This window comes from Callorhinus ursinus, unplaced genomic scaffold (assembly GCF_003265705.2).
Source record: "Callorhinus ursinus isolate GAN/ISIS: 27379988/994484 unplaced genomic scaffold, GSC_fseal_2.0 scaffold3, whole genome shotgun sequence".
NCBI classification, from domain to species: domain Eukaryota; kingdom Metazoa; phylum Chordata; class Mammalia; order Carnivora; family Otariidae; genus Callorhinus; species Callorhinus ursinus.
In genome coordinates, this window is record NW_027397065.1 from 88,214,921 (window position 1) to 88,275,955 (window position 61,035).

Below are 61,035 nucleotides of genomic sequence, written 5' to 3' on the forward strand. Positions count from 1 at the left end.
CCAAGATCTCTCTCTCTGCTGTGTTACGGGGCTTGTCCTGTGCGCCAGGAAGCATCTGAGAGCCTTGTACAGATTGGCTCAAGGTCCTCACACAAATCCACAGAGGTAAGTACTATGCTCATCTTACAGACAAGTTCAGGCGGCACAGAGTGGTTTAGTAACTTGGTCTGTGGCCTGTGTTCTTTTCCACTAGCATTCTCCAAATGTCGTTGACGGTGACTTAACATTTGACATGACTTTGGTTTTGCACGCCGTTTGGCACAATCACAAAACATTTCATGCTGCATTGTTACACGCTCACCGAGAACTCGAGAAGTCCCTTGAAGAGCACTTCAGTGTGCTCCCTCCCTACTACAGGATTGGGTTCCTGTTACAGGGGTGCGCCCCACCCCACCTCACCCCCACCCCAGGCCGCGCCCCCCCCCTTCCGGGCCCCACTTGGCTCCACCCATCTGGGCTCAGGCACACAAGCCGGACATTCACTCCCAGCGGCAGGGTCAAAGGGGTCAAATGTACCAGGCCCAGATGCGGTCCTAACAGTGTGCACTGGAAGCCAGGTTCCTGGCGGCCACCAGCCCGTTGCCTCACCCAGGGCTGCTCCCGGCCCGTGAGGGCTAGGCCTGGGGCACACCCTGGACCCCTGAGAGCAGTGTCGTGGGGCCACCACTCCATCCATCCTCATGGTCTTCTCGTGCCTGCCCCCCCTGGGGCTGGCGGGGCTGGCGTGGAAACTCCCGGAGAAGGGGCAGACAGAAGGCACCCATGGCCCGGCAGTGGGGGGCAGTTCTCCTACGCAGGAGGACTCCCGGAGACAGTGTGGGGCTGCCTGTCCACCCAGGTCCTCTTCCTCTAGCCCTCCTCCCCCGCTGTGTGTTCTCCAGGGAAGGCAGAGACCTCTCTGGGCTGCCAACCCCACCCCACTTAGGAAGAGAAGGGAAGAAGGTGATTCGGTGACTAGCTGTGAAGGCAAGGGAGGGTGGGGCTGCTCGCTTTTCATACACAGACATAAAGCTGGTAGCCACATGCGCTAAAAATAAAACTCTTTGGGGGGGGAATAAAAGCACCTAATGCGTAGTTGTCCTTAACGACAGTTTTCTTACAGGACTAATACAAGAATACATTCACATTACTTAAAAAAATAAAGCACCCACCCACGCCGTCTCTATGTCCCAATGGGCCATCTTATGACTTTTTTTTTTTTAACAATAAACAGATCCTGGGTATTTTTCCTTGTCCCTAAGGGCTGCAAAATAGTCCCAGGGTTAGGGGCGCCTCAGTTTATTTCACCACTGCCCTCTGGAAGTGCCTCTAGGTTGTTCCCAAGGTTTTCCTGTTTTAAAGGCAGAGGGATCTGGCCCTGGAACCCCCCAGCCACTGAGTGGCGCCCTTGCTCCCAGGCCTCGGGGGTGGGGGGAGTCCTCAGTAAGGCAGAGGGGCTTCTGTCCCCACCCCCACCCCGATTCCAGGGCCCCCCAGGGCCCCCTGAGCACCCCCAGCCCTGTGGGAGCTCATGCAGAGCAATGCCTGCCCTCTCCCCAGCGTCAGGCCAGTTCAATGCTGTAGCCCAGCCCCCAGCCCCCAGCCCCCACGTCTTTCTGGAGACATTTTCGCCATCTTTCTCCTGGATCCCATTCCATCCAGTTGATATTTCCTGTGCATATGCTTCGCTCAACATTTGCCAACATGTTAGTTGGTGAAAAGCTTTGCCTCTCGTGTAAATAAGCAAAGGGGCACTTCTGGAAGGGTTTTGCAAGTCATGCTGCATTTGCAGGCCCTGTGCACGGGTTCCGGGGACCCCAAGATTGAAGCTGCCTGTCGATTTGACATGCCAGCCCTGTTTCTCCAGAAGTTCTATTTTTTGGCCAACAATCATCAAGCTCTTAGGTGGCGTCTGACATGGCCACAAGTGGCTGATTTCCATCAGCAGCTCTTTCTCACGCAGGAACCCAACTGCCATTACTTCTAGGAACTCGATCCCTCTGTGGGGAGTTGTGGCAAGGACGAAGGGAGCCATGCTCCAGCCGGGCCCCAAGTCCACCGGCACCCTGATGTTGGATTGCAGCCTCCAGAACTGTGAGAAATACATGTCTGCCAAGGAAGCCCCCAGCACATGGCATGTGTTACAGGAGCCAAGCTGACTGGGACGGGGAGAGTGAGCAGTGGGTTGGGGTACAGAGTTGAACACTGTCCTCCAAAAATTCATGCCCAGGAACCTCAAAATATGACGTGGATTGGAAATAGGCTCTTTGCAGATGTAATTAGGTAAATTAAAATGAGGTTATCCTGAATTACGGTGGGCCCTAACACAACACCGATGTCCCGATAGAGGGAGGGAAATTGGGACACAGACACAGAGGGAGGGGGCCGTGGGAGATGAAGACGGTGATTGCAGGCAGGTGCCCACCGAGCCGAGCCTGCCAGGGCCTGCCAGGCCACCATGATAGGCTGGAAGAGGCAAGGAAGGACGCCCCCCCCAGAAAGAGCACTGCCCCACGACACCTGGATTTCAGATTTCTGGCCTCCGGAAGTGGGAGGGGCGAAGGCTTTGTTGGCCCTCCCAGTCTGCGGTGCTCTGTCAGGGCAGCCCGAGGCCGCAAATCCATCCTCCAACAAGTGACTATGCAGGACAACTGTATGTGCCTGGCCTTTCACGCCCTGGGTCTTCCGTGGGGTTGGAGCACCTGCCCGGGCCCACAGCAGTCCTCACGGCCCAGGGCATGTGCTGTGCTAACGGAACAGAAGAGGCAAGCCAGGAGGCCTTGGGGGCAGAGGCGGGATGCGGGCCTGGAGCCGCTGAGCTGGAATCCCCACGCTGCTCACTGCAGCTGGGGGTCTCGGGGACCAGGAGGGTCATGCACAGCTCCCACCTCCTAGCCCCGTGCCAAACTGCTGTTACTAGGAGCGCCGTCTCCTGGGGTTGCAGCGGGCATTTAAAGACATAGACAGAGCCGAGTGCTCAGCGGTGCCTGGCGCCCAGAGGGCTAGGCTGTTCTCTGTGGGGCCAAGGGCAGGGCTGTGCCTCTGGCTGAACAGCTTCTTCTCAGAGGCCTGAGACCCCACATATGGAGCATCGGCCTTCAGCCACCGAGGTGGGCGTCCTCCTGAGCGGGGCCTGCAGAATCTCCGCAGGAGCCCTCATTTTTTCATTTACGTCAAGGAGGGAAAGGTTAAGTCAGGATGAAAAGGTTAAGTTGGAAAGATTAAAAGCGTTCCTGTCATTTTCTAGGTCAGATGGGTTCCACCCGGTCCCTTGTCAAACAGAAATTTAACTGAAATTGTTTCAGGGAGAAAATGTAATTATAGGAAGGTGGAATCACCAGGGCCCATCGTGAGCCGCTGGGTGACTGACAGGCTCCCCACAGAGTTTGACTGTGTATTTTCCTGCCACATACGTGCACCCCCGATTAGGTGTGCTCACACACGCACATGCTGAGCACTAACACCCATTCCATCGAATTCCATCATCCGAGCCCTTCCCAGACTCCGTCACTGCAGCAAGATGCTGTCCCAGGCAGGTGGGAACAAGCATGCGTTTCTTCTAGGAGTTATTGATCCTGCCTTTGAGAGTGAGGCTGGGAGCTGGGAGGCTGCACGGAGAAGGTGGCATTGGGTGGGTCTTGGAGATTCGGTAGAGCTTCCAGATGGACAAGGAGAAGAGCTCCTGTCGGTCACAGAGAAAGACCACGGACCTCGGGGTGGAGTGGAGAGGGGTGCTCCCACAGCCCCGCCCGGACCAGCGTCCGTACGCGCCAGGCCCCTCACCAGTTCACTTGGCCACAACAAACCGCCATGCTTGACCTTCTCATCTCTTTGGGGGCCCCCAGTCACCACCCTTGGCAATATCAGGAACTGTGGGCCTGTCTCCCCTGGGCTGGCAAGTGCTGAGGAAAAGCTCTAAGGGCCCCAGCAGCCCCAAGGATCCCATCCTGTTCCCGGAGGCCTTCACACTATAGCTGCAGCCGGGGTGGAGGAACAGCAGGGGACCGGGCAGGGCTTACCTCCGGTGCCTCAGAGGCAAACCTCACCGTGGCCGTGCCTGGCTCCCCGCTGCCCCTGCCCAGCTAGTCCACGGGGCCATCGTGAGAATTAGGAGGAGGTACTCCTTCCTCCAGGCAGCTCCCGCTCAGTCCAGGGTGCTCCTAAGCCAGGCCCCTCGTGCACGAACCACCCGCACAGCCCAAAGTGGCCCGGGAAGCCCATCAAACTCCCAGGTGTTCGAGGCTCTTGGGGCAGGCACATTGGGGCCCTGCCCCAGTGAGGGTCAGTGTCACCCTAGCAGACCAGGGCAGTCGCCCAAGGGGCCAGAGAAGCCTTCTGGGGTCAAAGTCCATCAGGTGGGGCCGCAGAGAAGCAGAAGGGCAGATGGGGAGGCTGAGTCTGGCCCCGCCTTCAAGCTCACAGGACAGAAGCAGCACCTGCTCCAGCAAGGACAGACCCCAGGCATGGCGTTTGGCCAAGGACCAAGGAAGATGGGACTTCGAGTTGCCTGCTTGCAGAGGTGATGACAGCCCGGCCCTCCTATCGATGCCAACCTCCTCCATCATTCCCTCATCACCTGCTCCCAGGACCCCTGGTTCCCTCCTTCCGGGACAGAGATGAAGGGGCAGGGCAGGCATCAGCCCAGAGTGTGCGGACAGCAGAGGGAGTGCAGATGTGCTTGCGGAGGGCAGATTTTTTCCCAGGGGCAGCCCCCACCCCTCTCCATGGGAATCTCTGGTGCTCAAAGGGACTCTCCCTGCTCCCCCGGCCTCCAGGGCTGGGGGTCAGGGGGCTGGACTGAGCCAGCTGGGCCATACTCTCCCCTAACCGCAGAGGTTGGTTTAGGGGTTGGGCCTTCCCAACAAGCAGATACTTCCTGAGCATCCGTGTATCAGGCACCACTCAGGACTCCAGGAACACAGCAAAAAGCAAAGTAAAAGGATTAGAAGTCCTGCCCTCATGGCTCCCCTATCAGGTCAATGGGGCCAATGAGTCGAGTGTGGTCTGAGATTCCCCATCCAGCCAAGGCTAGGCCAGAGCTGGGCTTGGTGGGGCTGTGGGATTCCTGCCAAGCTGCTAGGGGTGGAGGAGCGGTCCCGAGGGAGTGTTCGGGAAGCCACACCACACATTCCTTCCCTCCCTTGAGCAACATCTGCTGAGCATCCGCTGTGTGCTGGGCTGAGGCCTTCAATTCAGATTCAACACTAAATGCCACCTCGACACCTGCGGACATCAGAAGGGCCTCAAGGTGCTCGCCTCCCCACTCTGCTCCTGCAGATAAAGTGCCCTCCTTTGTCAAGGGATGAGGCTCAGCGCTCGCTTCTCCCTGAGTCGTGGGCTGTAGGGCGCCCTCCATTCCCTGACTGATCAGAGGGACCTGCTGTGCCCAAGCTAAATGAACTGTGTGGTTAATACTGGCAACTGCTTCCTTCGGGGCTCTGGAATTTTGGTCCCTGCTGAGCAGAAGGTGCCAGATCTTCGTGGAAACCCCAGGCACTGAAGCTCTAACGACTTCCCTGGTAGACGGCATCTCACATGTGCTGCCTCAGCTTCTCGCGAAGGAACTAAGCCCACCCTGTATGAGTCCAGCGGAGAGGGCTCTCGGCAGCTCCCGTCTGGTCTCCCCAGGACTTCCCTCCACGAACCTCTTCCCTTTGCTGGTGTTGCTTTGAATCCTTTGCTGGAATCGATCTTAGCCGTCAGGATGACTACACTGCTGCAGCCTGGGGCCCTCTCAGCAGACCACTGGATGGGATGGGCTTGTGAACCGCCCCCACACACCCCACCAAACCCCGTGAGAGCATCCAGTATTAGCCGCCCACCTAGCGGAGCGGTTGGCTGTGAGGACGCGTCTGTGGGCTTGCAGCCCCGCACGGGAGGCTGTGCTCGGATAAGTGAGATGGGCTGGGTCCCCCACCGTGGAGTCAGAGGGACGTGGGGGGGATCGTGTGCTGAGGTCTGTTCCTCGGGGTGCGCACTGAGAAATGCCCGGCATCACCAAGCCCGTAGCACACTCACTGCCACCCACCTAGAAGCGCCTCTAAGACCTTGGCTTGAAGAGCCATTCTGGACACGCAGGTGATTCCTGTGCTCTCTGCGGAGGCCAAGCCGGGTACCAGGACCCTCTCCGGAGACGTCCAAGTGGCTGCCAGAGGCACGCTGCTTTCTGAGCCCCGCTGGGATCAGTCCCCGAGCACCCGAGGTTGCAAACGCTTCACGTGGTGACGTGAGACATCTAAGCGTGGGGGGAAACCGCGGGAGGCCTGGAAGCGAGGCAGAAGCGGGCCCGACGGTCCTTTCCGTCTGCTCAGAGCCGGGGGAGGCCTGGCCCTCCCGTCAGGCGCACACCGGCCTCGTTTGCCTGCTGGGCGGGCCGGGCCCTCTAAATGCTGACTCGTGAATGCTGACAAGTCGTGGTTTCCGTGAGGTAGAAAGCAAGCCTCGCCACGGGCTCTGGCCTAATCGCCCTGCAGGCCGCGGAGCAACGTGGCCCCGACTGAAGGAAGCACTTGTATCACTGCCTCCCTCAGCCCCCGCGCCCTCCTGTGTCCCAATCCCAGGAGAACCCCAGCCTCGGGGCAGGAGTGCGGCTCCTGGTGCCTGCCTCAGGCCTCGGGAAGGGGGAGCGGTGCCCGGCGGCCCGCTCCCGCTGCCTCTCTCAGTTGCCTCCAGGCCTGTGGCTTCAAATAAAGCAGGTTTATTCCCGCATGGTTTGGAGGGCCGGGCGTCAAACTGAAAGTGTTGCAGGCTAACGCGGAGGTAGGACCAGCTCCTTCTGGAGGCCTCCGGGGGGAGGATCTGCGCCTGGCCTCTGCCCGCTGTGGGGGCCACACCGCTCCAGTCTCTGCTTCTAACATGGGCCTCTGTCTGTGGTCCAACCTCCCTCTGCCTGCCTCTCAGGAGCTACCTGTGATCGTCCTGAGGGCTCCCCCAGATAGTCCAAGAAGATCTCCCCATTTTAAGATCCTTAATTTACTCACCTCGGCAAAATCCCCTTTGCATGGTCACATCGCAGGTTCGGGGGATTGGGACATGGGCATCCGCTAGGGCCTGAACTGTGTCCCTTCAAAATTCTTCTGTTGGAGCTCTGACCCCCAGGACCTCAGACTGTGGCCTTCTTTGGACATAGCGCTGTTGCAGATGTAGCTAGCTAATACGCGGCCATGCTGGAGCCGGGGAGGCCCCCTAATCTTACAGGGGTCCTTTATAAAAGGGGAAATGTGGACACAGACTCATGCACACAGGGAGAAGGCCATGTGAAGATGAAGACAGACAAGGGGATGTGTCTCTAAGCCAAGGGATGCCATCGTCATGGCCCAAAGCCCCAGGTGAACAAAGACATGCTCATCAGGCAGGACATTCCAAGGGCTTAGAGGAGACCTCCAGGGATGGTTAAGGACCACACCTTTCTTTGTAGTGTGCAGGATTTGGACAAGCCAGGCCTGCTGAGTTAACGCTTCCCTGTCCACCAAGACTGCGGTTCTGAACGCCCAGTCACTGCTGATCCTGCGGGGATCTCCTGGGGGGCGCAGGCAGATTCTCTCTGCAGACCTCTGAACCCAGCCTCTGGGATCCATGACCCAGACAAGATCCCAGGCCTGGAGCTTGCTGGATTTAACCTTCTGTGGACCTGAGTCCACAACTGGACTCCTAACCTGATGGAATCTCACCAGATCCCTCCTCTCAGTGGAGGAGAAGCCCTTCCCCACCAAGGTCTCTGCATCTGAGCCCACAGGCCCTGTATTGAGGGACTTGAACAGCAAGAGCACGAGGAGTAAAAAGGAAGTCTGCCCCATAAATTTTATAATTTCTCTAGTTTTTTATGACAAATCATTTGTAGATTTTTATAATAAGAGCAGAATAAATATAAGGGCAGCATAATGAACAGTGATGATGCTGTGGCCACAAAGCCCAGTCTCCCAGGACTGAATGGCCAGTCTTCGCGACAGAGTGGATTCTGAGTCCCCAGAAAATATGCATTGCATTTTTATAGTACATTGGGGTAAACTGGAAGGAATTTGGTTAAAAATAGCTAAAGCTTGGTTAAAAATCCCATTTCGTATATTACAATTTTATAATGAAATACAACATACGGAGATGTTACAAGTTGAATTTGTGTAAAATTTCCAAGTATAATCTTATGCCATGTTCACAAGTTTGAGCTGGGGCGCCTGGGGGGGTGCAGTCAGTTGAGTGTCTGACTCCTGGTTTCAGCTCAGGTCATGATCTCGGGGTCACGATTTCAGGGTCATGAGATTGAACCCCACATCCTGCTCTGCACTCAGCGTGGAGTCTGCTCGGCCTTCTCCCTCTGCCTCTCCCTCCCCGCTCCCCCCCTCCTCCCTACTCATGTACACTGTCTCTCTAAAATAAATGAAACTTGAAAAAAAAAGGAGGAAGTTTGAGCTAACTTCTGTGAACGTCAATTTTTTTATGTGAGTGTGTGATCCCAGATCGAGATGTTTTGATGACATGTTCAAATTCTCGTGTGCCCCTGTGAGCTGAAGACCCAAGTGCCCCTAGCGCCCTTGATCACTCAGGGAGGCACTTACGGGAGTGGGGGAGGCCTTCCTGGCTGGGGCAGAGGGTCAGGCCAGGCTCACTCCCCCCAAACACTTTCCGGGTCCAAGGTCTTAGATCTTGGTGTCCCCTGCTGAAATCTTGTCACCGATTCCCTAATTCTCCATATTCAGGAAAGCCCACGCTCCTGTCCAACCAGAACTTCCTCATGCCTGCCCTCCTGGGTCACCGTCCCAACTGCTATGCAGCCCCCTCCGCCCGGTGGGGGCAGGGGCAGGTGGGGGGGAGCTCGGTGTTGCCTCCACCTTTGTCCTGATGTGGGGGAGGGGCAAACGAGGTTGGCAGGGGTGCGGGGAGACACCAGGAACCCTGTGTGATGTGTGACTTGGATTCTATCACCAGAAGCAAGGTTAAAGCTGGACATTCCTGAATTGAAACAGCTTTCACGATCATTGGGTTCAAATTGTCAGAAACACGAAAAAACTGGATTCTGGGGACAAGCTGGGCTTCTGAGGAAAAGCAGGAATTTACAGGATCCCTGGGGGACATCGGGGGACATCCACCGGGGAAGGGAGGGAGCTGAGCTGTGTGGTGTTCCATCCCCATGGCGTCCTGGCCTGTCACCTGCCACCAAAGGGGAGGGCAGGTCAAAAAGGCAGGGCGCCATGGACAGCTGGGCCTGTGGGAGCCAGAGCGGCAGCTCACCCAGCCCTGGGGCGCCCCCTCTCCGGGACCTAAGCAGGCAGAGGGAGGTGGCAGGTGCCCAAGGAAAGGCAGAGAGGGACTTTGAAGCAAGTGTCGGGTTTTTCCCCTGACCAAAGAAGTTGTATTTATTCGTCAGCACATAGCTTCTCGGCGGTGCCTAGTGACTGTTCAGCAAAATTGTTGTTCTCGTGGGGGTGACAGGCTCGGAGGTGAGTGGCCCTTCCTGTCCCCAAGATGCTGGTAGCTCTAGGGGCACTGCTCCCTGCCCCCCCCCCGCCCCCGCAGAGGCCCATCCCCCCCAGGACTCAAGTGGCCTCCCCGTGGGAAGCCGCGGGTCCCTGCCGTGGGGTGTGCTCCCTCCTCTGCTCCCGGGACTGGGCGCTGTTCTCCCTGCCCAACTTTCCCTGAGGCCCGCTGCTCTTCTGCAGCAACCTCGAGCCTCTGCCATGAGGCCTGCCCAGTGACTCGGTGCCAAGTCAGCCGGACGGGGTGGCGGGGGGCGTTGTGATCAAGAAGCCCAGGCAGGAAAGGCTGTGCAGGGCAGCTGGACTTTGCAAAGCGCTTTTGTGGAGAAGTTCCCAGGTGGGCTCGCTCCCCCGTTCCAGGTAGGGGCTGCAGTGTCCCGGTCCAGGGACAGAGGGGCTGACACAGAGGTCACTCACCGGCCTTGTGGGGCTCACAGGGCTCCCGAGGGAGGGAGATGGGACAGGCGCATCCTCAGCCCTGCAAGCAGCTCCTGCTCTGGTTCCCATCCTCCAACACCCCAGCGTCCCTCAGGAAAGTGGCAGCTTGGGGGTCAGGTGCTGCAGGCTCCCTCCCAGCACGCTGCGGGGCCGGGATGACCAGAGGGGCCCCTCACCCCCTGCTGAGACCCGAACACACCTAGCTTCTGCACAGAGAGCCGGAGTCTGATTTCAGCTCTTGGCAGCGGTCCCCCGCTCAGAACCCACAGCAGCCCCCCACCCGAGGTGGCAAACGTGGCCCCAGCCCCCGCCCCTCCCCCATCCCAGGTCTCCTGCTTCAGCCATGATGCCACTGTTCAGATGCGATGGATCGTCCCTTTTCTCGGTAGAAGAGAAAGGGGCAGCCTTATTTCTCTGTCCTTCCTTTTAACCGGAGCCCAACGTTTCCAGTTCAAATATTAACTTAATTCACAGCCTACCCGGGAGACCACCCACCCTCAGGGGACCCTCTCCAGCCCGGGCGGTGACACGCAGGTGTGCGAGCTCTGCCGAGGGGGTGGTGCGGACAAAGGACCCGCGTGGAGGCGCACAGGGCTGAGGAAACCAGCTAGTGAGGCAGGAGCGCCCCCTCTCTTCCCTGTGGTGAGCCTCTCCCAGCAGCCAGAACTTCTGGAAGGGCCCAGGGCTCCGTGGGGAGGGAGCCCTCCATCAGACCCCAGTCGGAGGACGTGGGGTGGACCTCGATGGCCACGGATACCCCCTGCGCCGAGCGGTCAGCAGCAGGAAGGGAGGTGGGAGACGGATCCGTCCACAGACACACTCCATCCAGGAGCCAGACAGCAAAACAAAATGTGGGCAAGGACTGGCTTCCCTGAGGCTTCCTCCGTCGCTGGCTGATAGCCCCGGGGCTCTCTATCACAGCGCCAAACAAACCCTCCAGGCACAGCCCGCAAGGAGCTGTGACATTTAAAAAATTCTGCTATGTATCCAGATTCGAATTTTCCTACAGGAACAAAAAAGACACCTCGAGTCTTAAACCTAGTTGCTGCTTCTTTTCTTACCATGACAAAAGGTTTTCATTCACTGAAGTTTTGCTGTTTTTTTGTTCCAGACTTTCTTTGGCACGCAGTAACAGAAGCAAGGGAAGCATGAGCACATACCCACCCGTGCGCCGTGAGTGTGTCGGGCAAGTTCGGGGTGTGCGGCCCGGCGCTGACCCTGCACAGAGTGCTCGCACACGCAGAGGCACACTCGCGCAGGCACACACTCCAGAAAGCTCACCATCGACGCGGTAAAGACGGTAAACTTACTTGCTGACCATGATGTAGCGGATGTCAAAAGGCGGACATGACTAATTATTGACCAGTGGTGATGCCAGGACCCAACACTAGAAGAGAGAAAAACAGTCCTCTGGACTGTTCTGAGGGAGGAGGGACCCACACGACATGGGATGAAGGGGCCGGTCCCCAGAAGGGAGAACAAAAAATCAAGGACGATGGGGTTACCCCCAAGGATGGCCAGCACTCACTTTGTGCTCCAAAGGACATGGGACACACAGAGGTGGAGACCCAACTCAGGCACGACCCCCTTCCCTGCACCAGACCTATCCCTGGGGCCTTCAGAAACTTCGCAATGAGCTGAAAACGCAGGACATGAATTTTGTTCTCTTTGTTCCACAGATTCAAGGCAGACTTCAGCACCATTCATTATACTTTGACCACTCGAGGTGCTTCACAAAGGGCCAAGCACTGTGGACCCTGCCCGTCTGCGTCTCTCTCCAACAGCCGCAGAGGATGCTTACCCTGTGCCTCAGTTTATTCCTCTGGGGCTGGGAAGGGTCCCTGCGCCCTGGTGGTGGTGGTGGTGGTGGTGTGCACAGTGCTCATGGTCGGCCCGGGCCCTGAGGTCGTCAGCTCACACCCTGTGGAATGGTCCCCGCCCAGTGCTGCAGCCGGGCCGGCCCACTGAGCGCTCACACCGTCACCCTGCATGCAGGGCTGTGGATGCAGGGGTGGGGTCTGGCCTGGAGAATGCAACCGGAACAGCCCGCTGAGGGGCCGAACCACGAGGACTCTCTCTTTCACGAAGCCCAGGGGCAGAAGCAGGGCAAGTCCAGAGGGAGCTAAACCAACTCCCCGGTTGGGACTAGAGAGTGTGTCTGAAGCAGTCCCAGCGTGCTTTTCCAGAACCCGCCTTTCCGAGGAGCAGTATCGTGACCATGAAAGCCAAGGCCAGCAGCAAAGCTCCACAGTTCGTGAGCCAAGAGGTTTTATCCTAACCCCTTAAACCGCCGAGCCAGGTGGCTCTCCGCTCCCCATGGTGGCCGCGGGAGAATTTCCGAGTTCCGGGGAGCCACGGACCAGGCCACAGATGGGAAGCTCACGGGACTCAACGGCAATGGAAGGTGGAGGTTTCCTGCCCAAACTGAGCAGCGGCTCCCAGACCACTGGAGAACCAGAGCAGCCCCCGCAGTCAGGATGCGCGATCACTCTGGTCCCAGGTGGGGGCAGGGGTGCTGCACAGTCGGCCCCGAGACACTGCTCACCCCAGGGCAGAGCGGCCCCGTGGGGCTCCAGAGCCCTGCCACCTTTACAGTTCCCTCATGCTTCCATCGGGGCTGAGGACTCGCCTGCTGCATGGGCTTGGCTTTGGCCACAGCTGTCCATAGCCATCACCACGAAGACACTCGGGACTTCAGGAAACACCAGCAGGAAGGCCTCAAATCTGCCTCCTCACACACTTGCTCCCAAACCTCTAAGTGACCCACAGCACCTCTGTACGACCTTTAACACTGTCAGTGCTTTAAACGTCCAGGGTCAGAGGTTATGGACAGAGAGCACAGCGTCTGGAAGAATCCAAGGTGGGTTTATTGACCTTGCCTGGAATTCACGCCAGGGCCTCAAAAGTCATGGGCCTGCCCTGCTCCAGGACCCAGTTATGCTGGGAGACTACGGGGCGTCGGCACCACCAGCTCTGTCCAAGGGCCCTCGTGACAGATCACCTAGGAACTGCCCCACCCCCGGGGGGCCATGGAAACACCACAGCGAAACCTGTTTTCCAGCCATTCTTAGTTAAGAATTAGCCCCGAGTGTGGGATGTTCGGGGCTGCTGGCCACTCCCCTTCCTAGATCAGCTTCCCCTGGTCATCTAAGCTACCTAAGGACTGGCAGGGACTTCACAAGTTAGAAAAGCTGAGAATAAACTACACACCCCTGTCAGAATTTCAGATGGATCATCACAGGGCGGTTGACACAAAGATGTGTGCACGTGAGCGGGCGTGTCTGCGCTGCGGATGTCACCGCCTCCCGCGTGCACCTGCTGCTGGCAGCCCAGGCCCCACACGCCGTGCACGGGAACCCCAGGTACCTCGAACACGGATAAAGAGGGGGCACGACCCTGCACAACGTGAAGAGGAAGTCACAGAGACCCGGCCACAAGGGAGCAAATTCGGAATACTAGGACTTCTGGGGAGCAGGGATCACTGTGGTGACTGACCTGCACGTGATCAAACCGAAACTGAGTAGCACGGACGGTGTGAGCCGGGAGCGGCCGCTGGCACCTCTCCACGGCCCAGGGAGGCCCAGGGAAGCCCAGGGAACACAGCCTCCTCTCACCTGCCCTGAGCCAGCAGTGGGGCGTGGGGGTCTCCCCCTCCCCGGGGCTCCTGCGGATCGTGCCATTCCGAGAGCTGTGGGCGGCAACCCACAGGGAGCCCAGGGCCATTGCCCTCCCCGCAGCCCCCTATCCATCAGCATGGCCTTGCCGGCCCCATCCCACCCGCCCAGGGCCCTCCCGCAGCGGTCATCGCTCACCTGGGCCACCTCAGCACCTGCCTCCAGCCCGTTCTCCAATGAGTGGCCATAGGGACGTAGAAACCCTGTGGCTTCCTGTCACGGCTCCCCTCCCTCCAGTCTCTGCTTCTGCACCTGCTTCCAGCCGTCGGGCCTCCTTGCTGTGCCACCAGCGTGCCAGCCCACGGCCTTTGCAGTGGTCCTAGCCATAGACACACCTGTCACTCCGCCTCAAGCCACTGGTCACAGCACTGACATCGGGCACATGAGTTGCTTTCTGAGGTCCTCTGCAGCCTTGTCAGAACACAGGCGCTGTGTGCAGAGGGCCTTGTGTCCTTGGGACGGCACCTGCTTGCAGCCTTCCGGAAACCCTTGTGGAAGGAGATGAATGAGGGCTGTGCCAGGCTCCAGGGTGGAGCATTCTAGCACACCCCCCGCGCCCTGCAGGCCGAGACACGTCGTTCTGTCACTCACTGCACTGCAGGGCTTTTTAGATACCTCCTTAAAAATTCTAATAGGTTACATTTTAAGTTACATTTTGATTGTGTGGCTGTTTACGATGTGTTCTTCTTAGGGTCAGGATCCTGGGATGGAGCCCAATGCCAGGCTCCCTGCTCAGCGGGGAGCCGGCCCCTCCCTCTGCCCCTCCCCCTGCTCCTGCCCTCGAATTAAAAAAAAAAAAAAAAAAAAAGTGATCTACTTCGACGGAAGAGAGATGTAGAAGGAATGGTTTCCCCGGAAAGTGTCATTGGTGCCAAGGGTCACACACCTGGCTTGTGGGATGTGGCGCAGGGCTAGTCAGCGGTGCGAGGACTCCCCCCCCCCCCCCGCGCCCCTGGCCCAGAACACGGGCGAACACTGTGCTTCAGCTGCCGTTCTTCTGTACACGGCACCGGGACGTCACCTGCATTCTGAAGTTCCCGAACCAATGAGAACCAGATTTCTCACTGCTCTACTTAGAAAGTTCAAGAATACGAAATGGCAGAAGCGGCCCTTCTCTGGAAAGGAAAGCACACACTCCAACACAAACACCAACTGGTTTCCAAAGTTTATTAAAAATCAAAGAATAGAAAAACTTTACATAAAAATATGTCAATTTTAGCTTCCACATTGTTGTCCACACACACAAAAAAATCGTAACATGATATCGTTTTGTTCAACCTGTAGTGCGTGACCACCGTGGTAGCCAGGCCAATTCATTCGGTTCACCATGACGGGGATGGAGCATGGCGCCTGTGTCTGTGAATCGAGCTTTAAAATGCACCCCCACGGGACCCGCGCCCCGCAGTGGTTCCTAAATGTAGGGTGACAGTCAATATTGCTAATGTGTGGAGATTAGTACAGGCCTACTTATCAGTTTTTATAAATATTTCTTTATCAATAGATTCACAATTTAAATAGCTTTAAATATTTTTGATAACTTTCGATCATCAAGAACTGCAGACAACATGTGCTACTCTCTTTTGGAAGGCCCCCCAGAGAAGCCGCGGCCGCCAGCCGCGACAGTGCTGGGGGGAGGGTGGGGGGGGGCCGGGTCCCGGGGGCAGAGGACGGCCGAGGACACTGGAGGTCCGGCCCGGCCGGGACACCGCCCCCAGACCGCACTCCAGAGCTCCCCGCTCTGCACTTCCATCAGGTGTCATGGTAGATAGTCTCTCGACTCGACCTTCTCCACTAGTGGACTTCAAAGACCAACCTACCTGTAGTGTTCAGGAAGGCCAAAACCCCCCATTTTAAAAACGGGAGGTCAGATGACCTATGAGATGCAACTAACACCAGGACAACTGTGGCGCTCCGAAAACTCAGGGACAGGCAGGATGGGTGTAGGACAGAGGTTGCCATGGCGGACAGCACTTGCATAGTATACCTGGATGCTTCTCAAGTGGGGCACCCGCTGCTCCGGCCCCACCCCGCGCCGGGCTCTCCTGCGATGCGTCACAAACACTCCCCACGGTGCACTGAGCAGCTCAAGTACTTCTCGTAGATTTGCTCTTAACAGAACGAATGCATACCGCTATACAGATTCCTCCACGGAATCAACATAATTCCTTTCTCCACATTCCTAAAACTGGGTGCCCTCGTCCGTACTGATATTCACCCGACCCATCCTGACAGGCTATGTGACTAAAACGGACTGAAGCACTTCAGAGTTCTTTTTTTTTTTTTTTTTTTTTTTTTTTAAGATTTTATAACGTGACAACCCTTTCTCCCCTTAGAAAGTTTTACTTCTGGCACTTTAAATGCTGGATTTGTCGTCTACTTTAAAAGAACCGAAAACCGAAACATTAAAGCTCTGCGGTCAGAGCGAGACAACAGGCCGGACGGCAGGGCCGGCGGGCAGCTGGTCAGCAGGCTCAGGAGCCGAGCCCCTGCAGGGAAGCGCGGGGCCGCTCGGCTCCCCCGCCACGGACGGAGAGGCCTCGTGTCTGACCCAGAGGAAAACACAAAAAGAAACCCCGAGCCCCTCAATCACGGTGTTGGTAGCAGTGCTCCTCAGACGACCAGCCGACACGATGAACCCAACTTAGAAAATGCGACTCGGGAAAGGACCTAAGCTTGTTTAAAAAACCTCCTCCCTTAAATATAACTTATGTGAAAATATGAATTAAATAAAAATATCTGAGTTATTGCACAAATCATAAGTTTTCAATATTTACATAGAAAAACAGTTCTGAAATTTGAAACAAAAGGTGAGGGCAGTGACACAATGGCGACCTCGCAACCGTACCCGCTGGGGAAGGAACGAGAGCGGGGGCTGATCTCCGTCGCTCTGGCAGACACGCCCCGAAAACCCCCCAACCGCGAAGGACCCAGACGGGCTGCCGAGAAGTGCCACGGCCGGCGTCGCGCCCGTCCCCGCAGCCCCTGGCCCAGACCTGCTCCGCCCGGCACTGGAGGGAAGGATCCCAGGAAGGCAGACACAGCGTCCACGTTTAATAAGGCTTCACAGATGAGCACAAGGAGCTGTTCTTGAAGATGGACGTGACCACCACACAAGGAACATGCAGAGTGATCAGCGGCGGGCGGTCCGCGGGGCCCAGGCCGACGTGCTGGATGCTGGTCTCAGTTCCGGGCTGGGCGCCGAGGCCACCCGGCGCGAGTCTGTGCAAGAGCGGGGGGGGGGGGGGGGGGGGGGGCGGGGGGGCGCCATCAGGGGCTATTATCTGCTCAGGCTGACAGGCAGGCTGTCCCTCGTGTGTGTGTGTTTTTTCCTCCTCCAGCCGGTGCGGTTGTACTGGTGGTGTCCCCGGTTGCCCACGGGGGGCCGCACGCCTCCACTGCCCACAGAGCTGTACGTGCCAGGCTGGCTGTGGCTGTGCGAGCCTTTCATGGACAGCTTCATGCCGCTGTGCTGCTGGAGAGACAGAGAGACGCAACGTGGGAGGCTGCCCCGGAGACCCCAGACACCGCTGCTGTGGGGCCCAGTCGGGGGCAGCGCACCACCCCCCCACTGGAGACCGGGCCCGAGGACAGTGAAAGCACACAAAGGCTGCACGCCACTGCCACGTGCAGTGTCCACGTGACCGTGAGCAGGAAGGAGCAGAGAGCGCCATGCTTCCGTGTCACAGTGACCACTACACCTGGGAGACAGACAGGCCGCCCCCCACCCCCCAGGATCAGAGCACGCACACACACACATACACACATTCACATCCGAAGACATGAGCATCACACTTCTGACTGGTCTGTGTGTCCACGAACAAAGAGGGGCCCTGGTTTTCTTTCCCCCACCGCAGCTGTGACATTCTGCAAACACACGCAGGAGTTCCATGGCCCAGCAGGCTGGCGCTCGAGCTCCCGGGGGCTGGGGAGGACACTGTATGCGCCGGGGCTCCTGTGCCCACAGCCCCACGCGAGGCAGGCCAGCAGAAAACACAGCCACTTTCAGGAAGCATGCAAACAAGCAGCACAGGGGGACTGAGAGGGAAAGCCAAAATGCGATTAATGAGGTGCTTTCCCCTTCGAGAAGTCATCGCCCCCCGTGAGTACTTCCGGCAGGCCAACGTGAGACACCTGGAGTGCACGGAAGACCCCATCATGCCTGGAGGGGCGACCCCAAGGAGGAACTCTCTATTACGTAGCTCCAAATAAATATAACAATCCGACCTTAATGACGCAGCTTCAGAGAACCAACCCTTAAGCACTGAAAATTTACTGGCAAAATATGATCAGATAAGCCACAGAGGAGCTGACTGGAGTCATCGAGGGGGGTGTCCCCAATATCGCCAGAGCCCAAGGGAAAACACCTGCCTTCAGACACTGCACCTTGACCCCTATAGGCAGACGTCCGTCACAGCCCTCAGAAACATTCCAGCCCTACAAGGGCACAGGGAATGAATACCGACCTGCTTTCCTACCACCGAACAGTTTCTCGCGTACGGAATCTGGACTTAAGAGAAGCCACGGGGGCACCGACCAGCGCATTCACAGGGACCCCACTGGAACCGAGAAAGCAAACCCCATGCAGGCCCCCCCTCTGCCCCAGGTCACACCGGCATCTGTTCCTGATGGTATCATCTGGTTCTTGAAAACCAAAGTATTTGGCATATAAATTAATTCAACAGATAAATGGGAAACAAAATATTTCTCACTTTGAACCTTATTTCCAACTTCAGTTTTATGCTAACAAGTTCAATGAAAGAATGAAGACAGATGCTTAAACTACATTATATTTGAAAATAACACTTTTAAAGTTTCAGTCACCACAAAGAAAAGCAAACATGAAGCTGAATGATGAGAAAAGAAATTCCGTTTTAAACCACATCCCTGTGGAACCCTGTCTCTGGTGGGAAGAGCCGGAAGCCCTGGGCTCCGGGCACCAGGCCCCGGCCAGGGGGGAGGCCTACCTTGTGATACAGGTGAGGGCTTGAGAGCGGGTTGGGAGATGCGGACGGAATGGCCGCGGAAGACATGTGATGAACAGCTTTCAACGCCGGAGTTCCTTCAACGCCAACTTGTCTGCACGGGACGGGGGCCGCCCCCAGGGTCGGTGGAGGTATCGTAAACCTGGTCTAGGAACACACCGACCAGAGACTTCCATGAGGCACCAGGCCGACAGAGGTCACCAGTTCTCATGCTGAGCCCGAGAAGGGAGGGCGCTGCTTTGGAACAGCCATTTGCAAATAGGCTCATTCACATAGTTTGTGTTTTACTATAACCCAACAGGATTTGTTTTGCATCAGAAATATTCTACATTCTGAAACAGCAACTACAAAAGAAAGTACGCCCAGTAGCCCAAGTCATAAAATCTCCTTATTCATTGAAGACGAAGCAACAACTCAACAAATCTGTCCTCAGAGCAACACCTGTCCTTCGACCCAGGATGGGAGGCCCGACGCTGGTCCAAGCGATGGCCTGTGGAGGGATGCTGGCCCGCAGAGGTGTGCTGGGGAAGGCTGGCCTCCTCCCTGCTCCCCCTGCCCCTCTGGTCCCTGGACTACTTGTATTTCTGCATCACAGGGGTGCCAATGGGAACCTCTCTCAGACCTCCAAGAACTGCACTGCTCACATCGAGGAATCCTATGCATCTGCCCCGCTGGAGACTAACTGTAGTCCTCCACCCCGAGGCAGTGGATGGAACAGGAGCTGGGGGTCTCCCAGATGGTGCTCCAGAGCACATGCAGAGCCTTCCTTACGCTTTACCAAAGGTCCTCACCGGGGGCTGGAGCACACTCAGACCCTCTCCTCAGTGGGGCCGGTGCTCCCCTGGGGGCACGCGTCCCCGGGGTCTGCCAGACTCACGTCCCCGGCTCTCAGGGCCCACTTCATCCCGAGCGGGGCACTTCATCAGCCCGTGAGCTTCCCTGGAGAGAGTGCTCGTGATGTGTACAGGGGGTTACTGAGTTGCTCCAGTAGAAGTCAGGTTTGCAGTTTAGAAATAAAACAAGAAAGTGGGCCTTGAGCCTTGGCTTAAAATGTGAACGATCTTAGCTTCAGCCTCAACTTCTGTTAGCAAAGAGAACAGACGAGACCAGGGCACCAGCAGCGGCCTGCGACCTGTCCCCAGAACATCCTGGACTTCCTGCCAAAACCACACACTGCATCAGCTGGACCACTGCGTGGCGGCCACACTGGCTCTCAGGGGACCTGAGCCCCCGGGGTGAGGTTAGGACCAATGACGGATTGGGGGACACTGCAGCCAAGTGCCTCAGCATCGTGCCCTCAGGCAGGACCCACAAGTGTCTGGTGGGGCTGTTCTGCCTGCCATTGCCGCCAGTGCATGACAGGGGCGCACTGCGCTCCACTCTCCCCACGGCCCAGGGCAGAGAGCCAGACGACAGACAGATGAGTCCACGTGTCTGCACATGCCCACGTCTCTATGCTCAAATCACAGCCCTCACTGCAGAGAGGACCTTCCTTTAAAGGGGAATTCATGCGACGGGTTTTTACAAATACGTGTTCAGTTGTGTGTAACTGTCAAATGGATACCAAACTGAATATTTCTGAAATTATCTTTCAGGCTTCTAATTTCATCTAATCTAAAAAAACAACCAACAGAGGACATATTCTAACAGAAAAAGCTCTACAAATACGGCCTAAAAATAACGTGAGAAAGTCAAAGTTTATACTAAAACTTCTTAAGAGTGTAAATGGGGTGATTCTGAGAGGAAGCAGGGACGGTGGTCCCTTTGCGCCCAGGCGGCGGTAAGCACCAGAGTCCAAATGACGCAGGCCCAGGACCACAGTCTCAGGCTGGGTGTCAGTCATTTTCAGACAGACGCTCAACCTGGACCTTGTCTAAAGCCCCCTCGGTGCTCGATGGCCAGGAGTCCCCTTGCTGCACACATCACACAGGGTGGGCCCCGAGGACACGGTCTTCTATAGAATGACAGGAGTTACATTCTATCCGTCCACAAAGGACAAGGATGTCCTACAAGATAGAAGTATACCTTCCAGAGACTTCCGAAGACCTGTTTCTAATTCCAAAGTGCCAGCCGCTGCTAGAGTACCTGCAGCAGCTCAGACGTGGTTCCCCGGGGCCCGGCTGTGGGAAGGGTGCCAACCGGCTGCATACCTGAGTGTTAGTCGTCATGACCAACGTTCTGGAAGGAGCGGACTGAGCTTTGCCGCTCGGCACGGGCAAGGCGGTGGGTAGGCTGGCCAGCAAAGGAGTAGGTGCCTGCAGACTGAACTGGTAAACGTTGGGCGTTGTGCAGGGCGGCGTGTCAGAATCCTATGTAGAAAAGACAACAAGGATGGCCGTAGAGAGGCACACCGCTTCTCGGCGACGGAAGCAGGACCCGTGGTGCGGCCAGCCACAGACGGGCTCGAGCGCAACGGCCCGATCTGCCGAGCCGCCCGCCCTCCCTTCAAGTCCTCTCAGAACCGAAGAACGTTCCGGTCACACGGGACAGACACCTCACTTAAATGTTTCCTCCCCACACAAGCGTCTAAAACGCTTTTGAGGAGGTCTGCTACAGCTGGGCCATGAGCGGCAGGTCCCCGACTGCCGGCGGAGGCTCGTGGCAGAGCGGGGAGCCCTCAGGGCCATCTTGGGGTGGCGGCACAGACACCCACGGAAGGGAGAGGAATCCCGGGCTGGCGGAGGCTAAACACCCCGCCACAGACGATCCCCTGCAGGCACACTCACAATGTCACTCCCGGAAAGTGAAGACACAGAGGAGGCGGACGAGCCGGACGAGAGTAGCTGGGGGCTGGGCAGAGACAAGGTCAGGCGCTGGCTGTAGGGGGACTCCGGGTCTCGGCGCTGGGGCGGATCCCCATCACATGAATTTATTCGCTCCTTTATCTTAATTCTGTTGTCTGTGGGAGCAACACAGCCTGGGTGAGCCACTTAGTAAGAGGATGGAAGCTCACACCCCATCACACAGCCTCCAGCCACAGGTGCCATCCAGCCTTGACATGCTGCTAACGAGACTCACAAACTAATTTCTCATTTTACTTAATTTACTTAATTTTTTTAAATTATGGTTTCAGTTATTAGACAACATTAAAATATGTCTGGAACGACTTGGATGTGTAAACAGGTTTCTACTGTAAATCTTACGGAATCTAAACACAGAGCGCGCGTCTCTGGGGAGGCTGGGGCAGGGTGAGCTGCCAGTACCCACCGGGTCTCAAGGGTACAGCACCAGCCCAGGGCCAGAATCTCTCCGAGACTCTTTATAGTGATTACATGACGAAATGTTACTATAAATACTACGCTGAATAAAGTACATTATTAAATGGAACTTCAGGGGCGCCTGGGTGGCTCAGTCGTTAAGCATCTGCCTTCGGCTCAGGTCACGATCCCAGGGTCCTGGGATCGAGCCCCACATCGGGCTCCCTGCTCAGCGGGGAGCCTGCTTCTCCCTCCCCCACTCCCCCTGGCTTGTGTCCCCTCTCTGTCTGTCAAATAAATCAAATCTTTTAAAAAATAAATAAATAAATGGAACTTCACCTGTTTCTTTTCACATTTTTAATGCACTTACTAGAAGAAACTTTAAAGGTCTGTGTGTGGCATGCATTGTATTCCTGCTGGCCTCAATCTCACCGCTGTAAACTCTTACAGAAGATGAGGTGTTTCCTCAGTGGGAACAATTAGCACCGAGGGACAAAGAGACACTGCTGCTTCAAGGCGTCAGAAGTTTAAGAGTAACGTGACTGGACGAGCGCTCACCAAGCTCGGGCGCTGGGGGGGCCTTGCGGCCCCACTTCTCCTTGATCCACCTCCGGTAGTCGATCACTTCCTGAGTCACTTTGATGATTCTTCCTAGAGTACTGCAAAGGGACACCACGGGGAATCAGCGTACTGCAGAGTGACGTCGGGGGCCACAAACCCTGCAGACCAGCTATTTTATATTTTTAATAACATATCACTTGGCCAAGTGAAAGACAGAGGAAGAAAGCTAAAATAATTTTATGAATTGTGTTATGATTTCCGATGCTTGAGCCCAAACGTGCTCTGAGATCACAGTATCGAAAAAGTGAGTTCACTTATGTAGACACCCTTGAACCTACAGCTAGCTACTGCGAAAGACTGTTTCAACCCAGTGCCTAAGCCCCTGCCCTGGCCCAGCACGCACGAAGGTCTGGCACAAGCAGACGGTACCAAGACTCTGAGCACCCAGCACAGGGCCAAAGCCCTGCCAGAAGGCACCGTGAGCGGGCAGAGGCGCAGAACCCACGGCAAGCCAATCAGCACAAGCGCCAGGCCTCAGAACCCCCGTGCTGCAGCACTGTTCTTTCCTTCCACTGCCCCTTCACTCCCTCCCTCCTCCCCCAATCCCACCACCTCCCAACCACTCAGTAAGTATTTCTCTCTACCAGTAAAAGCGTACACTGCAAAAGTGTGCTGAAATGCAGAATGAGGGGTGAGTTTGCAGAAGAGAGGGAGGGGGGAGGCCCGTGGACCCCCAGGCACACTCCCTTCGAGCTCAGCATGTGCATTTTGAGGACAGCCTGAAGAGAAAGCATCACATTCCAAAGTGTGAAAAGGCCAGAAATCAGTTCCCCAAAATAAAATGCCCTAAAGAAACTGTCAACTCCCCAAATACGAAATTTTCACAGTGCTCAGCCACGGATGAACCCAACGTGGTCCTCCTCCTAATTTCAAGTTCTACTAGACTGCGCCGGCATACCCATTAAGAAACCTCACGGAAGCCAAGGACAGAGGCCAGCGGTGCCTGCCGCAGGGAGCTGCCAGGCCAAGGCTGTGAGCCCAGGACAGTGACGCGTGACTTGTGTTACCTTTCAGAGTCTCTGTTGGGATAGGACCTCGCGAGGGGCGACACAGCGTGACTGAGAACAATGTAGGCGTAGTCAAACACCTGCTTCACCTGCATGGCCCCGTACGAACTGCGGCCAACATCGTTTCCTGAAACAGAAAGGTGGCTGTAGGACCCTGCCAACAGCGGGCCCTTGATCCAGACGCGCAAGATCGTGTCACGTCAGGTCTTCCGCAGCAGGCCCTCACCACGGACACACTCCCGGACCACACCAGCAGAGCCACAGCAGGCGCGTGCAAGCACACTGCTCATCACCCGCGCCCGTCCCACGACAGGCACGGGCCGAAGGGCCTGACCTGCAGCCTCAGATCCGGGCCCACCTCCATGAGATGTCATTCACAGAGACAGAGTGACAGTCCACGAAGAAGTCCAGTGACTCCCCAGGTGGCACCCACCCCACAGAGCCGAGGCAGCGGCTTCAGTCAGACCGCAGCCGTGCTGACAGAGCCTGCGCTGTGGGCAGGCACCCGGACCAGGCACGCCGCAGTTCAGTCAGCACCTGCGGGACCTGCAGGAAGCAAGTCCTTCAGGGTAGAGGGGGCCAGGTCTCCCCTCTCCAGTTTTAAGGACCAGACGGTGGCAGATCAGATGAAACCATCAATGAAGTCACCAAGTGAGCCACAGTCAAGGAACTTAACTTTTAATAACAGCACAGTTTGGAGTTTTAATTCACATGTACTCATTCTTCACAATGCAAGTAAGCAGTATGTTTTAGGAGCCATTCTAAGTATTGGAATTTTCTTCTTCAAGTTGGATAATATATCCAGTGATAATGCAGGCTTTCATTTCAAGTACATTTAAACAGACATCAAAGACACTGGAAATCCCTGCAATTTAACTGATCGAACACAAACAGATGTGAAAATATGTTCCTCTGCTGCCGGGAAAAGCCATACTGAAAAAGCATGGCATCAGTCCTGTCATATGTAAACAACAGAACAGTCAGCAGGCTTCCTGTCACAGGGTTTTTAAGAAGTGAATTTCACACTCCAGCAGCCATGAAATGAAACAAAAAATCATTAAATTTGAGGACATTAAAAAATATATATAGGAACTGAGTAACAAAAGACACTAAATACAGATGCAATGGGACAAACTAGGGAGAAAAAAAAGTACAGCATGATGACAAAGAAGAGGCAGGATCTCACAAAGTCACTAGGAACACAGCCTGGCAGACAGATGGACAAAGCACGTGAACGTGCACAACAGGAAGACGGGGCAGTGTACCTGGAGCGGACTTTCTCCACCACCTGTCACCTGTCCGTCACTGACTTTATCACCAACAGTAACAACAGCGTCTCATCTAATAGATGCTCAATAAACATTTGTGGAATCGATAAATAAAAATTTGCTTTACCTCACTCATCATTAAAGAAATGCAAACTCAATGCACATGTAAGTTGCGTGTTCCATCAGATCGGCAGAGATTGGACTGTCCCTAACAGAAGCGGGAACGAGCACCCTTCACTATGCTCAAGGGAATAAAACCGGGGAAACCGGACACCACCTCGGATGGTCAATGCAGCAATCCTCACAGTGGAACACACCTTACACACACAGGGAAGGGTTCTAGGATTTGTTAATTAAAAACACAAGTCGCACAACGGTTTGAATTACGTGAGCTGCTTAATTAATAAGCCTGCAATAAATATTAATATCCGTGTAGGAAAAAAATGGAGAAATACACACCAGAATGGAAGGGGGTTGTGGCATACTTTGCTTTTCTATGTGACATACTTCTTGGAAGTGAATGGTTTGTGATGAATATGTAACAAATACTTTCCCACTCAGAAAACATAAACTTTTTTTCCTTAATTTTCACTTTCTACATTTATCTGGTAAATTAGAGAATGTAAACACATTCCAATTTTATAAGAAGTGAATTAGATGGCATTAAAGACAGACTTCTGAAGGTGTCCCCATTACCTGTCAGGACAGAGGGGCCACCCTTGGCTGCAGGGGCTGCAGACGCCGCCCACCCCTTACTCCGGGCGCCAGCCACGCTCCCAGGCTCACGGCCAGTGAGGAGCGAGGCACTTACCAGGTAGGAGAGGGTCCTCAATGCACAGCATTGATGGTCTGTACCCACTGGTCATGGCTTTCATGATCTCTTCTTTGGCGATATAGGCACCTCCTTCTTTTATTCTAATACCAGTTTTCAAGTAATTAAAATTTCTTCCGTAGAGTTCAAAAAATTCTACAAGAAGCATTCCAAGGTTTTCATCAGCTCTCCGGGCATCAATTCTCGGATGCAACTGTAAAAGCAACAGATCCACCATTTGGATTCAAGTCATTTTCTACAGAAGACCGCATGCAATGAAGTCCGCTACCTCGTGGTCTCTCCAAGGACACACTATCAGTGACAGCTGCTCACACACCAACTCCAGGAGGATGCTCCGGGTGGCGGGGGGCGGGGGGGGGGGCACCAACAGAGCCTGGATAGCCTTTGTCAATACAGAGTGTTCAAAAGAAAAAAACCTTCTAAACTGAATTTTTTATTATACTTTAATTCTCTGAAATTCATAACCCATAGAGGGTCTTCCTACTAACACAGACATCTGATTAGCCTCAAGTTAACAATAACTGCCCAATAAGTAGACCATATTCTCCACAACTTAGAGTCACCTAGATGGTGAATGTCATGTTACAGATTCTAACCTTAGTCCCATTATTCCAAAAGACAACCCATAGAGGGCAGTATCAGACCGAATAGTGTGACAGAACGGACTGTGGAAAGATTAATTTTAACTGTGTAGAGGTGATTAGTATTGTGTCATAATATTTACACCAAATTTACATCCCTGCTCGTCACACCGATTACTACCAGCCTCGGTTCAGTGCCACGTTTCCTTCAAGCAGGAAATGGGCCTATACTGAACCTCAGCTGCTGTCTACTGACACCTTCCCGATCGAAGAGGCTCAGTGCAGACCTGCGCGGCCCGTGAGGACAGCCACCAGCCATAGGTGGCTATTTCTACTTAATGAAAACAAATTCATTAAGAACTTAGTCTGCTGGCATAAGGCAAGTGCTCAGTCGACATGTGTGGCTTGGGGCCCCCCTGCCGGCCTATGCAGACCGTGGGCAGGCCAGCTGAGCAGGAAGTTCTAAGGAACGGCGCCGTTCTGCATCCTGACGGCCACGTCCAAGGGAAAGCACAGTTCCTGACAAGCAGGAGGGCAAAAACTGAGAACACACGACTCCCCGAGGAGAGGCATCTCCTGACACTCAGGAGGCTTTCAAGGGCTCACCAGCACTTGGCTTCTGAGGATCTGCCCATGCTAGAGAGGCCCAAGAGCACAGTCTCATCTCTGCCTTCCACAAAGTCAAACACCTGAGAGCTAGCCAGTGCAAGGCTGGGCCCTCGGACCTCCGGGCAAGAAAAGCACTCCGACGCCACGAGAGGCTCAGCTTTGAGGCAGGGTGGGCAAGGCGCCAAAGGGCGTGGCCAGCCATCCACTCTATGTGTGAGCTTCCTGGGGTCACCGGACTGCTGCCAGGACCCCATAGAGTAAGGGGGCAGGAGGTGCCGAGCCCAGTGCCCAGCACCATAAAAACAAATAGCAGGCATGATAATAAGCCTACTGAAATAGTTCAAATCAGGAAAAACATGAGGCAATAAGTCAAGAGCAGCAGGTTGTATTTAGTTCAAAATAATGTCCAAAAACTAGGGAAAATGACTCCAAGGGTAGCATCAGAGAAGAAAATGTGGACAGCAAAGCAATGTGATTAAACTGTGAGAAAACAGGTGTGGAATTCCGTTTTCACTATTCTTCAAGTATCTCTGGCAAAGATGTGCCATGGAAGTCAAAATAATGAAAGGTGGTGTAACCACTACTTCCATCAGCCATATTAATGAGAAAAATGGCCAAATTTTGGATATAAAAGCCTAATAAGCACAATCACAAATACAAAATTAATGATAAACATGGAGGAACAGCCAGAATATACAGGAAAGATTTTGTGAAGAACAGAGTATCCTTCATTCACGAAAATATTAATGTTTCCATTAACTCAAACTATTTTATATGTTAAATAAATAACATATAAATAAGTTTACATATTAAATAAAACTATTTTATATGTTAAATAAGTATCAACACCACCGCCTTTAACACGTATAGGTAGGTTTTCTATTGACAGATTGTTCCACGGTACTAAACAAAATAAGAGCAACATAACATTTAGAACAAAATATCTGTCTTGTCAATCTAAGAAGAAAGGCTCTCTCTTCAATTTTTTTTACCATATGGTTCCCAATTTTTTTTCTGAGACAAATTTTTCATAAATCACAGTCAATAACCAAGAAAATCAGCTTTTTATTGTCCATCAAGGCATGAAAGTCTCTACATGGATGGGGTCCTCAAGTCCAGACTGACCTACACCTGACAGACGGGACCAGGGTAGACCGCCCTCCCGCGAACCATTCAATCAACTACAAAAATGAGCTATAAAGGAGAAAAAGGAAAGAAGTATTAATCAAAATGGTTTTATTATGACAATCAGAAGTCAATTTCTACTAAACCAAAGCAGAAGAGTGTAGGGAGAGCAAGGGCGGCTGGAATCCACAAAGCAACGGCTTCGCATCAAGGGAGAATGTGCTCCTATGTAAAGTCTCTAGAGAGAACGCACACTCACCTGTAGAAAGCTAATGGCCATTAAAATTAGGCTGTAGGAGCTAATTCCACCTGTAAAAACTTCATTCAGGTCCCTCTGCAGGAGGAACTGTTTCAATACTAAAATCAAGTAAGGCAGCAATGAATATTTCTGTAAATTCAAAAAAAAAAATTAGTTAATATACCTTTAATGATTTGTCACATAGCAAATTTCACATAGTAGAAAGAAAAGCTTACTCAATCCTCTTGTCACCTGGAAGGCTCTAGGCCAATCATCCTCAATTTTTAGGGGCCTAAGAATTATGTGAGGGGCTTGCTAAGATCCCCATTGGGAGCCACATCCCAGGTCATGGTTCTGCAGGTATGAGTTTGGAGCAGCTCCTCCAAGAAAGAAGAGCTCAGGGAGAATGAGTGAGTGTGTTCCTTCAAATTATTCCCATTGGTCTAGCTTGCTCCATGACAGGTGCAGGTTGGGGGCAGGAAGGAGAGGAGGGGATGCGGCCAGGAAGGTCCTGAAACTGATGTGCACAACTCCAATGCCCGGAGGCCCCCACGAAAGGAGGAGTCAGGGTGAGGGCAGCTCATGAGGCAGGAAGACAAGAGCAGAAGAATAGGGAAAGCAGGGCGAAGGTAACAAGGAAATGGAGAGAGGCTGGAGAAGAGGGTGCGGGGACAGTGGAAGCTTCTCTGTTATCATGTTCTCCTGGGCACAGAAGTTAAGGGAAGCAGTTAAGGCAGACAAGCCTGCTGCTGCAGAGTTAAGGGAAAAAAAACTGAAGGAACAAGGTCCCTGAACCTGTGGGAAGAGGCAGTATCCAGATTACGATGCTGCGGTTGCTTCTATAAAGGATCTCACCCCTTTCCCTAAAATAGGAGGGAAAGACCACTGGTTTAACTAGACCACACACCTGGTCAGCTCAATGAACAAGTCTGCTAGCCCATCGTTAGGCACTGAGGCGATCCAAAGTAAGCAAACTATATCATGATGTATTCTACTTCCAATAAACTAAACTCGCAAATCAGGCGTGCCAAGCTCCAGGGATAGTCATTTTGTAATCATGAGAAAACATTTTCACAAAACTCTCTAAAACACTCAACACAATAGGAAAGTAAATCTACAAAACAGCTATATTAATTTCCAAGTATCTCTAGAAATAATATTGTAGAATAAATAATTCAACTGTACAGTCTTTATCATTAAAGACTATCATTCAGGATAAAGTTCCGTAAGATGCCCAACATAACCGGTCCCCCGTTTTGACAGTCCTAGCTCGCCGACGGCAGCACCTTCATGTAATTCTTGATGAGCTCTGCGGCCCGGACCCCGGTCTCCATGTTAAAGCTGATGTCGACTTTAACTTCAGTCTCCTGGTCTGTGAGTTTTATTATAGGTACCTGCAAAGATTTAATCGAAAAAACTATACCTTAATGGCCAACATTCACTGCAGTCTGGCATCAAAATGTTTCCTATGTTGTACAGAGAGGTTTTTTCCCTGACTCACAAAAGAGCTGAGAGATCATGAACCTCAGACATTAAAAAACGAGAAGAAAAGGGATTTTTGCCAGTGTCAACGTCATTAGTCCCTGGAATGCAGGCCCCCCTGCCACCCCCCCGAAAACGGCCAGAGCTCACCTCCGCCCAGCCCTCCTGGCCTGACTCAGCCTCAGCCACTACTTCCGGGAAGGCCCGGGCTACAGGAGGAGAAGTTGACTAAGTGCCTGTCTCCCTGGGAGTGCCTGATGATGCAGAGGGGGCTCCAGGTCCCCAAATTACATTTGCAAGAATTTCTGAAAACAGTCAGAGTAACTTCAAAGCCAGTTTTTCAATTCTATTTTGTGCTGATGTTGTTTCTCCGAACAATTCTACTTTGGGTATTCACAAAGACAATTTAAATAAAAAACAAAACCAAACCAAAAAACCACTTCCCTGTAAAACCAGAGAATAAGAAGCTATTTTGGAAATATTCTCATCAAAAAGACTCACCACCACAAGGTGCTCAAAACCAGCCTCATCAAAGCTGCCCCAACAGCCATACAGACCACACTCCTCCCCACCCCCCCACACAAAATTGTGTTCTTCCAGGAACAAAAGGCAAGACTTTGTTTCCTTCAGCCTCTAAGGAATGGAAAAGGATGTTCCCTGACCAAAACAAGTGAGGTCTAATGAAAGGTTTAGGACACCTCACAGAATCCAGGGTGCACACCTAATCTGGCCACAAACTACCAAGGACACAGGGATGGGCAGCTGGTGGTGACGACGACTCCTGGAGATCATCAAAACCGCCAGGACTGCCAGGCACAGTGAGCCACAGCCAGTGTGGTCCAGGAAGGCAGAAAACAAAAGGCTTTCCCAAAGAACTTACCACAAACTATTTCAGAAGGAGCCCATGCCTCTACAATATACTATCTCCCTCATGAAGAATTCCTGCTCCCCATCACCACTGGGCATGGCTATGAAGCACCTTCCTCTCTACACTCATAGAATGCTTTCCCGAAACCACTCCTGGTGCTCGCCGCCCCCCCCCACACACACACTTTCCTATACACTCACAGGTTGAACCCCAGATCCTAGAGATTAGTAACAGCACCAAAATACTTACTTTTCGGTGGTTGTTCAATATACACAAGCTTTCTTCTTAAACACAGCCCTCCCACTGGGCCCCGGGGCCCCAGATGAGATGATGGTGGGGCTGCCTCGCACGAGCTCGCGATGACAGAAAGGGACAGTGGAAGACCTGTGGGGCTCAGTTCCCCTTAAGTCTATGCTGGACCCCTAGCAGCAGAGGAGACCATGTGTGAAAGCAGTTACTACTCGACACGGTCTGTCCCCCAGAATGCTCTGGAGCCCAAGACAACTAGACCTGGCCTCTCCAGCTCCTCTCTACATCTGAACCAGGATACCTGGTCACCGGCACTGCCACCACCTCGTTCTCATCGAGGAGCCAACACCACAGGACAAATGGCTCTAATCACGACCACACAGCCGGCAGGTGACTTCAGTTCCTGAGCCACCTCTAATCTTGGACTCAGGTAAACCCTGATGAGCACACATCAAAGCACCCTCATCTTCCAACTTCTCCCCATGGTCAAAGGTCTTTATATGGATACAATTTTGAACAATGAAAAGAATAGGCGAGTTTTGTTTCTTAAATATAACTTGGCAAATGGTAATCACTTCCTGTGCAGATACCATGCTTTCATCATCAACTACGTGCGCCTGAACGGGCAGCACCTGAATGCGTCCTTTTTTTACGTCCTAACGAAAGTTGACCAATCATATTTTAGTGCCAAGTGCAGCATGATGCTCTCACAACCAGCAGTCCTTCGGATTGTCATGAAATAGGTTCTCAGCTGGTAATTCTAATATTCTAAATAAACACAAGTACATTTATATCAGAAGGAGAGGAGTCTTCCAAAGTGTAAGTTGTAACCCCCGTCAACAGCCTAAGCTAAAGCTACAGGGGAATCACAACTGCTGTGGGGGGTGCGAACCTCCGCAGGGGCCCCACACTTACTGTAGCTTTGTCAAGTACTTTGATGGAGCACGGCTCGGCCACATTGTGCTTCCGCAGAGCTTGCTCCAACAGCTGCAGAGGAGGACGCTCCCACTTTCCAAAGACCACTAAGTCGATGTCACTGGACAGAAGAACAAGTGAGCGTGAAGCCCCGGTTCACATCACTCTCCAAGAACACACGCATCTGGGGCAGACCAGTGCCATAGCGTGCACACTCCCATCTCCTTCCAGGGCCACACACACACCCCCATGAAGCCGAACCCTCTGAGGGAGGGAAGATGCACTTTATGAGCTATCGTGACACAAGGATGTCTGGTTACAGCATCCCCAGTAACCGAGGAGGTTGAAACGAAAATGCCCGCCCCCTGAGGCTTCCCGGCTCTTCCTCCTGTGTGTCTACCCTGCCATGCTCTTGCCAACCTGGGCTTCCCAGCACCTGGAATCTGGGCAATTCCCTCCTGGCCCTGCCAATGCCAACCCCAAATTCTGAGAGCACAGCCTCTTCACAGTCCAAATGTTAACAGTGGGTCAGGAGAGAGTAAGCTCTTAAGGAAGCAATGCACGTAAAACTGATTTGGGTACTGAGATAGTTCGTGATGAGGAAACACCGGAGAACAATTTTACGATGCAAACTTATTGGACATTTTTCAATTAAAGAATACAAAATACTTATAAAATACTGTTTAAATAGAATTTTGCATGAATCTTCATTAAAAGAGAAAATCAATTTTCAAAAACATATCCAAAACTTTCAGAATATCTTCTACTGCCTTTTCTTCCCATGATCCTCCCACTGGTCTTTATGCTTCTGGTGTCCAGCATTTTTGCAACATACCAAAGTGCAAAAGGAAAAATACAATCAATTACCATAACACTAGATTAAATTTTATTTCCTGCAATTTTCCCTTTAGCTTACCTTTCTAGCCTGAGAATTCTACTTTTAACGTTTAACACGCATGCAGACACGGCCCACCCCAACTAAACATGCGTCAGCACTAACCTGAGTGGTTCAGATCTGGTACTCACCTGGTTGGGAGATAAAGGCCTGTACTAAAGCTGCCAAATATCTGTACCTGGAAGAGAAGAGCGGCTGTCTCACAACAAGGGACAATTCAAACAGTCTGCCTTCCCCCGCTGCTCACTGAAAGGCCTCACTCCCACTCTGGGGCAAAACAGACCTTCCCTGCAAGTTGGGGCACAGGGCGGGGGCCAGGGGTGCAGCAAAGCACCATCAAACAAAATCCTCTTCACCTTTATGTTAAAGACCTACCCCAAAAAAGAATGTTTAACAACTCAAATTAAGAGATGAGACAATTATTGGCCTTTCCCACAACTGCTCAGAGTTGACAACAATTTTCAAACCTGTAGCCAAGGCTCAGAGGTGGGGCTTTGCCCCAGGGCACTCATGTTTAAAGACAAAAATGTGGAATGGCATCACAGAAGAGGAAGGGAATGGAGGGGCTTCCCCTGTCCCCTGGGCGCACTCATGCCTTCCCCAGCCCAGCTCATCCATCCATCACTGGGTGGTCTCCAGTCACCATCACCAGTAGGGGGAGGTTGACTGGTCAGGATAGGCGCCCTTGGGCCGTCATCAACTTGGTCACAGGACGTATGTCACTGCCTATGCCAAGCACCCCAAGTGCCCATGGCCCCCATCTCAAGGAACACACATTAGTGCACGGTAAAAGTGCTAGGTGAGGAAATTCTTTCCAGTTCCACAAAAAGGAATATATGCTGCGTGTTGCATAATGAGGGCAAGGGGTAGGATTTCTAACCTCAAGGCGAGTTGAAAAGAAGAATGATAATCACACTCCAGAAACAAATTTCCTTTGGCCCCTGGTCCCCACACTCACCCGGCAGGCACGTGAAGCACGGGGCACGGGCCCCACCCCAGAGGCGCTGCTCCGGAAGGTGCGGGGCAGGGCCTGGGAAAGTGCAGGTCTCACGAACTCCCAGGTGCCGCCCTCACGCCCTCCCCGGGGCCACGCCTGCAGAAGCCCTGCCCTGGCGCCACAAGGGCCAGGCCCGGTGTGTATGGGGGGGGGGGGAGCAGGGCCAGGGCCACTACGACCCTGGGCACTCGCCGTCCCTGGAGTGACACAAGTACAGTAAAGAGTGAACCCACGTCAGCCGCTGGCCAAAGGTCTTTAACCACGGTTTCGATCCGCTTCACCACCTCCCGTCGCATGGCTGCTTCTTCAGGACAAGGGGACATGAAGTTATAAAAGTCAATGATTTCCTCATGAAGTCTGGTGGACAAAAGAGAAAACACACTCGAGTTACCGCTGTAGTCAAGCCGGCGCACTGCGCTCTTCTCTCCTCCGCGAGCAGCGGGTAAAGTGGAAGCCCTGTAGCAGATGTCGCGGCTCGCTGCCGTGGCCCAGACGGCGGGCAAATCCCGCCAGCACGAGGTCGGACACTTCCTCTGGGCACTGAAGGCCGCGTCCACGACAGTCACTGTGGGGCCAGGGCTAGGAGGCCGAGAGAAGCCCATCCCTGGAGGCCACTCAGCTGTCCTCCCCTGAAGGTGCCAGCCACCCAGGAGGGCCCCGAGCCAATGTGGATAGGGCGCAATGTGTCCAGCCCTCCTAACAGAGATAGAACTGTAGCATTCCCAGCAGAAGAGGGAGCTCCGAGCGCCACCTCGCTCACACCTCCGCCTCAGGAGCCACCTCTCAGAACTTCTGCCCACCCTGGGCCAAAAAGCCCGGCCTAGGGTGGGCCAGGGCTTGGGGAGGTCACTTTCAGGGCCAAGGATCAACACCAAAGACTCCTTCTGGGGAAAGACCGTCATCCTTGGTCAGTCTGAAGGATGAATTCTAGGGGGCCAAGTAATCTAATCCTGGGAATTAAAACAAATCAAATTCACCTGCTTCCACTCTAAAGTTTGATTAATAAAACAAAGACAAAATAAAATTTGCTCAATAACAACATAATGTCAGCTCAAAAGCTATCAAAATAGTCCACATACCAGAATGGAAGACTTCTCAACAGGACTGATTAGTGTCCAGTGTCAAAGGCAAGGGGCATGAAATCACCTCACATATTCTATCGGCCCTTCTCTGTCTCACCTGAAGTGCTGCCCGCACCCCCAAAAATCACATGGAGTGACCATTCCTAACACTCTGCAGCAGGTCTGAAGGTGCCTGGAGGCCACTGAAAGCACACATGGGACTCTAGGAGGAAATCAATCCTCAACACACTTGTTCTTGGTACACGTGCAATACAATCAGGCTATCACTGGAACTTAAAATTAAGTTTATCATGTTTAATTTTTTAGAAAATCCAGAAAAGAAAATCTCACTCAACCATGATGGTGATTCAGCCAGCCACGAGTCCAATTTTTATAAATCCAAAAAGGTTTTTAAGTCATACAACATTAAAATGCCGTAATTTTTCCAAAACCTCCAAGGTTTGGGGAGTAAAGCTTCCATCACTTCAACAGTTAGTAAGCACCAACGACACCATAAAGCATGGAACCATGGCCCTGCCGGCAGCTCAGCAAGTCTGTTTACGTTTGTGACATTACCTAAAATTTGCCATCGATTGGCCACATTGTTAGCAGGACTCAATACATCAGGTTAGCGGGTTAGTGCCCACACCAGGGAAGAGCCACAGGCGACCCTCCCTGTTAGCAAGGACATCTTAGGGGTCTCCTGTGTCAGTCACTGTCATGGTGGAGAACTGTCTGGAAGGCAGAAGGGGCTCCTCCAGAGAAGAGTCTGTGACACTAAACAGCCATCGCCTTAGGTGAGAAGTTGGTTCATGGGGAGCACAAGGAGCGCATGCTCTCCTACAACTCTTAGTACTGTTCTGGCAACAGAAGTATAAAGTTTAGAAGCAAAATATCAAAGATATAGGCCTAATTAATTAGACAATCGGCCCAAAGTCATCAAAGACTACCAGAGCTAGCATGCTAAAATTCTATCCACAACCCACAAATTTAATACATTAAAACACCTTGTAAACAGGGCATACCAATTTGCCCAACTGTCACTGCAGGTCAGCACCTGCAGAATAGAATGTACCATCAACTTACTTTTAAGCTGCCCACCCACCCCCACAGCCTCCCAGGCAGGACTCCTGAGCTCAGTCACCCTCAACACACCAGGGAAGGAAGGAACATGAAGGGGGGGCTTGCTGCCAGTCTGCAGACACAACCCCACCAGTGGGACACAGTGTCAGTTTTATCTGATGTCTGTTGACTGGCTTGGGACACAAGGAGGGGCTGCCGAGCATTTCTCCCCTGCCCGTATTTCAGGAGAGATGAACAACGAGGTCGAGGCATGCCCACATTCCCAGAGCAGGAAATGGTGCCAAGTGGAACACACAGGCCTCCTGCTTTCAAGTGTCCCGTTCCGCCAATAAGATGTGCTAACAACACACCTATCTGAAATGCGTATTAAATCGGGCCTAAAAGTGACCTGCTGTAACAAATATTAGATAGGAAGCGTATTTTTGCTCTGCCTTCTGGGACTAGAAGGGACACTCCCGGCCGACTGGCTGGACAAGAAGCCCCCTCTGCTGGCCCTTCCTCGAGGCGAGCAAAGCTCGACGAGGCACTGCGTGACTCCAGGAGCTGCCCCAAGACCACGGCGCTCTGGGGTGCGAGGGCACCATCAGCCCAGAAAGACACAGGAGGGTCTAAACATCGTGACATCTGGGCGAACCCCAAGAGCCCCCTCAGCTGGCTGCTCCTACTCAGTGGGCTCCTCAGGGAACCCTCTAATGAGTGAGGAAGCACCAAGGACTGGGTGATGGGCAGCGGACTCGAGCAGGAAGGGGACGGCTGCCCACCCTGGGAAGAACGGCGGAATCAGAGCAATTCAACAGAACCCACACCGCACAGGGGAGGCAGCACCCCTGCCCCCCACACCCTTCCCGAGCACGGTGCGGGGCTCACGGCTCACTGCTTGATCCCAGCACCAGAACAGTGCTTGCTCATGGACAGCATCTGACCAATGTGAATGGATGCATCAAAGCACGTCTTGGTTAAATAAATATTTCACTATGAGCCTGTCATTTAAGATCTACATTCCCCGTAAAATACATTCCAACTTCACATCCCAAACGGTGCTAAACAGTTTGCATTATTTTACTCAACACAAATGTTACATGTAGTTCTCATCACTTTAAGAAGCTGCATTTTATGTTTCTGACAACATACTTTCACAATTAAGCACTATCAACCACATGCCCAACTGCAGGCATCAGCTACAACATAGGTCATTTTATGAGTCTATGACTTCCAATCCTGAATACACCCACATGTTCAAGTCTCCAAAGCGGTTCATAGTTATGTCCATAATCATTTATGTCTACACGATCATTACTGCTCAGAAACAAACACAAGGAAGCTCACTCTTCTTACATATCAAAACCTCAAAGGCATTTCACAGCTGACAGGAGATCTACATAAAACCACACTGAAGTCGGCTTCTCCACAATTAGCTGCTACCTCATAGAGCTCAATGTCAGCCCACCAGCAGTCGGTCTCCAAATCTACCATGACAATTTCTACGCTGTGACCATCACAGAAAAATCTCTACAACAGATCACAGAGGTGGCACCTCAAAACCATCAGGAAACGATTATTTAATGGGAGGCCCTGGGACACGGCCTCATGTGGCAGAAGCTGGCTGTCCACCAGGATGCTGAGGGGCTCCTCCCCCAGCCTCAGGTGGCCAGCGAGCCCTGGAGGGTGCTGGCAACACATTTTCTCAGAAGGTTTCTTAAGGGAAGAGAGGCCCACATGACCCTGAGAAAGGCCCCCAGTGTGGAGCAAGGAAGGTAGGCAAGAAAGAGGGATAAGCCCATCATCTAGACTGGACCACCAATGCTCCATTACTTCTGTTCTTTGTAGCCAAACCAAATCCTGATGCAGGAAACTGAAGAACACAGTGTGAGACTCCTACCTTGTTCTACACTTGAAAATACAATACAGATGCAGAGTTGAATTTTTCAGGTGAAAAAAATCAAAGAGAAGCTAAAAACCACAGGAAACCATCCACTATTTTCGACTTGGAGGAGGCTTTTCCAGACTCCAATGTAAAATGACAATCACAACACAAAGCCTGAAGAACTTTATCCAAAAACATGCTGAGTGTAAACAAATTAAAAAGCAAATGACAACGGCACATGGCAGAAATATGACAAATTTGACTCTGCACAAAGACCAGGCCCTGGCCTACTCTGGGGTAAGCTGATAATTTATCACTTCCAGGACCCTCTGATGGGAGACCATGAAACACACACAGGAATCCACAGCGCATGCTCACGGCAGGACCTCCGGCAGTAAGACATAGTCCCACGTGAGATACTGTCCACTAAGAACGAGGAAGATGCGTATGCGCTGATAAGGAATGACCCCCACGACAGATGACTGGTGCAGAGACAAAGACATGGCCCCACCTCCACGTGGATGTCTGGCCCATATATGCACCAAATACATGAAAAGGCCTAAAAGGCCACATGCCAATGCCCACGGCGTTTCCCCCCCACCCAGGAGAGCCGGACGGGCCGGCGTGAGAACACTCCACTTTCTACTACAGATACTTTTAGACTGCTTGAGGCTTGTTTGTTCTTTACAAGAACGTGCTCATCATATAAATTAAAAAAATAAACAGGAAGAAGTCAACTGCATTTTAGATGACGAGACTGCGATTTTTATATTGTTTTTGCTGGTGTGCATTTTCTAATTTTAATGATGAATATAGGTTCCTTAAAAAAAAAAAAAAAAAAAAAAAGATCGAGTTAGTCAGGCTTCCAAACCCCGATGCCTCTTCCCATCTGCCTCACCCAAGGCAGTGAGCTCCCAGAGCAAAGCTGGCTCGTGCAGGTCTGGGTTCACTGAGCAGGTCCTGAGCACAGACAGCTGAGGGGTGCACAGGTAGCAGGTCGGCCGCAGGGAGAGGAGAGGTAAGCAGGGTGCAGCCGACACAACTTGCCGTGGGGATGGACATGTTCTGTGCTTGGGGCTAGTGAGCACCTGAAATGTGTTACTGCAGCTGAGGATGTGGATTTTTCATCTGACTTAATTTGCATCTAAATAGCCATGTGTGACTAGTGGTCCATCTGAGAAAGGCAGCTCTGGCTGCTGCTTTCCTCAACTTCACCCAAGACAGGCCAAACCTAACAGAAAGCAAACAGGGGCAGCCCCACGAGAGAACACCTCTCGAGCTTCTCCAGAACCGGATGCAAGGGCCCTGTCCCCTCCCCCAGGTCCTTCCTCTTCTCATCCTGCAGGCGTGGGAGCCCACAACAACAGAAGCGGCCCGCTGTGGATAAGGCACACACCCCACCCCCAAACAGGAGGCCAAGTGGATTAAAAACACACTACTGCAAATAATGCCGCAATAAACATAGGGGTGCACGTATCTTTTCAAAGTACTGTTTTCATTTGCTTTGGGTAAATACCCAGTAAAATTACTGGATATGGTAGTTCTGTATTTAATTTTCTGAGGAACCTCCGTACTATTCTAGAGTGGCTGCACCAATTCACGTTCCCACCAAAAGTGCACAAGGGTTTTTTTCTGCACATTCTCGCCAACACCTATTATTTCTTATCTTTTTGATACTAGCCATTCTGACAGGCGTGAGGTCCCATCTCATCATGGTTTTGATTTGCGTGTCCCTGATGAGGAGTGATCTTGAGCATCTTTTCATGTGTCTCTTGGCCCTGTGTACAGACAACATATGGAAGCAACTCAAGTGTCCACTGATAGATGAACGGATAAGGCTGCAGCACACGTATACAATGGAATCTCAGCCATAGAAAAGAATGAAACTTGCTATTTATAACCACATGGATGGACCTAAGGGGTATTATGTAAAGTGAAAGAAGTCAGATAAAGACAAACAGCATATGATTTCACTTACAGTTGAATCTAAAGAACAAGCAAACAACAAAAAAGCCCAAAAATGGACTCATAAACACAGAGAAGAAACATGGTTGCCAGAGGGGCAAGGGGTAGAGGACTGAGCAAATAATAAGCCAAGGGGATTAAAAGATACAAACTTCCAAATTATAAAATACGTCACCGAGATGAAAAGTACAACATGGGGAACGCGGTCCGTGATACCTTAGTAGCGCTGTGCTGTTCGGGGAAAGACGGTGGTTACATTCCTCTGCAGGGAGCGCTGGGTGACGTACGGCACTGCTCCACCAGTGTGCCCTACGCCTGAAAGCAACGTGACACAGGCGACAACTATACCTCAATTAAAAACAAACACCTTCTAATAGGTCTTGGGACTCTCTTTTCCAAACTTCCTCTAAAATAAACATTTTAAAATCTTGGGGCTAAATGTGGACAAAAAGAGCCATGTCTTGTCAAAGCTAAATGTAACAGTTCTTGATGTAACTTAAACGCATACCTACTGCTACATTTACAAAACTATGCTTTAATGGCTTAACAAGAGGTTAGTAACAATGATGCCTGATTAGGGCATTTTCCAAAGAAACTGATTTAATTATGGAATTGAGCAAAGATTGTTTTTCTATCTTCACTAGAAGGCACTAATACGTCTGAAATTGGGACGCAATTTTCAATCAATGGCTGGGCATCAGATCAGTTCAAAATTAAACGTTTTTCTTCCTTCATGGTACATTTCACAATGGTGCATCTTTTTAGGTCAGCTGATCTCTACAGGAAGTTGTCTATACAAAGTATGTATTTCTGACTCACAGAAATGACAATTTTAAATGGTTCAACTTTTGCATGCAATGGTACCTCAGATTCAACCAAAAAAGGGATTAGAAGTTCACCCCACGGCATGCTGGGGAGGCAACAAGAGTATACAGCCAGGACCCATGAAAATGTGAGGCCCACTCAGCCACTCACTCTCCAGCCACAGAGCCGTGAATCAAGTCAGGAACCTCTGCACGGCACAAACCTCCTCCTAAGCCAAGAAGCCAAGTGTACACACTGCCGGGGAGAGAGAATGCTGCTTTGGGGAGGCATTTCTCATCTTAAGTAGGTCACCCACTTGGGCACGCGCAGTGGGGAAAGAGGTCTGCTGCCCTGTGTGCAAGAGGAGGGCTGCGAGCCACGGGGGAGCGGACACGGCACCCCTCGGACGGCCTGTCTCGGGGAAGCGGAATGCAGACACTCCAGCAAGGCGGCGGCCGGTACGGGTCAGGTGCAACTCAGATTCGATCTAGGAGCGTCTCCCATTGACACATCACAGTGGAGCAAGCCCTGAATGATTCATTTTCTGGGTATTTTAAGATGGAAATGGTGAGACCAGTTTGCAGTAAACTTCAGTTTTAATCATGAAAGTACCGGACTTCTGAAGCATTATTTCCCAGTGTATTTTTAAACTAAAGAGAATACGAAAATTCTGTGATAAACGAGAAAGACGTTTCTCACCTACAATTGCTCTTACAAGAGCCCAACCCCACTCAAAAGGTAATGACTGCTCAATTTTTAGTACATTTCCCAAATTAATTTCTGCTTTTAGTATCAAATAATGAAGGTCAGCAACATTTTAGTGTCTATACCAGCACCCGGTATATGGTTGCTATAAATATTTATGAAACCCAACTCCATGGGCTATTTTAGAAGGTGAAAGATGTATTATTCAGTTAGCAAACCAAACTATCTGATTCCCAGCGAACAGAGCTATTGATGAATACACTGCAGGAGGATGATTTTTGATTTTAGAAGCTGAGCTGGTGGACTTCCACGGGTCTCAACTTTGTCTAACTCTGAATCAGAGCCAGGGAGGGGGGGCTGGTTCTGCAGGCGCCACAGGTGAGCGCAGGACTTGGGTGTCCAGCCCTAGGTAGAGCCGGCCCCCTACCCTTCTCCCAGCCCCAGAACCATCTGCAAGTGGCCCAAAGGTGACTTCTCTGCACTCACCAAGGAAGACAGGAGGATGAGCTGTAGCAGGGAAAGGGATACAAAGAGACAAAGGTAGTGTGGGAAGAAAGGGGGCAGAGGAAACACGCCTGACGGTGAATGATGCTGTCCTGAGGGGAGAAGCACAGGTGTGTCTGTCTGCTCCCCTAGATTTTAAATCCCATTGTTTCTTCTAAGGAAAGTGATAGTCAGGGCAGATTTTATGCATCATTTTCTTAGAGGAACAGGGAAGGCAGATGAACACGTGCACGGCCTCCAACACAGCCTCCAGTTTTCAGCACCTGAACCTCTAAATACGACCTGTGCTCTGAAGAGTCACCATGTTGGACTTTCCCAGCTCCCTGAGATCGTAAACCCTAAACACCGGTTCCCAGGGCCTCTGTCCTCATGGTCCCTGTCCGCACTATTAACCACAGGTCCCAGTTTATCTGTAGCATCCCCCAGGAGCTTGGTCAATTCCAAATGCTAGGGGAAAACCAAGCTTTCCATTACAATGGAAAATGCAATAGAAAATACTAGAAACTATCTTCCACTGTTAATTTATTCCATCTCCCCCCCCCCCCACACACACACACTCTTCTTAAAACCTTTCAAAAGCCTTAAATAGCCAGTGGTTTCTCAGAAATTGGAGCTTCTTCCCCTTGGTTCCACAATGTTCACAGTCTAAATTTTTGCCCAAAACAATGCCTTAGTCAAACCCTTTGGAGTTAACCACTGGAGTGGTATGGACATTAAAGCACATGCTGATGGATGTGCAGGGGGACGAAGGACTCAGACCCCACCCTGAGGTACAGGCACAGACTGTGAAGAGGCAGGTGCGGATTCAGACCCTAACTAGAAAGCATGGGGTCCTAAGCCCACGGCAAGTGCAGACATCCATGCGGGAATGGCAGGATATTTCTATTTTCAGGCATGAACGATCCTCTTTAAATTACCCATGTATTGATACAGTTAATGAACTAATTACAAATCACTTTTATTTATTTTTAATTATGTTACAAGGAAATTAATACCTGCATCAATTACTTAGAAAACCTTGAGGAAGACCTTCAAAGGTTTTTTTTTTTTAAATAAAAGCTCAAAAATGGAAGGAAAACAACTGAAACTGCAAATTAGAACCCAGTTGTGTTTCCAGAAAGTTCCCTCATGTTGTTAATGTGGCAGCTGCCCCACCAGGCTCCCATCAGCCTGCTTTAAGGGCCTGCCCATGAGCAGCTCTCCGCTCCAGAGACCCTGTGTAGGTTTCCCTCCAGAAGGCTTTGAACAAAGCTACCCTTGCAAGTGCTTTTAACATGTCACTGGAAGAGTGAGGCCCTTGGGAGAAGCTGCTACACGGGGAGGAGGCTGAGAGCCACAGAGAGGAAGAGGAAGGTACCTCCTTGGGGGAGGAGCAGGCAAGGTGGGCTGGCGGGGGGGGCACAGTTGCTGTGGGGCAGGCCAAGGCCAACCTGGGCTGAAGAGGCTAAAGCCATCTGAACATTCACAAAACAGCCAGGTCAGAAGGGCTCTACAGTTTGGAATCATCAATGCTACTGTAACTCTGGTCCACGCACAATCAGCTCCCAGTAAAAGTGAGCTCTCTGTCCCCTTCCCTCTAAGACCCCTCCTGGGATCAGTCACTTTGAACCCTGGTGCAGGTAGATGTTTGAGAGTTTCAGAACCTAAACTGAAGGACAGCAAAGGAAATGACACTCTTCTGCCTTAGCAAGGCAAACCCAATCACAGTGCAAGTGCAAGAAAAGGCCCTGGGGCCACTCAGAAGCCAGAGAACCACAGCAGTCTTCTCTTCCACTCAGAACAGAAAGAACTAGATACAAGAAGCTTATAATAAAGTTATAACAAACGTCCTTAATTTAATTCATTTCTTCTGAATCTCCTGCTAGAGAAGAAAGGACGTTCACACATGGCTTCTAGAGAAACTCTAGTGAAGCACCTGGGAGCATCCTACAGACCAGAATGAACCTAACCCAGCATTTCACAACCCGAGTCAATAGTCCAGTGGTGGAGTTAGTACTACTCAGAACCATTTTGCATTATAACCCCCAAAACCACCCCATGATGCAAGGACCAGCTGGAGAAAAACAGCTTGCTTAGCACGTCCACAACCCACGACCAAGGGGGCAAAATGACCAAAGCAAAGTGACCAAAGGACTCAGTCTCCTGACACTGGCGTCCTAGAGAGCCCACAATGCAATCTAGGACCTTCAAGCCTATGGATGAGCTCACAGCCAGGAGAGCTGCTTGGGCAAGGAAGGGCCAAGAAGGTACTTCACTATGCTCTCTCCTGCGCTGGCTCAGGCCACCTGCCACCAAGCCACACATGGCAGCCACAGCACAACTACCAACCACTGCAGCCACCTGGGGGGTGCTCAGCAGGAATCGCATGGCTACATCGAAAAGCCAGGGTCCCCAGCCTTGTTTGCTAGCTCAAGTAGCTGAATCATTTTCGAAATGAAAATAACTGTATGTTCTGTCATCTTTCCAGAGATCCCTACCCTCGATGGGAAGGTGAGCTGGGATAATCTTGTGAGGAAGATTAGTAAGAGTCTGAGGGCGCCTGGGTGGCTCAGTTGGTTAAGTGACTGCCTTCGGCTCAGGTCATGATCCTGGAGTCCCGGGATCGAGTCCCACATCAGGCTCCCTGCTCAGCGGGGAGTCTGCTTCTCCCTCTGACCCTCTTCCCTCTCGTGCTCTCTCTCTCTCAAATAAATAAATAAAATATTTTAAAAAAATAAAAAAAATAAGAGTCTGAAAACATTAATGTTCTAGGGAATGCTAAACAGTACCATATCCACATTACCAGCATTTTCATTAGAGCCTCCCAAACAGTCTTCAAAGCAAGACTTTGAAGTTTGAGAGTTTCAGAACCTAATGTCTGTCTCCATTTTGCAGATGAGAAAACTTAAGTATTCTTTAGGCAGATGGTAACCAGCCCAATATCACGTAGCCAAGCCTCAGACCCAGAGCTGTGTAGCTCCGGAACTTGAGTGTTTAGCCACAAAGCTGGGAAGCCACACTCAAGTGACCCAACATAAAGAAATATGTGCAGAAACTCATTGTGGGTCCCTTTACAAAGAGTGGAAAGTTGTAAATAGAACTCTATTTAGAGAATCATGTATATCCATATAATATTTTTAAATTGTTTAAAAGAGCTTTTCAATGACCAGAGAAACCACTAACCGTGAATTTTATTTAGAGTAGCATTAAAAACCATAGAAAGAAATATGCTCAAATGTTAGCAGGAAAATTATGGGTAACTTCTCTTCTGTATTTTCCAAATTTCTTCAATAAGTACATTACTGCTTTTATAATCATAACCCCCCCCCCAAAAAAAAAAGCATCACTTCAGCTTTGTTAATTGACACCAACTTTACCTCCAAAGGTCACAGGGCAGACCTCTCCATGCTTGTGTTAAGTCTCTGGTCCCCTGCCTCTACATTAGGGGCACACCAGCAGGGGCATTTTCTTCTGGCTCCGTCCCAGCCCACGAGTGAGCCAGGCCCCACACCGTGGAGGCCTGGGGGACCCTACTGACTGCTCAGCATCGAGGTCTAGCAGGCTACAGGCCCCTTCAGCCCTGAAGTTCTGACCCTAGTGCCACCCAAGCCACTGGTTCAGGAAGTGACTCCAGACTGCGGCATATGCTCCCCCCCACCAGACAGGGTTCCTAGAAACACTACCCCCACAATCCAAGAAAATCCTCTGACGATGGGGAAGAATGAGCCCAGAGACTTGTCTGAGGAAGGGGGTGTTCTGTCAAGCTCTCTCTGGCCACACCACACCAGGTACAGCGAACAGACCTTCTCTATGGTGCCTGCTCTCATCATAGGCCCTGCTGCCAAAGAGCTGGGCTAAGATTCTGAGGCTACATTTAAACTCGACAGGGAAAAGCCCACGATTCGTTGGTGAGTGTATCATATCAGTATTCTTCTTATTAGCTGACATTTACCACCTGCCGGCTCCGTCCAGGCACTGTAGGACACACCTCACCAAGCATGACCCTGATAAGCACCATCACCACCCCTTCTTATGGAAGGCTCAGCAGTTAAACCACCAGTCAGAGGTGTGAGTCTTGCATGAAGAGCTCAGGCAGGGCAGCACCTCTACTGTCTGCCCACGCTGCTCAAAGCACTCCCCGGAGCCTCCCACTTCCCACCAACCACCCCGCCCTGGGGGCTTCCTGCAGACCTCTGGAACCTCCACACTCCACCGCCACCTCCTCAAGCTGCTCCGTTCCCACCGGCTGCCCGCCTCGCCCTGACCACTCAGTAGGTATCCAATGCCAGACACAAAGAGTCTCACTTCCGGTGCTGTTGTCCTAACGGGACAAGTCGTCCCAGTGCCCCTGACAGAGGACGTGATGATCACCAAGACTGGAAAAGCACCTGGGAGAACCCGTGGCCAGTTCCGTGGGATCCGCAGACATGCACACGGTAGGCACTCATCACCTGCCAGACGCCGAAGCCTCACAAAAGCCAGGGCCATCCCACTCGCTGGTGCCTTGACACACCTGGGAAGTCTACTGTAATGAAGCTATCTCACTTCGCTGTATCCAGAATGTGTATAAAGTTCAATTTACACCATCAGAAGAGTAAAAACTAATACAACTTTTAACTCTCATGCACTTACTTTTCATTCAATCAGCCAGGATTGTTTCCATTTAGTTTATTTTTTTTTAAGGTTTTATTTATTTATTTGAGAGAGAGAGAGAATGAGAGAGAGAGAGAGCACGAGAGGGAAGAGGGTCAGAGGGAGAAGCAGACTCCCCACCAAGCAGGAAGCCCGATGCGGGACTCGATCCGGACACTCCAGGATCATGACCTGAGCCAAAGGCAGTCGCCCAACCAACTGAGCCACTCAGGCGCCATTTAGTTTAAAGGAGGAAACAAGTCATTTGCACCAATTCTCCTGGGCCCATACTAGACATGGCAACCCCTGAAGGGCTCAGGAGAGGGGTTCAGCACTCACCAGACTCCCAAGGCCCCACCAAGATGACCAGAAAAATATTTTAAGAAAAAGGACCACCACCACTGGAACACTGCCAAAAACTGAAAGGAAAGGAAAGTACTTAACGGATCCAAAGGTTGCAGTCAGCATGGAAGCGCGGAAAGCAGACGCAACCCTTCTTTCTACAGGTATTTCCTGCAGCCCTACTACACAGCCGGCACTCCCCTGATAACTGGCTAGGGAGCAGTGCGCGTGACCAGGTAAGTAAGGCCCGCACTCTGAGTGGGGAGCAGGGCGAGGGCAGCATGGAGGGGGGCATGATAACCAAAATAAACCAGAAAAAGTAGAGTGCACTCTGCAGCTTCCAAATGGTGACCCAGGGCCATCCCTGTGGCTACCCCAGGTTGGATGGTGAGGGGCCAGTACTGGAGCCTGGACAGAAGAGCAAGCAGCAGCCAGACTCGCACAGGTCAGGGGACAGCATCCTGGGAAAAGGAAGAGCAGGCCAAGGCCCCCCACAGCAAGGATGAGCTTGGGAGGCCTCGGGAACCAGGAAGAAGCCTGCGTGGCCTAGGGAACAGAGACACCCTGAGTCTGGGGCACAGCAACCCTGGGCCGACTTTGGGGCAAACAAGACTGCCAGGCTTTGGAAGAAACCCAGTGGCCAGAAAGAAGAGGACCGAAGAGGGCTGAGAAAGCCAGAGTCCTTCGGGGAGACTTGGGCCCTGACAAAGGTGCCCGCCGACTGCCCCAAGGCTATCCCCTCTCCCCACGGGGCTGCCAGGTCAGAAAGACCAGCCCAGAACACGGCCAGCCTTTCAAGCCTGCAGCCTGTGCGGAAATTTCTCAGTGAGGTGGAAAGGGCACAGCAGGAACACACATACCCACATCAGCAGAAAGGCAGCCTGTGAGGTCGGCCCTGGCAGCTACCCCATCAACAGGCCACAGAAAACAAAAAGAAACAGGACAGAGAGGAACCCAGTCTGTGAAAGAAACAACACCCAACACCCAGCACCGAAGAACACACAAGCTCAGATCGGGAAAAGCCTGCTCCGGGGCCTTGTTCTACAGAAAAGCAACCTTGGTGGGGCACCTGGGTGGCTCAGTTGTTAAGCGTCTGCCTTCGGCTCAGGTCATGATCTCAGGGTCCTGGGATCGAGCCCCGCATCCGGCTCCCTGCTCGGTGGAGGCCCGCTTCTCCCTCTCCCATTCCCCCGCTTATGTTCCCTCTCTCACTGTGTCTTTCTCTGTCAAATAAATAAAGTCTTTAAAAAAAAAAAAAAATTAAAAAAAGAAAAGCAACCTTGGTAAGAACGTGTCAATAACGTCGGACCCGACGACAAGGAGCAGAATGAGGGCACAGGGGAGCTACCGTGCTAAGGACACACACTGAGAGCCAGAGCAAGAAGAGCCGAGTTCAACAAAATGAACACAGAGGAAAAAGAAAATGATTCAAGTCATCCAAGCGGAAAAGGTCTCCCTGGAGGGACAGAGGTGCTGCCAACCACCGGAACAGGAACCCAGAAAGCCTGGCAGAGTCACGTGGAAGAGATGGTCTCCCTAATAAAGCAAAGGCAGAGCCCGTCCTGTGGGTGGAAGGGCAGGACGGATGCTGGGGGCCCACACCGAGCCAGATGCTGCACCGACCGACACGCGTGGACTAGAAGGCAGCTTTGGAAAGGCAACTAATAAATTAACCAACGTGAACCACCTTCACCAAAGGGGGAATGAGTCTCGCCTCCAATTTCTGACAACATTCACAGCCAGAGACATGGGGCAGTTCTGAGGCCGAGAGACGGGTATTCAGGCACACAGCAGGCCTCAGGGAACGTGACACCAATTAGCTCTCTTTAAAAACCTGACTGAACACACACAACAACAAGATACTGACACAGGCTTCCATGTGCAGAGCTGGTGAATAAGCACAAGGGCAGGCGCCGGGGCCCGAGGCGCTCAGCGGAGCTCAGGGCCAGCACCATGGGGAGCAAGGCCAGGGTAACGGCCAGAGGAGCACCGTCTGCTCCTGCAAAGCTCATTCCGGGACACAAGGACCAGGAAGATGGCCCCGCTCCCGCAAGTTCTGCCAGCAAGGACACACCCTCCACGAAGCCCACCAGACACAGCGACTACGCAAAGAACTCCGAAATCTGAAGCAGAGTCCTGGGAAGAGTGCTGGTGGGGAGCGGGATGTCTCTGTAAATAAAAAACCAAGACTCATCTACTGCAAACTGTGGTCTCCCACGTCCAGGCAGGACTGCAGTGTCACCAGGAACCCAGACCACCTGGGGTGAGAGGCCCTGCTGCTTTCCAGTGACCAGAACTTGCAGGATGCGGACGGTGCTCCCACATGGTGTTGTCATGAAGATTTAATGACTCCAAAGTACTTAGAATAGGACCTGGCACTCTGTAAAGGCTCAATAAATGGCAGCAATTATAATTACAGAACAAAATACAAACGCTTAACTCATGGTGACAAATAATGCAATGCAAATCAAGAGGTAAAGACATATAAAAGGGCTATTTTAGTCCGCTCAGGCCGCTGTAACAGGACACCACAGAATGGGCAATTTCAACAACAGACATTTATTTCTCACAGTTCTGGAGGCTACAAGTCCAAGATCAGGGCCCTGGCGCAATCAGGTTCTGGTGAGAGCCCTCCTCCTGGCTTGCAGATGGCTGTCTTCTATGTGCAGTGAGAGCCAGTGAGCAATCTGGCCTCTTCTCAGAAAGACACTAATCCCAGGACAAGACCCTGCCCTCACGACCTCATCTGACCCTAATCACCTCCCAAGGGGCCCCTTCCCCAAGTATCATCACATTGGGGTCTGGAGCTTCAACAGATGAAGTTGAGGGGACACAATTCAGTCCGCAGCAAGGACTAACAGCTCTACCCTACATAGCAGTAAGCAAACAGACAAGATTTCATCAAAACTTTTACTTTTTTTTACACTCAGCCACTTAAGGTTTTCATCATTTTTTTTAAGGGGGGGAGGGGCAGAGGGAGAGAGAGATTCTCAGACTCCACACCCAGAGCAGAGCCGGACGCGGGGCTCAATCTCACCACCCTGAGATCATGACCTGAGCTGAAACCAAGAGTTGGTCACTTAACTGACTGAGCCCCCCAGCCGTCCCTCATCATTTTTTTTTATGTTCTTGGTCTCAGCAATACCTCCTGGAAACTAGTATTTCCATCTGAGAGGTTCCACGTTATTTTCACTTTCAAGCAAAATTAAAAACTTAGTAAACTGTATTTAAAGAGAAGTGTGTTTAAAGTGAATTGTACTGGAAGTACTCCATTGATGAATCCACATGTCGGTCCACCATGGGCTGAGAGCAGCAGCAATCACCTAACTGTACTTTGGTTATGTCTGTGGGGTGCACTCATGATTTTTAAGCTTCCTTTTTTTAAAACACACACACACATACGCAAATCCACTTAATAAAATTAATTATTTAGAAGTCAGCAGAAAGCACTCTTAGACACTGCCTCTAACTAAAGCAATCAGCACAGAGAAGTGCAAGAGGCTCGGCGTCACACGCGGCACTGGCCACTTCAAGGAGTCACTCTTGCAATGTAGGGTGACAGCACCAGGCTGGAAACTACTTCCAACTCCTTTTGGGGAGATCGAGACAAAGATGTCCATTTCGGGGTGCCTGCACCGTTCAGAGCCCGGGCAGAGTTTCATGATGCTCTCTGCAACCTGGGAGGTCATATCTCTCTACCTAGAGACTGGAATTCGATGTCATTCTTTTCTTCCTATTACCATACCTCTTTGAACAATCCCGTCTTTGTCTTTGCTCTGCATGTCTAGTGGTTAAAAAGATGTGCTGTGGAATCAGACTGCCTGGGGTCCAAAGCCGGCACTGCACCTACCAGCTGTGTGAGCCAGCGGGCCCCTACGCTCTGAGCCGCACCCCTCCTCCTGACCTGAGAGGGTGGCTGGGGACGCTGCAGGAAGGGATGGGGGCTCAACAGCGCCAGTGATGATCATTACAGTGACAAGTGCTGAAGACCACTTGCTTGACGGGGGCAAAGCAAAAGCTGAAGCACCCACCTGTGAAGGAAGGTCCAGAGAACAAGGGGCATCTTCCCCAACCTCAACCTTCTCAGTTCCGATGGTCTTACCCCAAAAGTACTCCTAAAAGGCCATTTTTACTCTTTAACAATTTTGCAAGTTTCAGTTCATTCCAAACCTTAACCTGTGACAGTTCTCACAGGTTCCCATTGTTTGGAATTTGGTCTCCGTTCCGTGTTCTTGTTTACATGATGCTTGCCCATAGGACTGTACATCAGTCTCTTGTGAGTCGGTCTTTGATGGAGCCACAAGCTCTCTAGACTGATTCATCATCAGCTTCCTTCCATGAGGTAACTTATCACAATACTTTAGGACCTCCGCATTTCACAGGATGTGGAAGGTATCCCGTCACTTCAGAGTTGTCTTCAATTTTTAAAAATCTGTTTGCTTAAATTTACAGAAGATGTCTATAACCAAAATAGTTATAGTGCAGTAGCATTGCACTATGGCTCCTATCTCTGCCAGTTCACTATGTTCCTGCTTCTTGCTCTTGATTTGAAGACACCTGTTCCCCTCCTGGGGAGGCAGGGGTGAAGTGCACAGGCTTTCCTGTCCAGCATGGGGGGAGGTTGCAGCTCTCCTATTTTCTCGTTGCAACACGGGCAAGATGCTTCATCTACTAAAGCTTACTCTCTTCAAAATGAATTACCGACAAGAAGAAATGGGAGGAGGGAGTCAACAAACAGTTCACTGGTCCTGCTTCTGGCTTTCGGTAGTCTTCAGTTAAAACAGCAACTCATCCACTGCTCCATTTTTCCTAGACAGCAACTTGCCAGAAAAATCCAAATGGGAGGAGCCCTGCTCCCTCCAGCACAACCTCCCTCCAGGCCAGTCCTGGAATGTCTGCAGAAAGCAGGACTTTCAGCATACTATAGCAGCAGGACTGGTTTCTGGTTCCCAAACCCTACCCCTCAAAGCTCCCCCAAGCCCACCTCCAGCATCTTTGTCATCTGTCATTTGACTGTCCAAGTCCTTACAGGAGGACCTGGGTTCTCCCTCTCCCTCAATCTGCTCCCTCTCTTCAGAAGGGCAAAAAAGGAAATGGCCCTCTACAGACGCACTGAAGCCGGGTTCACAGGGTGAGCTGCTAAGCCCTCTCCCGCCCGTCTTGAAGAGGTCTCCTTCACAGAACACTGTCTGGGGCTCCCTGACATGAACGCTGGAAAGATGTTAGCCCGGCTAGGCTTCAGTTTTCTGTCTGTTGAAGAGGAATGGTGTTACCCATTTCCCAGGCCTGCTCGGAGAACACACGAAACCCGTGGAAACTAGTGCACAGAGCCGAGCCCCGCAAAGCCCCTGTACTGGGAGCCGCGGCGGCCACCGCATGCCTAGAGACCAGCCCACTTCTGTCACTAACCCAGCAAGCAGAAGCGCTAGACCACCACCCCCAGGCTGGACTAGAAGCTCGGAGCCTTACCAAGCTGTTCCGTGGTGCACTCTGCCATGAACCGAGATCATGCTTTGTATGCTATTGAAACGGCAGCCCTTTGAAAAGGATATCCGCCAGAAACTCAGAAACACCATTTCTAGAGCTTTCCAGTGGTGGCTTGCTGAGCACCACAGCTTTTGCTGTTGTTCCACTTTGGATTTATTTAGGCAGCAGTTACTGAATCAAACACTGTGTTTTGAATAAAGAGCCTAAAGTTACTCTAGGTTGGTGCTGTCCAAACATAAGGCTATTTAAGTTTTCATTAAAATTAAATGCAATTAAAATTCAGTTCCACAGTTGCATTAGTCACAGGGCAAGCGCTCCGTGGCCACACAGGGCCAGCAGCTACTGCGCTGGGCCACACAAAGCCAGAGCCCTCCCATCTTCCCAGAGGGGGCCACTGGACGGTCCGCTCTAGCACCACAGTGCCCCGCCCCTCACCTTCGCTTTCTTCACTGTTCACAGACGAAGTGAGAAGCTGCGAAGAGCTCAGAGAAAGAACATCCACTCCTACTATGTGCACAGAACTAAAAACCCTAAACTTTCCACAAGTCTCCTGTGGAGACACAGCTGATACAACAGAACAGCAGTGCCCGCAAAGCTCTGGAAAACTGCTTAATTTAAAACCTACAGAACACATTACTTAGGCGCTGTTTAAATTTTTAGAATCAGGGGCACCTGGGTGGCTCAGTTGTTAAGCGTCTGCCTTCGGCTCAGGTCATGGTCCCAGGGTCCTGGGATCGAGCCCCGCGTCGGGCTCCCCGCTCCACGGGAAGCCTGCTTCTCCCTCTCCCACTCCCCCTGCTTGTGTTCCCTCTCTCGCTGTGTCTCTCTGTCAAATAAATAAAATCTTTAAAAATAAGTAAATTTTTAAAATCAGAAGAGAATGCCTTGACTCAAAGGGAGAAGCGTCTCCACAACATCGCATGGGTCCCTGAAGACTTGGAACTTCAGGCTTTAGCAGTTTCTCTGAAAAAAAGCTCTGGCCTGAGAGGGAAACTTGTATTTTCAAACCCGGAGCAAAGGCTTTTTCTGTCCAGTTGGCAACGAGCCCCGCCTAATTTTTGGTTTCAGTTTCCTCAGAGAAGAGAGGAGAAAAGGGAAGGGAAGGAGCGGCCTTCTCGATCCCCCACGTCACAATTCACACAGCGCTTGCAAGTCCCCTTGATTTAGCACGTCCTGCCAGGGGGATGTCATAGACCTAGCTTCACGGGGTGGGGAAACTGAGGCTCAGAGGTCAGAACCCACGATGAAACCAGGCCTGTGAATGAGCCTCCAGGTGTGCAGGCCGCAGGCTAACCGAGCGAGCTCAAGGCCACAGACATGCTTCCCAACGGTAGAGACAGATGCCAACCAAAGGGTTCCAAGCAAAAAATGAAAGGATTTTTTTCACTTCCCTTCCATTCCTGCATCCTAGCCACTGCTGCAGATCCACAGGAGTCCAGAAACACGATGGTCATCTGAAATCTCTCTCAAATACGAAAAGATAGAAACCACCTACGTCCACATGTTATCACTTAGGAAATTAACTCCCATCTCAAACCACAGGAGGGGCTAAATGGTTCCACAGAGCAGCTGATCTGGGAAATAAAAGGGCACAAACCCACAACAAAAAAGGCATGTTGCTGACAACGAAAGACACTCCCTGCCAACGGGAACCTCAGAGCCTCTCCCACCAAGTCCGCCCCGTTGGTGTGCAGACGGACTAAGGTCTGCGCAGAGACCTGGTGCGCCAGGAGCAAGACCCCGTCTCCTCTTTGCCGCCGGCGCACGGAGCACGCACCCCGAAGCTCAGGACAGGCCCAGCCTGATCATAGGACACTCACCAGGTGGCTGAGGGACAGGCAATGTCTCTCCATACTTTCCTGAGTCTTCCAACTTTGCCACGGTGAGGTATTAATTTTATAACAAGAAACCAGCTAAATCTAAGTGGCGATGCCTTTCAAATAGAGAATTTTTTGAAACCTTTCTGCTTTCCAGTTCTACATTACAAGCTATAAAACTGGTTTAACCACACTCTTGGGGAAGGTAAGAAAACTACAATCAATTTTACTTTAATATTCTGCATTTAAATAACTTGAAAGTTGACAATCAAATCATCAAAGATTCTAAGACAAGAAAGATTACCTTTAGCATTTGATTTAAACTATCTAACTGGCCCTCATTTGTTCATGTAAGCTTCCACGCTTTCCCTCACCCATTCATCAGACCCTCATTCGGAGGTGGCTAGTAGCACCCAGCTGGGCCTGGGAATACAGCCACGACCCTAGCCCTCCTCCCCAGGCGGACGTGGGAGACCAGTGGTCAGTGGTCAGCTCTGGAAGAGCAGCGGTCGCCCCACAGGAAGGGCCAGGGATGAACGGCATGGGCGTATGCTTGCTCTGAAGTGAGGGTCACAGCCCATGGGGGGAGGCCCCACTCCCAGTAACTTGAGCTGCCGTACAAGTGGTGCGGGTCCTGTGCAAAGTGAAGATGGACTGCTACATCCGTAGACCTAAGTTCCAGAGGCAACTTGAGTGAATCACCTGGCATCCCCACCTCCCCGCCACGCCCCCTCCCCCAGAGGAATGGCAGCTTTCCTAAGCTGGCCAACGCAGGGGGCCTTGTGAACAGAACTTTTCAATCGCTGTAGTTCTTGTGTATTCGTTCGCATGGCTTTCACATACACATCTCTTACGGGACATACGAGAGAGGCACAGAAAGGCACTGAGAGCTAGTCACTCTGGTTGCCTGAGTTCAGTCGTGACAACCGAGCCAGGACAGGGCCAGCAATCTAATCAGAGTCATCACGATGGGCTGGAATCCAGTCAAGGGAGAGAAGTCCTGGAAAAGAAAAGCACATCCTCCTCATCACCTAAGATGGTTAAGTCTACCTACAGGAGCATGCCTACAGACATGGAAGGAAGCCTCCAGAAGATCTCACACCCCGATCCTCAGAACCTGTGGCTGAGACGAAATCATCACTCCTGTGATCGTGCTGTATCATCACATGCCCTTAAGAGAGACAATTACTGGGTGGGCCTGAACCAAACACACAAGCCCTTAAAGCAGAGGGCTTCCTCCAGCAGACAGAGCCATGGTCAGAGATTCAAAGCTCTGTGGCCTGTGTGAAGATGGAGGGAGCACAAGTCAAGGAAGGCAGAGACGGCTTTAAGGAGCTGAGACAGGGACCCGGCTGGCAGCTAGCAAGGAACTGGGGACCTAAGTCCTGCAACAGCAAGGAAATGAATTCTGCCAATAGGAGTAAGTTTGCAAGAGGAGCCTGAGCTGCAGCCAAGAACGCAGCAGCCAACACCTTGCGTGCAGCCTAGTGGAGAGCCTGAACAGGAAGCCAACCCAGCCATCCCAACCTCCGACACGCAGTCCATGAAACAGTGAATGAGTATTGGTTTAAGCCGCTAAGTTTGTGCTCATATGTCACACAGCAACAAAGAACAACAGTGGCATGGAAATCTTAGGGTAAGAGATTTAATTGGCAGTGCAAATCCCACACTGTAGGAAGATGCACCCTGACCACCTCACCTGGGACACATGCTGACATGGGGGACAGGTGTCTCGGGCAACTGTCTCAATCACCAAGGTCACCTATCTGCCTTTACTCCAGTGCCACACTCACTCAGCAGCCTTAGGAGAAGAACAGAGCATCGAGAGGGGCCTCTCCAGAGTCACGGCCAGCAGCAATCTCCTCGGGAGCCAGTGAGCATGACACCGTGACCCCTCACCTGTCAGCCTGCGAACTGGTGCAGCATCAACACCAGGTTTCTCAACTTCAACATCACAGGCTGCTGCTTGTTTTGTCTTGTTTTTTTTACAGCCCTCTTTATCCGGTAACTAAAAAAAAAAAAACCAGATCCTAAACAACATAAAAAAGTCCTCATTTCCAGGATAACCATGATGCCTCCTCCCATCGGACGTACATGACTCCATTTACAATGGGGACCAAAATTTCTTACTAAATAGCGACCCAAAGGAGGTCTGGAAAATCCTAAAGTTATGAAAAATTGGTACTTTAAAATATTTACTGAAAAATTACCTTCCAAGGCACTCAATCACAACCATGTTATTTCTAAGAAGCAAATGGCATTGCTGTGGTACTGCTTTTCCTTCACAAGCTGCCGGCAGCAAGTTGGGGTCCACTCCACCCCACTGTGACTTTTGCAGCATAAGCATTACCAAGGCCACTTTCTGCAAAAAACACTGGAGGTCTCTACCTTCCCCAAGGACTCCTGCAGCCTGTTTCATATTCCAATCCTTTTCCAGAGCCTCTGTCCTGCCCTCCTCCTCGGCAACCCCTTCCTTGAGTGTCGGCAGTCCTCACTGTGTCCAGCTTCACTTCTCAGCGACCAGGCGCAAGTTTCCCCAACTTCATCACAGCCTGCAACCCACACTAGATTTTCGATCTCACTCATACCAGGCAGGAACAAGCGATACTGTTCCAGGGCGGGGGACCTTTGAGGAGGAGCTAATTTCACATGGTCAGCGCAGCAACAAATGTGCACAGCTTCCGTCCACAGCAACCTTATAGCTGGGGGGTTGCAAATGATGAACACTGAGGAAACAAGGCCCGTGTGTGCCACCATCACCTTGCAGGGCAGGTCTTGCGCTAACCTCTCCCACGTGGCCCGTGATGTGTCCAGGCGGAGACGGGACTGAGAGGCAACAGGAGTGACCATGCTGTCATCTGCCGTGGGCCCTGCTGGGCTCTCACCTGCGCCCTGCCGCTGGGTCCCCACAAGGACGCGCTGGGGGAGGGGGGTCACCTGTGCGCCACTTTGTGCCAAGTCAGGCTGCAAGCGGAGGGAGAGGAGGAATCCCAGATACCCCTCCAGGCTCTGACTCTCCGAACAAAGTGAAGACAACACACATGGAGTCCTGCGGGATGTGGCTAACCATCCTATGAACGACACGGGTCCGTTTCTCACCAACTTCAGATGAAGAGCTGAACTTAGAGTGAACAGAAGATGTCAAAAAATTCAACGCTGTTGAGGGCCCTGCAGAAAGGATGCTGCATTGACGGCTGCGCGATGCAGGCAGGCCAAAAGCCCACGTGGAAGCCTGGTCAGGGTCCAGCCTGCAAGTGCCCGCCTTCAAGTGCCTGCCCAAGGCTGGGGGCCTTCCCTCATTCCATTACGCTCTCCCTGGGACCCTACAGGGCACCAGAAAGGATGCAGCGACGCACCTGGGCTCCAAGCTCCCACCCTTCCTCACCTGGGACTTTTCTTTGCCTTTAAGCTGACGAGGTTTCTGAAGCTGTCAGGACTGACCAGGGCAAAGTATCAACAGCTCGCTGGGCCAGGGGGGTGGAGGTGAGGGCATGTGAAGGTGACAGGCACCGGAGGCTGGGAAGCGCAGGGCCCAGAAGCCCGTCCACAGCTGCCTGCGTCTCTAAGTCAGAAGCCCAGGAAGAGGGCACATTTTATACCGTTCCCAAAACAAAAGTTTGAGAGTTCAACGGAAACATGGAACAAGAAGTAGAGCAGCTCCAAAACGAGCACTTCCCTTCCAGGCTTTGAGGGTTCCCGTTCTGACCCCCATCCTCCTCCACTGGCTAGCTTCTTCACCTTGCTCAGGGCTGAAAGCAGACTGGCAACCTTGTGGGGCCAGGCCACCAGTACACTTTCCAAGGGCAGAGTCCTCTGTCCCAGAAAAGAGCAAACAGCACAGGCTGCTCCACGGGCTACCACGCAAACGCCCGACTGGCTTCGGCTGATGCTACTCACGCTCCCACAGCATCAGGCAACTGCTCATCCTTTCTTAAGGACTACAGACACGGTCCGTCCAGAAATGCCCGTCCTGGGCCTGCACAATAAGCCCGAGCCACTGCTCTTCAACAAGGCTCTTTTCTACTGACCAGGCCAAGGGCTGTCTTATCACAGTTCTTTCCCCTTCTGAGCTACAGATGAAACACATGGTGGTGGCCTTCCTCATCGCTCTGAGTAAGCTGGTGGACAGCACCAAGTTCTAGACAGGCTAATTTCTTGATACCAAAAAGGTAGCTGCTAGAAGCCCAGCGGACCTCCATGGAAAGGATCACGAGGAGGAACATCTCCCTCCTCTGACCACAGGCTGAGCTCCACAGTTAAGTGCTCCTCTGCCTTACTACTCCTCTGCCCTGTCCCTCCTGAAACTACGGCCTGCAAGAAGCATTCAGAGTAGCAAACCAAGCAGAGGCACCCCACCCTTCTAGGTGCCCGGCAGGCAATCCCAGCAGCCTCCTCCAGGCAGAAACGGCAATAAGTGGACAGACCCCGAGGGGTACACATCACCCACAGAGGCAGGCGAGGAAGGGTGGGCAGCCAAGGAGAAAAAAAGGAGCATTACCAGGAGCACGACTGCACTGGCTCCTAGTCAGGTAAGTTATGACGTGGAACCCGCTGCTTCAGAAGCTACTCTTCAACCCTACAGGTGGCCTCTGAGCAGAAATCTCACAGGCCAGCAGGGGGTGGCGGGGGAGGACCCTCAGAGGGGCAAGGCCCAGAACAGTAGCGCCTGGAGGCATGCTGAGAGTCTCAGGCTTCAGTCTTTAACCTCAGAAGGACCCCACAGACACCATCACATGGTTCTAAAGGCCTCAGACCTGACCAAACCTGCTGATGGAGGAGATTATCCCAACTGGCAGTTGTGGGGGAGGCCCAGAGGCCGGCAACAGTGTGTGTAAGAGAACCACCTCGGGCCACTGGAGCAATCTCCACTAGAGGTGACCGATCTGCATGAGGGTAAAGAGAAAGGGCAGAGGATCTGATGGAAGACCAGACTGGGGAGATGCACGCGGAGGAGGGAAGGTCTGCACAGCTGGACAAGGACGCTGTGCTAGTGTGTGCTGGGCAGGGGCACTCACATGGAGCTCCAGGGTTCAGAGCCAGGATCAAGAGACAGGCGTGTTGCAGGCAATCACTGCCTCAGACCCTAACAAAGAACTGGTACTTAGCGGGCTCATTCTTCAATAAAAGCAGCAGCAGCTGGGGTGCCTGGGGGCTCAGGTCAGGGTCTCAGGCTCCCAGGACCAAGCCCAACCAAGTTGGGCTCCCTGCTCAGTGGGGAGCCTGCTTCTCCCTCTCCCTCGGCTCCCTGTCCTCCCCCCCAGGTGTGGGCATGCACGCTCTCTCTCCCAAATAAATAAAATCTTAAAAAAAGAAAAAAAAAAAAAAAAAACAAGAGTAACGTACATACTGAAGCTTACTGAAAACAGGCTCCAGGGCCTGAGTAATCTGCAAAAGGGCATGGTTCCGCCGCTGCCAGCCGCTCACGGAGGAAGCAAGAATTGGGACCGTCTGGACCCCAAAATGCTCCACAAGTGAAGACCACATGTCTTCCAATTTTCCTAGTGCTAAGACACAGAGTCAGTCCCAGGGACATGACAGGCTGGAAACCTGCAGGCCTCACCCCACCCCCCGGCCTCCCCACCAAGGAACTCAGGTATGATGCTATACATCCAGAAATAGCTCCCCACCACCCCGTCTCGGACAGCCAGACAAGTAGGGACTGGGGGGAGAGAAGCAAGAAGAGGAAGACTCCTACCTGGGGCGGAAATGCACACTCTGGGGCTTCGGGACATTTAAGAAAGTAACGCTTCTAACCCAAACCAGGTGAAACGAATTGTAGGACAAGAAGCTCTTAGGGTGTATCTCACTTGCTTTAAAGCAGTATCAACTTAGTATTTTCCAAGTCGAATAAACAGATTTATAAGAAAAATGAGTTACTTTAAGAAGTCATCTCAGTATCTAGCAATTGCTGGATTTGAAAAACTACAGTATTTGTAAACAATCCTACTACCCTGGAAAATGCTTAGGCAGCTTTTAAATCAGGATGCAACTTGCAAAGAAAGTTTATGATTTAAGTCTTGAAATACTGACATAAAATCTATGTACAAATGCTTTGTTTCCAGGTGCTCTGAAAAGCACAGGAAGGCAAAGGGCTGGGTAGGTAGCTCTCCCACCGGAGCAGCCTCACCTGGGAGTGCTTCAACCCACACTCCCGCCCCACCCCTCACCTTTTGTTCTTTTAACCAGTCCCTGTCATTTGTAACTGCACTAAACTTAAACAGAACTTCTAATCCCCTCTAGGCCAACGTGGAAGCATTTAAAATAAACATCTTTCAAAGAACACAGGCTACAAACGTTTTTGTCTTCTTTGAAGGCTATCAACTACTTTTTAAAAACTAAAAAAGATATTCTACGTTAATTTCTGCAAAAAAATTAAATCCTAAAGCCCTCACCCAAAAAAATTACTTCTAAATGCACTGTCGGTTAAAGTTCATCAGTACCAAAAAAAAAAAAAAAAAACCCCAAAAAAAAAAAACAAAAACAAAAACGAATCATCTCCCAAAAGGATCTTCTCAAAAAGAAAAAAGTTATTATTTCACCAGATTTGCCTTCCACTTGATTCAAGTTCCCGGCAATAGTAAAACCGTCTGCCGCTGACATAAACCTCCACCCCCATCTGCACCCCACTTTGACAAAGGGCCCCTGAGAGGGCTTGGGGAGCGGGAAAAGGGTGAAGCATCTGACACCCGCTTCCAGGATTACAGGTCGCGTTCAGCGGCCCCGTGGCTGCACTGCCAGTTTGGGGATCCGAGCAGCCGATCGCTCCTTCCCAAGAGGGATTTCATTTTTTGGGAACAGGGGAAGCCTTGCGGCCCGCAGCCGGAGCCGGAGCCGGAGCCCGGCCCGCCCCGCGCGGGGCCCGCACTCACCCCTGGATGCCGGGGCTGTACGCGCGGCTCTTCCACGGCGTGCCGGGCCGCGGCGCCTGGGCTCCGGGGCCGCCCCCTCCGCTCAGCGCGGCCGCGCGGCTGCCCGACAGCAGGTAGTTGAGGCCGTAGGTGCTGGCCTTGTTCTCGCGTTTCCGGCGGCCCGGGTGGAACTGGTGCTGCGGCGGGGAGCCGGCGGGCGCGGGGCCGCGCGGCCCGGGATGCCCGTTGGCCGCGCCGGGGGCGCTCGGCGGGCCGTCGGCGAAGTGGAAGAAGGCGCCGCCGCGGCCGCCGCCCGCCCGGCCGAGCGAGGCGCTGCTCGAGGACGACGACGAGCAGCCCGGGCTCTCGGTGCCCGACTCGGCGTTAGACGAGGACGACGACGACGACGACAGCGACGGCGACTTGTGCAGCCGCCGGGCGCCCTCGGCCGCGGGCCCGAGCGCCGTCAGCAGCGCGGGGGGCAGCGCGCCGGGGCCGGGCGCGGGCGGTGGGGGCG

General features: G+C 52.2%; 1 protein-coding gene across 2 annotated transcripts; it reads right to left on the bottom strand.

Annotated features, from left to right (window-relative positions):
* Positions 1 to 14,714: 14,714 nt before the first annotated feature.
* TENT4A (terminal nucleotidyltransferase 4A) lies at positions 14,715 to 60,670 on the bottom strand. Of its 2 annotated transcripts, none has more exons than XM_073891098.1 (13): positions 60,540 to 60,670; positions 33,661 to 33,784; positions 32,562 to 32,608; positions 31,536 to 31,656; positions 29,308 to 29,415; positions 28,043 to 28,171; positions 25,448 to 25,661; positions 23,369 to 23,495; positions 22,299 to 22,399; positions 21,270 to 21,442; positions 20,694 to 20,852; positions 18,526 to 18,690; positions 14,715 to 17,030 (listed from the first exon to the last, which is right to left on the bottom strand). In XM_073891098.1, the coding sequence occupies exons 2-13, from the start codon at positions 33,748 to 33,750 to the stop codon at positions 16,839 to 16,841; spliced, it is 1,626 nt and encodes a 541-aa protein (XP_073747199.1). In that variant the 5' UTR covers positions 33,751 to 33,784; positions 60,540 to 60,670; the 3' UTR covers positions 14,715 to 16,838. The 2 variants fall into 2 exon arrangements, with proteins under 2 accessions (XP_073747199.1, XP_025723332.2); XM_025867547.2 differs by having other exon boundaries at positions 14,715 to 17,033.
* Positions 60,671 to 61,035: the final 365 nt, after the last annotated feature.

What these genes read in the sequence shown, in the direction of transcription:
- TENT4A (XM_025867547.2), bottom strand. Translation starts at nt 33,750, where the DNA reads ATGTCCCCTTGTCCTGAAGAAGCAGCCATGCGACGGGAGGTGGTGAAG. An exon ending in CACTTTCCGGGAGTGACATT is followed by an intron (nt 20,853 to 21,269) that starts GTGAGTGTGCCT and finishes TTTTCTACATAG; the next exon opens with GATTCTGACACGCCGCCCTG. An exon ending in GCCCTCACCTGTATCACAAG is followed by an intron (nt 17,034 to 18,525) that starts GTAGGCCTCCCC and finishes CTGTCTCTCCAG; the next exon opens with CAGCACAGCGGCATGAAGCT.